Source organism: Tripterygium wilfordii, chromosome 13, assembly GCF_013401445.1.
Source record: "Tripterygium wilfordii isolate XIE 37 chromosome 13, ASM1340144v1, whole genome shotgun sequence".
Taxonomy (NCBI): Eukaryota; Viridiplantae; Streptophyta; class Magnoliopsida; order Celastrales; family Celastraceae; genus Tripterygium; species Tripterygium wilfordii.
This window is the reverse complement of record NC_052244.1, coordinates 8072255-8144343: the sequence shown is the minus strand read 5'-3', so window position 1 is coordinate 8144343 and position 72089 is coordinate 8072255. Positions and strand designations below refer to the sequence as shown.

The 72089-nt window shown below is 37.4% G+C and overlaps 3 protein-coding genes and 1 long non-coding RNA gene across 7 annotated transcripts; 3 read left to right on the top strand and 1 right to left on the bottom strand.

Moving 5' to 3' along the window:
* The first annotated feature begins 26454 nt into the window (after window positions 1–26454).
* LOC120013029 (protein ACCUMULATION AND REPLICATION OF CHLOROPLASTS 3) lies at window positions 26455–39654 on the top strand. Of its 4 annotated transcripts, XM_038864641.1 has the most exons (17): window positions 26456–26898; window positions 27341–27399; window positions 28426–28490; window positions 29577–29711; window positions 30261–30309; window positions 31405–31517; window positions 31609–31680; window positions 31918–32028; window positions 32336–32517; window positions 33605–33889; window positions 33990–34063; window positions 34229–34486; window positions 34571–34632; window positions 35920–36024; window positions 36134–36271; window positions 37858–38024; window positions 39409–39654. In XM_038864641.1, the coding sequence occupies exons 1-17, from the start codon at window positions 26546–26548 to the stop codon at window positions 39479–39481; spliced, it is 2301 nt and encodes a 766-aa protein (XP_038720569.1). In that variant the 5' UTR covers window positions 26456–26545; the 3' UTR covers window positions 39482–39654. The 4 variants fall into 4 exon arrangements, with proteins under 4 accessions (XP_038720570.1, XP_038720569.1, XP_038720568.1 ...); XM_038864640.1 differs by having other exon boundaries at window positions 34229–34632; XM_038864643.1 differs by having other exon boundaries at window positions 26760–26898; window positions 28426–28494; window positions 34229–34632.
* A 7262-nt stretch (window positions 39655–46916) lies between these two features.
* Window positions 46917–48919, top strand: LOC120012511. Its single transcript, XM_038863944.1, has 4 exons — window positions 46917–47479; window positions 47659–47782; window positions 47831–48120; window positions 48274–48919. The coding sequence occupies exons 1-4, from the start codon at window positions 46917–46919 to the stop codon at window positions 48917–48919; spliced, it is 1623 nt and encodes a 540-aa protein (XP_038719872.1).
* Window positions 48920–63610: 14691 nt separating this feature from the next.
* LOC120011738 lies at window positions 63611–64617 on the top strand. Its single transcript, XR_005471105.1, has 2 exons — window positions 63611–63747; window positions 63858–64617. It is a non-coding gene; the product is annotated as an uncharacterized LOC120011738 (long non-coding RNA).
* A 360-nt stretch (window positions 64618–64977) lies between these two features.
* Window positions 64978–69385, bottom strand: LOC120011797 (uncharacterized protein At4g15970-like). Its single transcript, XM_038862919.1, has 5 exons — window positions 69011–69385; window positions 68227–68592; window positions 65904–66385; window positions 65674–65791; window positions 64978–65265 (listed from the first exon to the last, which is right to left on the bottom strand). The coding sequence occupies exons 1-4, from the start codon at window positions 69248–69250 to the stop codon at window positions 65728–65730; spliced, it is 1152 nt and encodes a 383-aa protein (XP_038718847.1). The 5' UTR covers window positions 69251–69385; the 3' UTR covers window positions 64978–65265; window positions 65674–65727.
* Window positions 69386–72089: the final 2704 nt, after the last annotated feature.

The following is a 72089-nucleotide window of genomic DNA, read 5'->3' as shown; positions in this document are numbered from 1 at the left end:
TTAAGAGATATCGTACTCTCACAGCTATAGGATGAACAACTCATTGATAGTACTTTTCTGGTTGTTCTTTCCTATGTAAGTCCGTCAATGTATGTTTCCTTACATACACTAGTGCACCAATCCGAGACTCCTCTCGAGTGATCAAGACAAACCACTCCCCTATTTGGAGATGTCCATGCACTACAACCTATATCAACAAAGTGCCTAACTTTGTTAATCTGGTTGTGACTAATTTATTTCGGATGTAATAGTGAATCTTGTGTCTGTCTATACTCACACATAAAGTGTATCTGAGTATCCAAGATTACTATAAATAACATCCCTAGACGTTGATGGAACATTCATACATAAATGAAAAGACATCTAATACACATAATGCAATATTAAATATTCATCAATAAACCTCAGAACTGTCATACATGGTATGTTTTTAGGACATAATCCCAACAAACTCCCACTTGGACTAAAGAACATACTCCCTAAAGCATCCTAACACCCATTCCTTCTACATGAGCCGTGAAACTCTTTCCAGTAAGGGCCTTGGTGAATGGATCCACCAAGTTGTGTAATGACGCAATCTTTAGTATCTCCACTTCCTTTCGCTGCACGAACTCCCTTATCAAATGGAACTTACGTTCTATGTGTTTTCCTTTACTGTGGTAACGAGGTTCCTTACTTTGAGCTATTGCACCCATATTGTCACAATATAAAGTGATAGGTCTCTCAACGCTAGGGACTACCTCTAATTCCATAAGGAACTTTCTCAACCAAACTGCCTCTTAGCGGGGTCTGAAGCTGCCACATATTCGGCTTCCATGGTGGAGTCTGCGATGCAAGTTTGCTTCACACTCCTCCAACTTATGGCTGCACCACCAAGTGTAAACACGTAACCGGACGTGGACCTTCTAGAGTCCTTGTCTGCTTGGAAATCCGAATCAGTATGACCCATTAGAACTATCTCATCACTACGGTAAACAAGCATATAATCTTTCGTTCTCCGAAGATACTTGAATATATGTTTGACCGCCGTCCAGTGATGCAAGCCAGGGTTAGATTGATATCTACTAACCAATCCCACTGCATAGCAGATGTCTGGCCTAGTACAAAGCATAGCGTACATGAGACTGCCAACTGCGGAAGCATATGGCACCTTACTCATTTCACGCTTCTCTTCTTCCGTCTTAGGACAGTTGTCCTTTGAAAGAGGTACTCTATGTCTAAAAGGTAAAAGACCTTTCTTGGAGTCATGCAATGCGTACTTGACTAGAATCTTCTCTATGTATGTGGCTTGAGAGAGAGCTAATGTTCTAGTTCCGCGATCTCGCATAAGCTTGATGCCTAGAACATAGCTTGCTTCTCCTAGGTCTTTCATGTTAAACTGATTGGATAACCATATCTTGACCGCTGATAAAGTTGCAGTATCATTTCCGATGAGCAATATGTCATCAACGTAGAGAATTAAGAACACAATTTTCCCGTCGTCCAATCTCTTGTATACACACGGTTCATCAGGGTTTTGATCAAATCCGTAGGATTTAATCGTCTGATCGAATCGAATATTTCAAGATCTAGATGCTTGCTTAAGTCCATAAATGGACTTCTTAAGCTTGCAAACCATATTTTGTTGACTTTCAGCAACGAATCCGGTGGGTTGCATCATATAAATGCTTTCGTCTAGATGGCCATTGAGGAAAGCCGTCTTGACATCCATCTGCCATATCTCATAATCAAAATGAGCTGATATGGCGAGAAGTATTCTGATGGACTTAAGCATGGCTACAGGTGAGAAAGTCTCCTCATAGTCTATACCCTCTTTCTGAGTATAGCCCTTCGCCACCAACCTTGCTTTAAAGGTTTCAACCTTTCCATCTACTCCTCTTTTCCTTTTGTAGACCCATTTGCACCCTATGGGTTTTATTCCGTCAGGTATGTCTACAAGATCCCACACTTCATTAGAATACATAGACTCTAATTCAGATTCCATCGCTTTGAGCCAATGATCTGCATCAACATCAAAAACTGCTTCTTCATAACTAGTGGGATTTGGTTCAAGTTCGTCAGACACTACCAAAACTGACTCTCCAAAGTACATGAACCTTTCAGGAGGTCGTGAGACCCTCCCACTACGACGAAGCTCTGGTGTTGCATCCAAAATTGTTTCGACTATTTGTTCATTTTCAACATTTTCTATTGGACCGGGAGTTGAACCATCAAGATTTTGTTCTTCAAGGATTATCTGCCTTGGTTCACTACTGTTGATACAATCCTCTTCTAAGAATCTAGCATTCGTGCTAATGAATACTTTTTGACTCTCAGGATTGTAAAAATAGTCACCACGAGTCCCTTTAGGAAATCCAACCCAATAGCACAACATAGATCTTGGTCCAAATTTAGTTGTCTTATCTGCCAGTACAAAAGCCGAACATCCCCAAACTTTTAGATTTCTAGGATCAGACTTGCGTCCAGTCCACATCTCATGTGGTGTCTTTGATACTGACTTAGACGGTACTAAATTCAAGATGTGCATGGCAGTTTCTAGGGCATATCCCCAAAAAGATTCTGGAAGAGTAGCATGACACATCATGCATCTTATCATATCCAGTAGAGTTCTGTTTCTCCTTTCTGCTACCCCGTTTTTTTTTTAGCCGTTCTAGGTACAGAAAGCTGCGTAACAATGCCATTATCCGTGAGATACTGTTTATACTCATCTAGCATGTATTCGCCACCACGGTCAGACCGTATAGCTTTGATGCATTTATCCAATTGGTTCTCCGTAAAAGCCTTAAACTCTTTGAACTTGTCAAAAGCCTCTGACTTGCGGCGCATTAGATAAATGCATCCATACCTAGAGTAATCATCAGTAAAAGTAATGAAGTACTCAAAACCTCCTCGAGCTTGTACCGTCATCGGTTCACATATGTCTGTATGCTTCAACTCAAGCAAATCATTAGCCCTAAGGCCTTTGGACTTGAACGACCTCTTAGTCATTTTACCTTCTAAAGAAGACCTACATTGTGGCATACTGTTCATATCTAATGGGCCAAGTGACCCATCATGAACTAGCCTGTTGATTCTTGTTTGGTTAATATGGCCAAGTCGTAAATGCCAAAGGGTTTCCTCATTGGATGTGACCTTTCTCTTTCTAGATTCAACATGCATAATATCACAATTATTACCAGAGTAGGAATTTGGATGTAAATAAAACAAATTTCCATTCATAGTTCTAGAGCATATTTCCTTTCCATATCTACTAATTGTAACATTAGAAAGGAAAGATAAATGATACCCTTCTGACATTAAACTTGAAACTGAAATTAAATTTCGTTTAATATCCGGAACATAAAGGCAATCATTCAATGTTAAAATCTTATTACATCCAAAATATAAATTAACTATTCCTACTTTAGTAGCTTCTACTATGACTCCTGAAGCAGTCCTCAAAGTGATTTCCCCTTTATTAAGTTTCCTGGTTTCCTGAAACCCCTGCAATGAATTGCAAACATGATTAGTGGCTCCAGAGTCTACAATCCAGGATACAGTAGAATCAACCACTAAACAAGTCTCAATAAATAGAATATTACCCTCAATCTGCTTCTTTGCTAGAAGCTTTGGGCAATCACTTTTCCAGTGCCCTTTCTGGTTGCAATGAAAGCATTTGCCTTTCCCCTTCACAACCTTGCCCTTTTTCTTTATCTTTGGGCCTTTGGCAGCAGTGGCTTGCTTCTTCTTATTCTTAGGCTTTTTGGGCCCAGAATTAGAAACCTTAACAAAATGGACTTGCTTCTCCTTTCCCATTATCTGCTCAGCGGATTGAGGTTCCTTCATAAGCATTGGAAGAGACATCTCCATCTTGTTCATGTTGAAGTTCAACTTGAAGTGGGAGAATGAGCTTGACAGGGTCTCCAAGACCATATCCACCTGTGTTTATCCATCGATTTCAGCACTAAGATCCAAGGCTTCATAGAGGTACTCCATGACCTTGAGCATATGCTCTCTCACGGGAGTACCCTCGGCCTGCTTGGCGTTCATCAACTTCTTTATCGCTTGCTGCCTTGCAGGTCGAGTGGTTTGTTGGAACATTTCCTGCAGACTGAAGATCATGTCTCCAGCTGTCTGCATGCTCTCATGTTGTTTCTGCAAGACTGGCAATAAAGACGCTAAGATATAGCACTTGGCCATGTCATTGGCATTGATCCATTTTTGCCGAGCCAATCTGTCCTCATCTGTTGGGTCAGGGCCCAACTCAGGACAATCCTCGATCAGAACATACTTGTACCCACCTGAGGTGAGCACTATGTCCAAGTTTCGTTTCCAGTCAACATAATTCGGTCTAGATAGTTTGTTTTCATTCAATATGGAAATAAGTGGAGAAAACGACATCTGAAATTTAGAACATTTAAAATGCATCAGATGAATGCTCCAATTATTTAATCTTTTTACATATCTACTAAGTAATAAAAACCCAAACATTTACTAAGTAAATCAAATGTAATAGCGTATCAACCAACAACAATTGCTTGCCTAGTTGACCCAAGTCTAACTCAGTCAAATAAATTCAAGCGTCTAGCCTTTTGGGCCTCTTGAATTTCTTGATCACTATTTATTTGGCTCCTTTGTAGGTTGAGTGTAAACCAAGGTTTAACCTACTTGAACTTGCTCATGTGAAAACTCCATCCCAGAGGGGGGGTTGCGCGTGCAACACGAGTAAGCTTTCATACAAGCGTGTCATAAGTTATCAGCTTTCAATTCTACTATTGCAACTAATGGATACTCCATCCCAGAGGAGGGTTGCGCATGCAACACGAGTAAGTACCCATCTACAAATAAGAATTGAAATTTCCACTTGAAATCCTCCCACTAGACCTGGCATATAAACTCCATCCCAGAGGGGGCATGCAACACGAGTAAGTTTATATACCCTAGTGAGGATTAACCTTTGGGAAGCCGTGGGTCATATCATTAGATATAACCCTCTCCCACTCAATAATTTATTATTAGGGTTTTTCTGGTTGAAGATTACCTTAGATCCTAGTGGCTCAAATAAACCTTTAATCGTTAACCAATTATGTAATTCCACGTGATTAAACTCATAATTATTCCCAACAGTTAATTAGGTGATTAACCTAAATCTTTAATCTATTAAATTATGCCACGAAAGTTCATCTAATCACGTAATTACATGTAGCTTATTAGATGTCGAAAGGTGATTCCTAATAAGCCCAGTGCCAAGGCTTGTCTATATGCCAATTTAATCATACATCCATTCACATAAGTAAAAGCATAATTAAATAAAGCAAAATAAACAAACATAATAAACACATATGATACTGTATCTAAGCTGGTCTTCATGAGGTCCAACATGCAGATATCCATCTCCAATCGTGACTCGAAGACTAGGGAGAAACCCTAGCCATGGGCCGTGAGTCTGCTTCACTTTCGGGAATTTTCTTTGTGTCGAACTCCATCACGAACCTGCGTTCGCGACTTCCAGAGGCTGTCCAGGGGTGTCCCTAGTCCAGAAATATTTTAGTTACCCAAAAAATTGAGGTACAACCCGAAATACCCCTTAGGAACACTCCAAGCACAAATCCGGAAAATCTGTCGCGCACACAGCTTGTCTTGGCTGCTGCAATTTTTCAGCTGTGTTTCTTCGCGATTTCTTCATGCTTTTCTATTCATAACATCACTAAGTACTAGTACAAAAATCTTATGCCTTGGGGAAGGCTTACAAGTGATTCTAATGAATTTACAAAGCAAGGAAACTACAAATCTGAAAAAACAGCTTTACAAAAAATATCCCATAGACTCTAAACGCGAGCCTATGGGCTACAACCCAAAACAATAAAATTAAATAAATTAATACCAGCGTAGTACAGTATCTCAAGGCTGCAAAACAAGTGTTAGTGGCATCCAAAAATTCACAAAATCAATCGCACACCCTAGGCACCAATCTAGCGGGCAATTATTCTTCTAATGAATTTTTGAGTTAATCTTGACTTAATACATACTAAGTTTGCTCCGATACCATTTGTTGGTTGCTAAAACTAATTTTAGACACACAGCAAAAGCTAACTAGGATCGTCTTAGCATAGGTATAAATCATAATTTAACGAACGATGCCCTACGACCATAGCGTGTTTTTGCCTAACATGCTTCTAAAAATTTATTTGATCTCAAATCTTATTTTAACATGTTAATCGAACACACAAGATCAAGTTTTAATATTTGTAAATAATCCTAGCATACTTCTAGGTTTATATCCTAATAATTATTAAAACAAGATCAAGCACACACAACATGGCATCAAGAAAGTTAGGGATTAACCAACCTCTTCAAAATCGAGGTCCTAAGCTTTCTTCTTTTCTTGAATGCACGAACCACCGTCTTGATCTCTACCAACTTGGAATGCCTACGTCGTTTCCTTGGTATTCCCCTTAATCTCCTTGCGAACGTGCAAAGCAAAGAATCACCGATTGGTGGTGAACCAAAAAATCAACTATACGGCCGTCACTTTTTTTAAACTCAATACTTTGTTTTTCTTTGTATTTAATAGGACACGGTTGTGCCGCAATTGTGCTGCCTAAGAATTGAGTAAATCGTGGAGCACATGTTGTATTTATATAAAAATAATAGAGTCCCTATTAGGTTTAGTTTTACTAATCCAATGGGAATTAGGAAAACCAATAAAGGAGACCTTGTCAACTACTTATAATTGACGCCTCTTTTATTTCTCATTGGGCTGTCCATGTTTTTGCAATGCAATGCAAAGCATGCTTGGCCCAATACTTCAAGAATTCAAGGCTCAAATATTATTTTGATCCTTAGTCCATTCTTGACTTTAATTTTGATTATGTAAAATATTTATTTTACAGTCCAAATCAAAATTCCGAGACTCATTATTTTATCATAAATACACTTACAAGAATTTTGTATATCTTAACAAAAATAATTTCATCTTAGGGTTATCTTTGGAAATCCAAAACCCAATAAAATTATATCTATTTGTTATACAAATTCTATTCTTGCAAATATCCCAATGACCGTTGTGATATGGTGAAATTTGCAGATCTTCTTTTAATTGGACGAGAGACTAAAATGAGGCTACAAAGGGGACTCCGCAGGACATACAAATCTAGGCTCCCGAAATATTATTCTTTACCGCCAAGCCCTATGACTAGGAATAATATTTCAATCCAATGTTCGTCTGACACCACCTGAACTATGGATGAACTCCCAGAGATGTACGATTCTTACATCGAGGCTTTTCCTTATTAGAAACCTATCCTTGACCTGTGAGATGTGTATAAATATATCCTCCATGCAACACCCGGTAAGTTGGAGTGAGAGTTTGTGTACTATCAAACACTCCAAAGTCCATATTTCCCCTGAGCTCTCAGTTCCCTTATATCTATCCACTAAGCGTATTAGATTGACCCGTCGATCAATCTAAATGCTAACGCTTGATCCATAAGGATCACTCTACAGAGTTTCTGGGTAGATTAATTTGAACCTCTCAGATGGGTGCTTACACTTCCGTACATGAATGACTATTTTGTAGGTGTGCTCCCACACCCTAGTGACATACATCCAATCCATCGAGTATATTGACAATAGTGTGTGTCTCACTCATTGGTGAATCAAAACGCACACGCTATAAGTATGAAAGTATTGACCTACTCAAGCTTAAGAGATATCGTACTCTCACAGCTATAGGATGAACAACTCATTGATAGTACTTTTCTGGTTGTTCTTTCCTATGTAAGTCCGTCAATGTATGTTTCCTTACATACACTAGTGCACCAATCCGAGACTCCTCTTGAGTGATCAAGACAAACCACTCCCCTATTTGGAGATGTCCATGCACTACAACCTATATCAACAAAGTGCCTAACTTTGTTAATCTGGTTGTGACTAATTTATTTCGGATGTAATAGTGAATCTTGTGTCTGTCTATACTCACACATAAAGTGTATCTGAGTATTCAAGATTACTATAAATAACATCCCTAGAGGTTGATGGAACATTCATACATAAATGAAAAGTCATCTAATACACATAATGCAATATTAAATATTCATCAATAAACCTCAGAACTGTCATACATGGTATGTTTTTAGGACATAATCCCAACAATTGAAAGTAATCTCGTGGGCTCCTCAACGATTTTTTAAAATTGCTGAATTAAAGCTTTAATACATGGATCCAAACCTTCCTATAATTCTCAAAACATGAATTCAACTTTCTCAGAATTTTTCTCACAAACAGGGCCACAATGAACCCTTAGGAATCTAGTCCCTTTAATATCTTTTCCATCTACTGAGCTCTATTTATTACCTTTATCAATTTTGAATTCAGGTATGATATAGATACTTCCCTTCCTTCACTCATGAACTGTATTCGAAGATGAACTAAATCCTATAGAATTGTATCCAGAGTCTTCAACCACGTCATTCCCAAAATAGAGTTGCAACCGCCCATTTTGAGTATAAAGAAATCTGTCGAACCCACGTATTGTTGAATATTCATAGATAAATTTGGACAGAACCCCGAACTAAGCATACCTCCCCTTACTACAATTTTAACCTCCATATCATCCCCATTCTCTAGCCTATACCAAAGTCGTGTTATAAGAAGTTGTGTGTACTTCCCGAGTCAATTAGAGCCATGAAAGGTTGATTCCTTATGTAAATGGTGATTCTCAGAGTCTGTAGGGAAATGGATCCACCCAAGGTAGCAATGGAAATGTGAAGTACAAGGTCTTTCATTTACATATGTACCCTACAACCCCCTTGTCATCATAGTTATAGCATAGTTGTTTCTTCTTCTCTTCCTCCATCTCCGCAAGGATAAATGCTTAACATGTCGTAACGAACTAGAGTTCTTGACTTCCTGAGACTTGGCAACTACATTCCCAGTGAATTTAGTTATAACGATTCTCCCATGTTTCGCATTCAACTTATCCACTATCAATCTAGCTAAGCCAATAGCGGAAATCAATGTAGAAGGGGGAAGCACTTTGACATCAATATGTATTTCATCGATTAAGCCCCCAATAAAATAGCTTATTAGAAACGACTCTTGTAGATCATTTACCATATTAGAATACTTCTCAAATTCTTTCTGATAATCCCTAACTGAGCATGTCTGCCTCAATTTAGCCAAAATCTCTATGTAATCATCAAATTGACTAGGTCTAAATCGAGTATGTATGGCTTGCAAAAACGTCTCCTAGCCATCCCACAGAACTACCTTATCCATCCACTTAAACCATTGTAATGCTTCGTCATGGAGGTAAAAGGATGAGAATCGAATCTACAGTTCTGGAGGTTTGAGATTGAACTCAGATAACTGTTTTGCACAATATACCCACTTTGGAGGGTCACCCGACTCAAACTTCAGAAAATCTGTTCGAGTTCCCTTAGGAAGAAAGCCCATATTTGTGCGTCAATTAATTTCAGAAACGGTTGGTTTAGGAATTTTGTCCTAGCTACTTATCGTCTTCTTCCTCTTTAGTACCTAGCGAACTATTCGATATTTGTTCCAGCTTGGCACCCAAACCTGACACTAGGTCAACCACCCACTAAATCTGTTGCTCAGTCTTTTGAAAACTACATCAAACTGTTGCTCCATACTATGGAATCACTGCTCCACCTTGACTAATTCTTTTTCCGTGGCTTATTTTTGCTTTCTTGTTAACACCATATGCAGCAGAACTTGCATCTGATACCAAATGATACAATAACACATATTGTATTAAATCACAAAGTTCCAATACAAGGTTCTGAATAAGGAAAGGGCGGAAGCCTAACAACACAGCATAAGATATTTTAAAGATGGAAAACAACTACAGAAAAGATGCCATAAAACCCTAATAAGTTGGGCCTAAGAACATAATAGAATAGAAATAAACCAAAATAGGGCCTTCAGCCCAACCGATACAAACTACAAGATGGGCCTCTTAACATTCCACTAATCCATCCTGGTATACACACAGTTTTCATGTTCAAGGCAATAAACAAGCAATCACAAAAATTTAATTGAAAAGGTGGTTTTTGACGACTCCAATTGAAACACATGACAAGACATGGGTTCATTGATTTAAGATGAAAGCTTAAGAGTAGTGCACTTAATTTTCAATCAAAAGACCTAGCTTAGCCTGTATTCTAGTTCCACACTCAAAAATCAATGCACCATAACATTACCATATCCATTCCATAAGACCAAACTACTTCCAATCAAGACTCATATAATCACAAAACATGCAATCAACAAGTTAAAAATTGGTTTTTGAGGACTTCCATGCATACATGCTAAGACATTGGATCGCAAGATTATCGATGAAAGCTTAGATTAAAACACACCAAATTTTATGAATTAATATTCCCAACAGCTTGGCTTGGTTGTTATTCTAGTTTCACACTCCAAATCTCTTAATTATAACATTAACATGCTCGTTTATAATTACCCCAATCAAAACCAACAGTCAATCACATGAAAACATCAAAATATTTATGTGGATGCAAAAAATCAGGCGATCCACAGATCAACTTCTAGCACAATTGATTGAGTAGTAATCCTCCAACAAATCCTGTAGAAACATGAGAGAAGGCGACCCTTTGTGGCCCAGGGACACTCTGAAGTCCACGTCAATGTTCTTAAGAGAATCAAAGTCAAAATGAAATTGAATCAAGAAGTTGTGTAGCGTACCTTGGTATATTCTTAGCCTCCTTTATATATGAGTTGATAGGATGATCTGATAAAAATTTTTGATATGGAGAATCATGGTAGTTGGGTCAAATCTTTCTTGATCTCCCTTGATCCTTGATCTCCTTTGCATTTGAATTTGAACGTTTATTCAAACTTGAACGTTTGTTTGAACTTGAATGTTTGTTAGCAATATAAGTCTTCTCGTTCCAATGAGATGTGTCAGGCTAACCTGGCATGACCCCATATGCCATGCTGACTTGGTTTGAGGTATTTTATTTATCCACAATTGCCCCAAGTATGTTCCTTGCTTTTTTCCTTTCTTAAAAAAAGAGGGTTTAATACTTAGGTCTTCTAGTTGGACAAGGATTCAGATTTTTGGGATGCTCCTTGTAACTGAAATTGGTTTCAAGACCTGTCTTTTTAAGGAGTTTTGTTCTTCATAAAATTAGGATTGGGGGTTTCTCCTCCCTTATAAATTGAAGGCTCTGAAACATATTTTCTTCACACGCTTTTTATCTCTCAAAAACCTGCTACAGAGAAAAATGTATTCCTTTTCCTATTCTTTTTCATAATAAATTTTTTTATTGGTTGACTAACCAAATTGTGTCCAACCAATATGGTCAGACACTTTCTCGACCATGATGGTCGGACAGGCTGTGATAGTCTGACAAATTAATGTCCAACCGTCATGGTCCAACACAATGTCCATGATCGGATATTGTCCAATCATGGTTTTGTCCAACCAAGGTATTCCCTTGGTCAGATCCATTCATCTTTGGGTGACTTCCTCGTATGCTTTGATTCTTACTTACATGTTTTCTATCATTCCAGGTTATTCCTTCTGCCATAGGAAAGTTCAACAAGCTCCTTGTGACCCCCGAAAAAGAAAGTTATTATGTGCCACTAATGGAATTCCCCGTTCCATTGAAATTTGCATGCCATTGAATAACGATAGGGATTACCAACTGCGACACGCGAAGGTCCCAATTCTTATGGTTATGGAATGCGGGATTCACCTCCATTTGATTCCTTTCTTCGTGAATTCTTTTTCGGGACTCAATTGCCCCCTTCCCAACTTGCATATAATTCTTATCGGAATCTTGGGTGCGGTGGTTCGACTGAACTCTTTGCTTGATATAAAACTCTCTAGAGGTGACGTTCTTTTTTGTTACTCCCTCTACACTATGAGCGGAGGGAAATATTTCCTTACATGTAGGACTAATCTCACACTCATCCATTGTACTCCAACATGGTCCAAGGACTTCGACTACAAGCTTGTTTTAGGGAGTTGGGAATTTTCTTCCCTAGAACTTGTCACGTGGAGCCTAGACATTGAATCCCCGTGTAGCGGAGCACCCAGGTATGCTTTATTTTCCTCTTCTCTATGTATGATGATTTGCAGTATTCCTTGGCTCTTATATTTGTTTTCTCTTTTCTTTAGATAAGTTTCACTCTCTTCCATATGAAGATATGAGTGCGACTATTGGCTTTGGTCTCGGTGATTCCTTAGTAGGGAACTCGCCTACGTCGGTCTTATTCGAGAGCAACCCTTCTTATCGAGTATTCAATGTTCTTCCTCCAAAAACCACTTTTAGCAGATAAGGGAGTTCTTTAATAATTTTGTTTTTTCCCGACTAGAAAAGCCCCATGTTGGTCCTATTCTGTCTCAGATCTTGGATTAGCCTTTAGATGAATCCGATGAATCTAAAAGGGATCTCAGCGATGAGGATTCCAACGTCAATCCTGATTCATCTGGTGATGACACCCCTTTGGTTAGAGGTATATGTAATACCCCGTCCAGAAAAATAAACATGAATCAAAATAAAAGTAATTAAGAATGTCAAATTTTACAAATGGAATTTTTGAGTTTTATTGTGGAAATTTTGATTCGAGAATGGTGTGAACGGGACTTAAAACGAATCCGGAATTGGATAAAAGCCTAATAGAAACTTGAATGACATAATAGTAAATAAGATGCTGACATTTTTGTGAATAAAACATTCGACGGGGGAGTATCGGTAAATTGTTGATTGGTAACTTTGTAAATATGACTGTGTAGGGGTATTTTCAAAACTTCATAATAGGATGACATTTTTTAAATCAAAGCTTGGATATTTAGAGATTTGCTAAAAAGGTGGGGGCAAGGTGGTATTTTTGTTGTAGCTACCAAATACTAGTACATGGACAAACGAAATCATATTTTTGAAAAAAAAAATAAATTTTTTTTTCTCAAACCATTCTCTCCTCTCTCGTGCAAACCAAGGGCCAACCATCAAACTTTGCCATCCGGTCACTGTTTCAGACGGTCGACCTACCAAAGAGCTTCTCCCGACCTCCATGAGCATAACCCAACTAACCTCGCCTTAAATCGTTGCCCGTAGCTACCGGAATCATGCTTGGAAGCTCGCGGCCACCGTGAAGAAAAAGCTCCGATCCGACCAACTCCGGCCATGGTTCAACATGCCGTTACCACCATTCACCTCACCAGGCTGAGGAGCACCTAGCCCAACCAATTTTCGGCCAAAACAACCCTGGATGCCGGAGATTCGACTTTGACCCGAATTGGGTCCTTTTGACCCGACTTTGACCTGGCCGAAACTGAACTTTCCAGCGACCCCAAAGCTCTATTCCGAGTTGTTTCGCTACTCTGAATGCATTGGTGATGATTTCGGATCCATACGGACATCTTTGGAGCATCCCAAGAGATACATCACAAATATGCGTATACGTACGATATACGTGGAGGTATAATACGAAATCAAAATATAGTTTTCATTAATTGGAGAATATTATATTAATTGAATGAATGGATATTTTATATAGATTATGGTAATGCACAGATATCATAGTTGCTTTATAAAATGTATTGTTATTTAAATAAGTTTAGTAAGTTTAGAATGGTTGACCGAGAGTGCATGGAAACTTCGATGTCAGACCACTAAATCACCACCATAATAATCACAGCTACGATATGATCATAATTGTACCACGTTGATACCATTCCTTGTTGAGGTGTGAATAGTATGAATAGTGACTGAGTTGGTGACCGGGTTGCATGCATACAACTCAATGAAATAAGTTAGTGGTATTGTGATAATTTTAATCAAGGGTAATTTGGTAATATTAATAAAGAGGTAAAATTGTAACTTCATTTTCAATGGTAAAATGTTAAATTGGACTAGTTAGGAATTGTGGTTGATTATTAACTAGTATGAAACTGGTGTATTCGTATAGGTGATCAAGGAGTTGGACTTAACGCTGTAGACGGTGAATTATTTTATGCACTGCTATTGAGGTAGGGATTTTTCACCCTTTTATTTCGAAATATTTTCAGGTCACCGAATTGCTTAAATGGTAAGCTCTGGTTTCCGTCTCAATTTTCTCTGAGAGGAAACAAGCATTGAGGGCTTACCATTGTTTCTTTACCTACTTGTCCAAGACATATTATATGTGATTTATTTTGGTGATTATATAAACTTGGAATGCTTGGTCATAAATCAGGCATTATGTAAATCTTCATGCATCACGGCGAATGAATTTTTTTATATATGTGTTGCACGAATGACATGAATTGTAAGAATTTACATTAGATGCATGGTGGGTTCCGAGGGTGGTCCCAGGCTCACTTTAGGTGTTGAATGTTATTTGGGCACGTGCGTGGATGATGGATAGGAGCCTTGTGATGGTCCTAGTCCATAGGATCCCGTAGCGGTATTTATTACTGCACGTTGTCTAGTTATTTGACGCTAGGCCAGGCGTGGCAGGCTGAGATATCACTGTGGGGCCAGCAGTGAGTGGTTGCGACCACATGTGTGTCAACTTTCTCTCTAGTGGTTTGTGATTTACGATGTTGGATGACTGGTATTTGATATTGGTATTGGTTGGATGCTAGAGAGAGGGGTAGTGCCGGTGGATTCTCGTCGGCTTATCACCACAGGGCGAGAATCTGATCCGCCGGCTGGCTTGGGTGTCATTGGAGGCGGATATGGAGGTTCGGTTGGGTTGATCGGGTGCATTAGTTTGCATTGCATTTTGTTGCATTGATTAAACGTTGTTTCTTCTCTAACCTTATTATTCTTTACTTGTGCTCTTGTGTTTCGTCCCTACTGAGCCTTCTGCTCACCCTGTCTATTTTTCTCCCCACAGGTGAGATAAGATCTAGTGCACAGGTTGCGGATCAGCAAGAGGACGCATGACGGAGGTGGCCTGGACTTTTGTGTTTATTTGACACGTGTGTGTGGATATATATATATATATATAGCGTGATGTTGGCATGTTTTATTGTTTAAGTAAATTGATTGTTAGACTTGGACTAGGATTGGGCCGCCCATGAGGGCAAGGCCCAGCCCAACCTATAGGTAGTTTTGTGCACATAGTTATCTAGGAGACAACTGCACAAAACCAACATCAGTTACCAAAGGTAACTGATGTCTGCATGTTATAAAAGAGAGAAACAAGAACTCTCTGAAGGATGAGAAATTTTTTTGGGTACTTCCTTCTTGCAAAGGAAATATTTTGGGTTCGGTACTGTGGGTATTGTGTACTTGTTCTTGTAACAATTACAACCAGAAGCAGTGGCGGAGTTGGGATGGATTGTCACTGGGGTCGCACTTTCTATAATGATAAACAATTATATACCAAAATAACCTATTAAGAGGACAAAATGATATTAGTTAAAATAACCCAAATAATCATAGTCATAAAAACAAACATATTACAATTTGACAAATAATAAATAAAATATTACATATATTAAATTTTTTTTTTAAAAAAAATCTCCGCCACTGACCAGAAGCATTGTTGCTGTAAGACATTCCGATCAGGACAATTAGTGAGTATACCTCTTTACTTTTGTACTTTACAATTCGAGTTACAACATTGGTATCGGAGCATGCCTAAATCTGAATGTTTTTCGCAAGTTCTGATGATCTATGTATTATTAGGAAGATGAATAACCAATGTGTGCATATTTTTTATTTTTTTTAAGTATAACATGAAAATTGCAAGTGCACACTAAGAAAGTTGAAACCTGAAAGTTGTCTGAAAAATCTGGGAAAATGATTGCAAGTTTTTGATCTAAAATTATATTTATTGGATAGCACGTGAAATTAGCTTTCCAATGGGTATTTAACCATAATTTTCTGATCACTGTATGATTTATTATGCATTTTTGAAGTTTTTTTTGGAAAGTTATTACAAAAAAAAAATTGAAGAACGCAGGGATGGGCAACGGTCTGGAGGCCAAGTGTTGGTTAAACAAATGGCCACTTTGCTTCTTAAAGCACTTCACATCAATACCGTTCTGTAAATTGATGTGTTAAAAAAAAAATTTCTTCTTTAATACATAGATCAATTTATCGTTTTGTAAATTGATGTGTTAAAAAAAATACAATTCCAGACACGAAATGAGCACGTGAATGACACGGCTGTTCATCAGGCCATCCGTGAAATGGTGGCGCGTGAGAGCGCGTTTCAGCTGTATTTTTGTTTACTTTAAACTAAATTTCCTTTTTTTTTAATGAAAATTTTCCTATGATTGGAAACTTAATTTGTGAGTTAATTAACTAATAAAATGATTAATTAACTGTATATATTGAAAATTTGTGATTGTAGTGGCTACAAAAGAACAAATTATTCGATTATTGGCTTATAAAAAGGATCCTCATCATACTATTGCCCAGCATATTGATTATATGTACTATTGGATGTAAAATTTATGGCATCGGAATGTTCATGAGTTCTTCATTGAGCAACAAATGGAAATTGTGCTTGATGCTCTACCGGATGATTGGGATTCAGTCCGTCGTGCTTTGAAGCAAAGGATTAGCACTTTAGACTTTAATTCTCTCGCTGAAAGTATTCTGCTAGAGAGGGAAAGTCAATTGAGGGCTAAGGGTATTCGTCGGACTGGACGAAGCGCTAGGTATTTGGAACCTGCAGCTCGATTCATTCCGTGGTATGAGGAGTTTGAGCTTGGTGGACCTAGTGATGAGGATGTTGACAACATTAGTGATGATCCTGATTATGTACCTGGCATGTGATTCATGTTGCTTCTTATTTTTCCATGTAAATATTACTAGGATTTTGTTTATGATGTACATATTGGACATTTGTTATATAAGGCATATTATTTATGAATTTTTTTTATTACATCTAAGTTGCATGAATGAAAAATATTGTTGAATAGTGGGAGTTATTAGATCAAACTAATAACTAGAAATGTTTTGCACTTGTTTAAATCAAAAATAGTAATTGGACTTTGTTAATGGAAATTGATTAAATGTTTACATTCTTTTCATTTCTGTGACATAAGTTAGATTATTATTTTTGATTCAAAACGAAGTGGCAAAATTTATTGAAAATTTAAATTGTACTAGTTCCTAATGTTGGTAATTTGTGTCTGTATAGTTTAAATGGCTGCAACAAAAAGCATCGTCGTTGACTTAAACCAGGGAGACAAGCTGAATGAAAAGAATTATGATGTTTGGCATCGTAAGATTCAGTATCTCCAGGAAGAGCAAGACATGCTAGAAACTATCACACAACCAATGGCTGAAGCAACAGCTAATTTTCATCAAAAATAACCCATTGAAGGATCTCAATCTGGCCATAACAAAAGTTTCCAATAATTCTGGCAAGGAAACAAACAAAACAATCAATGACATGGTTATACTAGACAACCTTCCAATTTTCGTGGCAGAGATCATGGCCATAGTCACTCTTAAGCCATATGCCAACTATGTGATAAGATTGGCATACAGCTAATGTCTGTCGCAAATTCAAAATTTCAGCAAATCTCAATTCTTATATTGCCACAGCTCGCTATGCTATAGCTTCCCATTCTCAAGTCTCAACCATCTCAACAATGGCTTATCGACTCTGATGCTAGTCACAACGTGACTCACTCACCCAACAATCTCTCCCACTACTCTGAGTTCGATGGAGCCGAGGAAGTTAAATTGGGTGACAACTTAGGTTTGCGAATAACACACACTGGCACCACACAATTGCACACTAACACTCGTCCAATTGTTGTCACAAATGCTTTATGTGTTCCTACATTGAACAAAAACTTACTATCTGTCCATGAATTAACTAAGCATAATAATATATCTGTAGAATTTTTTGCTTTTCATTGTCTTATCAAGGATCAAGCTACTGGCCAAATCATGGCAAAGGGCCACTGTAGTGATGGTGTCTACCTGTTTGAACCTCCACAAATTTTGTGTTTTGCTACTTCAGCTTCCTTTCCTAGAAATCGGACCACCATAGAAGGTTGGCATTGTTGGCTAGGTCACCTATCTTCTAGGATGTTCACTAAAATTGTTCAACATAGTCAACTTCCATGTACTGAGTTTTTCTTCTAAGCCTTTTCAATGTAGTTCCTGTCAAATCAATAAAACTCACAAATTGCCTTTTGGTGAATCAATTGTTCAAAGCAACCTCTTTTGCACATAATCTATAGCGATGTTTGGGGTCCAACCCCTTATATTTCAATAGATGGTTTTCGTTACTATGTGATCTTTGTTGATCATTTCACTAGGTATACTTGGTTATTCCTACTTCATCTCAAGTCTGAAGTTTTCTCTACTTTTTTCCAGTTCAAGAAACTAATTGAAAAGCAATTTCAAACCTCCATTCACACCCTTTATATTGACAATGGTGGAGAGTATAAAAAACTCCAACCTTATCTACTCCAATAAGGCATTACTTAGCTACAATCTCTACCTCATACACCCCAACACGTTGCACTTAAACAGAAACATCGACACTTAACTGAAACTGCTAGAACTCTTCTCCACACTTCTGGTCTTCCTTCCTCCCTTTAAAGTTATGCATTTCTAACCGCTATTTATTTAGTAAATAGACTTCCAGTGCACTCCACTTCCCCTACACACCTTATCACTTGTTTAATCAATCTTCTAACTATCTTAAACTTAGAGTTTTTGGATGTCAGTATTTCCCTTGGCTACGTCCTTACACTAAACATAAGCTTCAACCAAGATCAAAATCCTGTATATTCATTGGGTATTCTACTTCTCAAAGTTCTTACAAATGTCTTGACCCTCTTACCAATTGTGTGTACCTTCTAGACACGTTACATTCAATGAATCCAATTTTCATTCACTTCATCCCTAGCAACCAGTACCAACTCCAACAGCTAATGACCCTCCACCAATTTCTATAGTAGTTCTCAACACTTCTCCTCTCACTTCTGATCCTTCTCCACCTTCCTCTATTCCACTTACTATCTCTTCATTACCTGATATGCCTTCAACTTCTCTTCTATCTAGCACAACTCCTTCCATATCTCAAAATGTCTCTTGATCTCATAACATGATCACACGACCTATGCAAGGTATTTTTAAATCCAAAAGTCTCCACCATACTGATAAGCTCATATATTCACTCCATTTAGTACTCTCTAAACTTGTTTTTTGTTGGAGGATTGGCTTTAAAAAGGACTTATTACTTTGTTTTCCTCATTTTCAGTTTTCTCGAGAACTTGGATGATTTTTGATGGAAAATGGTATATTTTGAGTATTTTAAAGAACCGTCAATTGGAAAATGAAGCTAAGACCTTCAAAAATATTGGAGAATATTTTGAGAATTTTTGGTGATGCCAATTGACACAGAATTTGAAGACAAATTGAGCTGAATTATGATCTCAATAGAATTGCGCTACCTGTGAAGAAGTGGGTCTAGAAGATTCCACAGAATTTTCCTAGAGACGTACGAGATAGCCCTGGAAAGCTAAGACATCAAACTTCAATTTACATATTAATAGAGATTTTTATGAAGGGAAGAACATGGGAAAAACGTTCGACACATCCAGCGGTGTAGTTTCCTAATCAAAGTAGAAGTCAACCTCTTCCCTTTTTGTTGGGTTTATTGTTTTGGAAGCCAAGGGTAAGTTTCCTTGGAGTCTTAGTATTTGTTGTTGAGGGATTTTAGGGTTTGAAAGAGCTATTTAAGGAGGACTTCAGAGGATTCTCATATACGTTCAGACGTTCAACACTCGGACATTCTGTCGATTTTTCTATGGTGTTCTCCAACCTTTCTTGTGGTTTTCATTCATGACTATGTGTAACTAAATGCTTTTGCTAGGGCGTGATGAAATCTTAATATGATTATCTAGTTTGTTTATTGTTCTTATCTTTGATTGCTCTTTTGATGTTGGATTTCTAATCACTGTGCTATATACTTGTTTGATTGCTTGGATGATTGGCCACCAACTAAGTTTTCAATTAAGTAATTTGATGCAAGCTCACGTAGATACCATACGGGGTTTGGGACCAGCTTCTTGTGATTAGGAATTGTGAATGCCTAGGGTAGATACCATACTCCTAGGGTTTACATGGCATGTTAATGAATTCTTGCACTTAAGGACATCTTGCATGTTCATATTTGAGTTAGATACCATAACCAAATTGCATGTTAAGATAAACTGAGAGTACAATTTTCCTTTCCCAAGATTGTTAGTCAACATAATAGGAAATCAATGCAAAAAATAAACAAATAAGAACACCACAAATTTAACGAGGAAACCCTGATTGGGAGAAAACCTCGTGTCTATGAGCGACCATTCCGTCAAAGCAATCCGCTATGTGAAGAAAAACTTACAATCTATCGTTACCTACGACTCGATCATACAACTTGACTCAGCGTATGCTTTAACCCCAAATCAACACACCAATGATGATTTACAATTGTTCTTAGCGCCTCCAAGAGACTTTGTACTCAAGTACGATTCAGGTAAGTTCTGAGGTAGCCTGCGTAGGTTACTTCGAAACAGTGCAGTCTTACTCTTCTTCTTCCTCTTATGGATCAGTCAAAGAAATCAATAGAGCAGCACTCAAACACGAAACTCAAACTCTCTCATAATGAATATAGATAAGAATCACTCATCAAAACATCTAGGAGAGTGGAACAACAAAACAAGCAACACAGACTCGAAGCACAAAATATTTCTCTCTAGGTTTTTCTCTCTCAAAGCTTCAATACTGAACACTCCATGTTGATGTGATTTATATAGACACCACGAACCACTTCTGATAATCTCAGATGTTGATCAGATGATTATCTTGAAGATAATTACTGCACATGTTTAAGATAAAAACCAACACATATATATCCAATTAATAGACATTAGTTCTTATCCAACAACTAAACCACAAAGAGTCCATATCAAACTTCAATACTTTGTTCCTGTCACATCTCATGTATTAGATAATATCCAGATCAATTTTATCTTAATAAAAATGTGTTCCAAATCAATACAGAGATAGAGTTCAAGCAAAATAAAAACTGTAGAGTTCAAGCAAACACAAACTGTAGATTCAGATCTGGTAACCTTTGAAGCTTACCAGAAGTTTACCTCAAGACTATTTTAATTGAACAGTTTAACTTATCATACAAGTGTCATATCAGTGTAGGATTTTTAATCCCAACATAAACGAATTAGCCTAGATACCATAGGTAATTCACGTCTTAGTGGATTCGTCGACAACATCGATTGAGTGGATTAAAGGTGAGGTAATTAACAACTAGAGATGATTATTAAGATGGATTCATTGTCCTAGTGCTTTCATAAATTTGCTTTCACAACCAAAGTCAACATTTTTGTGTTTTCTTTACTCCCTTAATATGTGAATTCCCTCTTAATGGAACAATACAACCTGCAGTAACTAAACACCTAACCAAACCTCAAACCTGCGGACACACATATGCAAGAAACCACATGCCAAACCAAAAAAAAACAATATTCCAAACAAAAACAATCAACCACCATCCCATCAATGTATCAACCCTACTAGCAATGTATCAACCAATATCAGTGTATCAATCAAAGTAACCTAACAAATTCTCCCCCTTTTTGGTTACACAAGGGTCAATGTCTCCCCCTATTTTGAAACGCATGAAGAATATCAGCACATTCAGCATTTTTCCTTTGTAAAGTTTCCAACTTGTGGCGCATGTCAACATGGTGAATCCCTTCACGCTCGATTCCAAAATCCACTCGCTCCATGACATAGTCCAGATTCGAAGCAAGAAAATGTTTGGATTCTGAAAGTTCAGTTAGCCTGGAAGAAATGGTGGCATTCACAACTTCCATAGTAGATTCGGCCTTGGAGGTGACCTGAGGATGGAGATTCTCAAATAAAGAGTTCAGCTTGGTAACCTGTGTTGTTAGGGAAGTAACATGCATTGTTAGAGTCAAAATCTCTGCCGAAACTTTTATAGATTCTTGAGCAACTGATGTAGGCATTGAAGCAACAAGTGAGTCAAACACTCTAGACATTTGAGATTGACTTCTCACAGTGGTCTTTGTAGTGATTGGAGGCCGAAGTGGCAGAAAATTTGGTGGTAAAGACACACCTTCAGACTTAAAAATTTTGGTCAAAATGACCCCATAAGGCTGTTTATAGGATCGGTTCCTATTAGACTTCACAAACATGATTTGATTGAAAATCAGAGTAGGCAAACAAATGGTTTTTCTAGTGAGAATGGCATGAAGCAAACGACAATATCTCTCGGTCAACTCACCATGATGTTCAGCAGGCAACAATGTTGAACAGACAAACATATTCAGAAGCCTCTTATTGGGTCTAAGAAACCTATGAGGTAGCTTATCATGAACTATCTCAAAACCTCATTTGCATAAATATTGATGAATGTCATTCAAGGGTGGGTCAGTAGGAGGGTTAAAAACATCAAACTCAGCATCAGGGACAATAGGAATGTTCAAAATTCCAAAAATTGTGACTTTTGAAAAATTGAATGTAACACCCCGAACAAAACCATAAATTACCCCTAGTTCCTCATCATCAAGTTCCCTATCTGACAGATTAGCATAAAACTCCCTAACTAACAGAGGATTGGCCATACCTGTTAAGTCGGCAATGGGGGACCATGAACGAGATTCGAAGACATGAAACAAATCAGGGTCATCTAACTAAAAGAAAAAAAATTTCTTTCAGTGCTGAGAGCACAGGACTCGAAGTGGGCATCGAAGAAGGCTTCGGCATCAGTGGTGGAAAACCTTTCCATGGGTGGTTCTCGTGGTTTCTTTGACTTCTTTGGCTTCTTCAGAGGTCTCTTCGATGTTGCTGCTGAAGAAGACTCTGGAATCTCCCATTTTCTTTTGACCATGGAACTCGATAGAAAATAAGGTTTTTAGCAACTGAACGGAAGAGAGATAAAGGTGAAATGGGAGAGAGAAACCAAACCGGTAACTTGCTATTTGAGAGAGAGTAGGAAACTGAAAGGTGTATCTCTTCAATGAAACTCATTCCCACGCAACTCCTCGTTGTAGGAAACCGTGAGAGATGTATCTATTCAATAAAACTCACCCATTGCCATGCAACTTGCCTTTTTTAACAAAAAAGTACCTCTTTAACTAACTTGTCAGTTTGGACATGGGTCAGGGTTGTGTAGACATTTGAGGTTACACTGCAGCTTACTTCTCAGTTGGTCAACCTACTTGAAAAAAAAATTTCCCACCTAGAACACAACTAGGCTATCCTAGAGAATTAAAAACACATAAAAACGTATCCAAATAAAATAGATAATCAAGAGAAATTGGTTTCAAGAATGGAACTTCTAGATTTTGATACTTAATCAAATGAAAGAAACAATGATTAGAAAGACTTACCATAAGATATGCTCATGAAATGGACTTACTATTCCCTCATCATTTCCTTGAAATCTAATGCGTGTTATTCGTTCTTGTGCATCTGTGTGTGAATATCAAAAATACTGGTTAGATCAAGAAATACATAATATTAGAGATAGAATTTTCATAGGTTGTCAAATCTAGATCCGTTGATACTTTTATGTACATATAGGCAACTTACAAGATTACCCCCTTTATTTCAAGAGAAGAAACCTTAGATTATATGGCGGCTTTCACAGTCACACTTATAGCTCTTTTTATTTCAAAAGATACATACTTTTTTTTAATACCTTTGACGTAGCCCTTCCATTTGTGTTGCTTGCATCAAGTTTCCCAAGGAACTGTTCAATATACATATCAAGTCAATTCTCACACATTATGTTAATCAGACTTCACCAGAAGAGATTTGTGAAATACAATATATGACTTATAACATGATCTTTTCAATTCCATGGATGGATTAGCCATTTAACAATAAACATATGCGAAGGTAACATCAAACAATCAATGCTATAATCATCGATTAATAATTAAATCAGATATCCCACATACTTGTTACCTCAAGCTTACTTGAAAAATCTATTCTTTTTTAATCACCCCTCGTGCTTTTCTTAGGAACAAAAACCTTTGCGTGTCTAGAGGTTTTGTAAAAATGTCGGCCAATTATTTTCAGTAGCAATGTACTCAAGTTTCACGAAATTGCTTTCAACAAGGTCTCGAATGAAATGATGACGAATGTCAATATGCTTAGTCCTAGAATGTTGAACAAGATTTTTAGAAAAGTTAATAGCACTCATATTATCACAATATATGATCATACTTTCCTGTTTCAATCCGTAGTCAAAGAGCATTTGTTCATCCAAAGCAATTGAGTACAACAACTTCCTACAAATATGTATTCTACTTTAGCTATGGAGAGGGAGATAGCATTCTTTTTTTTCTATGCCAAGCTACCAAGTTTTTACCTAAGTAGAAGCATCCACCTGAAGTGCTCTTTCTATCATCGCTGTAACCTGCCCAGTCAGCATCCGAGTAACCTGCCAATGATGCATTAGTATCCTTTGAATAGAAAATTCCAAAGTCTAGTGTACCATTGATGTACTTCAAGATCCTTTTCACTGTCGTAAGGTGAGATTCCTTGGGATCGGCTTGGTACCTAGCACACACACAAACACTAAATGCAATGTCAGGCCTACTTGCAGTCAAGTAAAGTAAGTTTCCTATGATACTTCTATACAAAGTCTGATACACAAACTTTCCAATTGTATCCTTGCTTAGCTTAATGCTCGGGCTCATAGGAGTTGGAGCTGGTTTGCTCAAGGCTACATTGAATTTCTTCACCAAGTTACTTGCATACTTGGTTTGAGAAATGAATATCCCTTCTTGGGATTGCTTCACCTGAAAACCTAGAAAATAGGTTAATTCGCCCATCATACTCATCTCAAATTCAGATTTCATTAATTCACCAAACTCTTGTGACAAAGAAACAGAAGTGGATCCAAACACAATATCATCAACGTATATTTGAGCAACCAAAATATTTTTGTGATCTTTCTTAACAAAGAGTGTCTTGTTAGCTGTACCTCTTGAAAATCCTATACTTAAGAGAAAATTTATGAGTCTTTCATACCAACCCCTAGGGGCTTGTTTCAAACCATACAAGGCACAGTTAAGTTTATACACATGTGATGGATGGATTGGATCCTCAAAACCTTGAGGTTGCTTAACATATACTTCTTCATTAAATAATCCATTCAAGAATGCACTTTTCTCGTCCATCTGAAACAACTTAAAATGAAGTAAGCTTGCTATAGACAAAAGAATATGAATGGATTATAAACGAGCAACAAGTGCAAATGTTTCATCAAAGTCAACCCCTTCAACTTGTGTATACCCCTGTGCAACTAATCTGGCTTTATTTCTAGTAATCAAAGCATGTTCATCAGTTTTATTTTTGAAAATCCATTTTGTGCCAATGATATTGGCATTTTCAGATTTAGGAACTAAAGTCCAAACATCATTACGTGTAAATTGATTTAACTCTTTATGCATTGCATCCACCCATGACTCATCATTTAAGGCATCCTTAGCATAGCCCGATCCATGACCCCGATCGAAACTGGGCCCGATCTCGGATCCCAACATGACTCGAAACCAATCCCAAATCCCGGCTTGGCCGGCCCTAATCCCTGCCTGACTTGGGCTCAATCCCAGGCGTGATCCTGTATCCCACGCATGATCCAAGATTTTTTACCCCGATCCCGTATCTCATCTCCGATCTTTGATCCCGGGTTTGATCTCGAATCCTAGCCTCGATCTCAAACCCTGGGTTCGATCTTAGATTCTGGGTTAGATCCCAGATCCCGAGTCTGATATTGGGTCCCGACCCCGATCCCGAATCCCAGGTCTGATCTTGGATCCAGGCCCCAACCCGAATCTCGGGTTTGTTCTAAGATCCCGTGTCCGATCCCAGATCCCAGGTCCAATCCTGGATCCTGACCCCATTCTTGAATCCCAGGTCCGATCTTAGATCTAGGCCTCGATCTTAGATCCTGGGTCTGATCTAGAAACTCAACCCCAATCTCAAGTCTGATCTTAGATTTCGGCCTCGATCCCGGACCCCCATCCCAAGTCTCGGGTTTGATCCCGCCCCGATCTCTAATCCTAACCCAAATCCCGGATCCCGACCTCGATCTCATATTCCAAGCTCGATCCTGGATCTTGACATCAATCCTAGATCCCTAGTGGGATCTCGGATCCCAACCTAATCCCGTACACGACTATACCCGGTCTTGATGCCCGACCCAGGCTTGAGGACTTTAATATGTAAGGATCCCGACCTCGATCAAGAATCCAAACTTTAATATGTAAGGATACAATTATAAATAACTTATAATTATTGGAGGATGTATTAGTCTAAGAAACAAATATTTGATTTTGTAATCATAATACCAATTTTAGATGATATTTTAGATTACTTGTTTAGATACCAAGTAATTAGATTACATTGTATTTTTAAATTAATGAATACCAAACACACATAGATAGTAATATCATGTGAATCCAATTATCATTACATTACATGGTACCCAAACGGGCTCTTACTTTAGTCCTGGAATCCTCCAAATCAAATCCGAAGTTGAGGTGTTGAGTCGTGTCTCCATGTCTCTGCTTTTCTGCTTCACATTCAAAATGCACAGTTTAATGGAGCTTCCCGTTTTCACCAGTCTCCATTTTGTTTCTCGTGCATCTTTGTGCCACTACCCCTCCAAGTGCGGGTTCTATAGTCACCGTTTTGGTCGCGCGAGATTCAGTTATGGCAATTCCAAGAGGTGTTTCCGAATTTCGATGAGTACGGACGGAGATTGTTCCGAGGACGACTACGGAAATAGTAGAGGAGATCGTAGGGCGGAACCTCTTTTCGTAGACGTGATTGCCATTGGCAGCAGGAAGGACGCGGTGCTCGACTTCTGTGTGGACTCCCCTTTTCGGTCGTCGCAGTCGTTACGATTTTGGTAAATGTTCTTTACATTTTTCTTCGTAATTGTAAACATGTCTACAGTAGGGATAAATTGGGGAATGAAATTTCCAGTCACAGAGTTAGATTTGGTGGTCATTTTGTGTTTGCTGTGTTCGCAATTATGATTATATTGCAAATTGGACTTGTATGGATGATATTCCTCAGGAAGTGTCTGCATATTAGGGTTTGTTGGATTGATTTTCAATATAATACGTAATATTGAGAGACATTTGCTGCTACATTTTATATTTTTCCCAAATAGGATTTAGTTGCAAATTGCAATACAATCGTGCATGAAAAGGATGTGTTTGAGTACATATTAAATTATTAATTCAAATGAGTTTCAATTCGTCAAATATTTGATCCAAAAAAATTCTGAATTTAAACATATGGGATTTTGATTTTCTTTTAATCATTTGCATATCAACTTTTTGCAGGAGTATCGTTTCTAAAGATTCAAAAAATGTTCAATTACAGCAACAGTTTCTTGGAGAAGGTTGATTTTCTCTATACTTTATGCCAAGAATTGATTTTATTTTAATTCAGGAATTGAGTTTATGTCTAGTAAATGAGTTTACATCTTTTCTATAATCAGAAGGAAATGAAAGGATGTTAGGCCATGGTATTAGTTCTCTTTATTTTTCATGAAAATAACATGGTGCAAATATGAACGCATGGGTAGTCAAGCAGATTTTAATCTACTTCACATCTAATTGAGTTGATGGTACATGGTTTCGATTAATAAAGTGCAATGATTTAGTGCCATGTGTTGCAGTCTCTAAATTTCAAACTATGTTCACAATAAGGAACTTGTGGAACAGATATTGTTGCTTCTCTTTTGTTACATATACCATAGTAGATGGATTACTTTATACCAAAAGAGACATAAAGAGATAGTTATCAAGTTTTGCAGTTCTCTAGTTTTTCAAATTTAGATTCCAATTCCAAAAAGTATCGACTTGGGAGAAGTTTAATGCTATTGTGATTGAAGAATTGTTGGGATCGCATCCAAGTTTTTGTCTCTGGCCTAAAAGCCTATGTTGTTGCATAATTGATGCTCCACAATGAGGTGTGTGGAGGACTGGAGGTGTCCAATTGCATGAGCTATGCGTGGATGTTTATGCCTGCAATTATACTACTGCATGAATTGTGCATGATGTATGAACTGAACAAAGCATGATTTATGGATATGGATGTTGCATGGCATTGGGATGCCATACGATTTGGCATTGTGCTGTTCTACATAATCTCTAATGTTTCGTAGTTCTCAGATAGCTATAAACTTCGACTTTGATTAAACTGTATATCAAAAAGTAAACCCTTACAAAGTGAGGCATGACAGTGATTATAAGTTTCACTTACATGTGCGGGTAAAGAAATTCTTGGTTGCCTTATTTCAAGCATGAAACTTCATGAGTTGTGAATTGTGATCTTGTCTATTCATTTTTTATTGCAATTTATCTTCTTGTATTGTTATAAAAGCTTCATAATTTGGATCTCTCTCTTTTGTCCACTTGTGCAGATCTTGCTCCAAGGAGTGTGGATGCCTCATTGTTTCTACTGTCACCTTCAAAGACTGTTATCCTTGTTTGTACATTTCTTACCCATCACTCTTGTGTTAATGGGCTATATTTGATAGAGTATTAAGCTACATTAAAGCTCATGGGGACAACAAGCAGTGTGTGTGATTGAAATAAGCACTTTATTAGAACCAAATTAAATTCTACATCTTCATTTGTGTGAAAATTGGATTTATCAGAGACCTGGAGGGGGTGGGGGAAATGAATACATTTTAAGTGACAACTTAATTAGTAATCATCCATAACAATGAAGCTATTGTAATTGTTCTCGTTACCCATGGTAGATATCAAGAATTCTTGGGTACTTCTAATATATCCCATATGATTTGAATATATCTTGTATATATGTTGAATTTGGCAGTTAAAGCATCATATTTCTGGTGTATGTATATGTGCACCTTGCCTTCTAGAATACACGCTCTAGTATAAATTAGAAGTCAATTAAGGAAATATATAATAAGTATTTTTACACACACTTTGACCTTTATGGTGTAATTGAAGCCTTCTTTCTCAATGGTTACTTTATGGACGCTTGCATGGCTAGTGATCATTGATAAATTGATTGTTATTAAGTAAGATTTAGATGAGGGGCATATGGTCAGATTTGCATCCCCACCAGGTTGTGTTGATTATCATCTTAATCCAGTGCTTCTTAGATTAGTTATGTGGTCTTCATCTTGATAATTCCTTGGAACTAAATAGGGAAAAAGATGTAATGGTATCCAAATGGGCAACCATGAATGATAGAGTTGCAAGAGTGCAACCTAGAGGTCACAAGTTTAATTATGGAAACAGCCTCTCCACATATTATGTGGGCCAAGGTTTGCGTACATCCTATTTGTCCCCAACCTCGACCACTGTAGGAGCCTTGTGCACCGGAGTTCTTTATCTTTATGTAATGGTATCCAAATCTAAATATCATACTTGCTAAAATTGAGAATATATATTGTGTAAATGATAAAGCTTACTCTTTGCTTACTCATTTAATTTGTGACATAATTGCTGATGATAAATTTAGGAGGAGTGTCTTAGTCTAGTGGAATTTGTTCAAGCGCTCATACTATTCTGCTTTTGTTCCTTTTCTGTTATATAGGTGGCTAGTGCAGGATATGGTTCAGACGATATAACGGCAATTGATATTCTTAAAGCAATAGGATCTGCAAATGGATTTGTTGTTGCTATTGTTCTGAAACCCTTCAGCTTTGAAGGACAAAGGCGCAAAGATGAGGTCAGTTTGCTAGGGATGACATAGAATGCTTCATATCATCAAGAAAGTTGGAATGAAACAGGTTACGAGCTCTCATAAGGGAAATAGTATCGACACAGCTTCACTGATTCAACTTCGGTCAATAAGTTTGGACTATAGAGTTCTTTTTTCACCAAAAATGTTTAAAGTTTGAAAGGACCACCGTATTCTGGTTGGTCACGAGTCACAACTATCTTATAGATTGGTGACTCAAACAATGCGGGTGAGAACACTAGATTTGTACTTTCAAAGGCCTTACGTGAGAGAGAGACACAGAGAAAAAGAAGCCATTTCTGATGGCCCAGAGAATTTTATTCAATCAGAAGTCAGAACTATGCATTCTCTCACGCTGAAGATTGACAATCATTTGCTTCGTGTTTGCCATTGTATTTTTTATTTACATTTTTCCAAAGTATTGAATTTTATACCCTGTGTTTTTTTTTCTCCCCCTCAAATATATTTCCGAATTTGCCTTTAAATTTGCATATTTACCTCAATTCATTGTGTTGAGTCTGTTGACCAATTTCTTAGGTCAAAGTTTTGCTAGGAAAGCTTAAGGAGCATGCTAATTTCTGTATTGGTAAGTATTGTATCATAGGTTTCTTCTTGTTTCTTAAACTTTTCTGCTTAAAATTGGTAAGGGAGACAATAATAGATTGTAATTAAGATTCCCTATCTATATGCATTTTCCATTGATAAAGGTGCCTAAGTAGCCCACAGTGCATCGTATTCTTGACAAACTGTGCAACATACCATTGATTTTAATAATCATACCTTTTCCAGTGGTTATTTACATAGCATGTGACTTCCAATGAGGACTAAGTGTGGAGCATGGTAAATAATTACAAACTGGAGTTATTTGTCACTTGGTACAAAATTCTACTATGGTTTTTTTGTCACCTTGTTTTGAGTGGAACCAACTATGGAGTCTTCCTTGTTCATGATCTACAAAGTCAGGCTTTAAGTTATACTTCAATTGTGTTCCTCTATTTACATGAAAGTCGTATTTCTCATGGTCATTTTGGAGAATATTTAAGATATTTTAGCTTTGTATGTGTAGATTTTTTCATACTTTTTACTTTCCATTGTGATTGAATACAAAAGACAAAAAATAACTTTTAGCCACGACTGTTGGAGAAGAATAAAAGTTTAAAGGTTTTAACTGCAACTACTGGGAGAAAATAACAAATGATACAGAAACAGTAACTGTTGAAGGTACTTGATATTTCTCTTTGGTCAATAAATTTTTACAAGCCACTTGGAATCTTAATCCAGTGAATTTCCCTAAATTGATCATATGCCCCCCTTGTTTTTTGGATTTACTTAAAGACATTTTGATTTCATCCAATATACAGAAATATATTTGTCTTGAAACATTTGCCAGGCTATGGCTGATGGGCAGATGGCCATGGTCAATTTTGTGCATGGCGCGGCTGTGCACAGTTGAGCTTTAATCCATACATGGTGGTACTTGTTCGTTTACCTTGTACTCATGAAAATATTCATATTGTTTAAGGTTGGTAACTAGATAGGTAGTTATTGTGAGAATGGCTATCAGTAATGAGTGGAGCAATACCAATCTTTTTTGACTTTTTTGTGTACTTTTCTCGCGTTAAACTAGACTTCTGTATGTTGGCTTGGTGAGCTTAAGTGGCAAACTTCTTGTCATTTACAGATATTGTCACTGATATGCTACTGCAAAAGGACTTTGTCACTCTGGATGAGGCTCTGAAGACTGCAAATAATGCTGTGTTGCTGGCCATAAATGCCATTTCTGTTCTAATATCTGTAAACATACCTACACCTTCTCGCTGATCTTTCGGCAATCAAAGTCCATTATATACTGCTGTTTCACTTGGTCATTTTTGTAAAATTTCAGGAGATGCACAAAAAAGTTGTTGACGGAGTGCATGATAACAAGAAAGAACTCAGCTCTATGGAAGTTGTAAAAGTAAGTTTCCATAAACTCCCATTTTCAGCATTACCCTTCCAAGGTTCTTTTTGTACTTAATTTAATTTCTCTTCGCATCATGCTAATAAACTATTCTGATTTAACTTGGAAATTGAAGGAAGGAAGGTAAATACTTGTTCCCTCAATTATGGGTTTTAAATTTTTAATAGTTATTTGTTTCTCCTTTCTGCGATACACTTTTGTTTTTCCATTTCAAGCTGATGCATACAATTGCAGATTCTGGAGAGGTATAAAGAAGCGAAAATTGGGTTTGGAGCTGGTAACAACATGAAAGCTTCAATTTTACAGGCTTTGTATGACTGCCCCTTCATTGGTGTGGGTGTAAAGGTATCATCAAAGTTCTTGAAAGTTGCAACATGTATTTTCCGCAGAATCCAACATACAATATACTCACACGCGTATCCCAAATTATTTGTAGCAACTTTTTTTCCCCATTAATTTTTATGGTTTACACGATGGCCATGGCTTAGCAATAAGGTTGCTTTGTTGTGACCTCCATGCCATAGATTCAAACCACATAAATATCATCTTTAGAGCCCCAGGAAAGCTGAGTGCATATGGCCTCTCAGAACTCCTTCAAGGCGGGAACCTGGGTTGCCCTTTCCATTAACTTTTTTTTGCTTACTATGTGCAGGACATAAATGGCATTGTTATTTGCATTGTTGCAAGTTCAAGTCTAAGCAATAATAGTGATGTACAAGCCTTAGCGAATTCTTTTCGTCAAACTGCTGAATTTGAAAGGGAAATAATTATCTCAGGAGTCCATGAGCCTAACCTGGAGCCTGGTTTGCTTGTTACAACTATCATTGCACTCGGGTATGAATTTTTTTTTTTTCTGTTCACATTGTAACTAATAAGCTCTTGATTTTGATGCATTGTCATGTGCATCAGTTGATTTAGTATCTCTAAGGGGACACACCAATGGCATGAACTTCAACTTGCTGAACATTCATGAGCTAGAGTAACACTGACGAAACGTTATTTCAGTTGTAGTGCATATGTGCTTAGCTATAGTTTGGTATATCATTTATTTGAATGAAAAAGTAAAAAAGATATCTTTGTTTGCTTCAATTGTTTAACATGTGATTGCTCTTATTAAGTCTACCTCTGTAAAGTCTCTGGCAGACTTATTTCTCTCTCTTGTTTTTGTATACATATGTTTTCAAATAGCTGACCCCAATGGGATAATGGATTTAATGATGGTGATATATTTTTTTTAAATGTCAGTCAAAGTGGATAATTATATAAGAAATGTGAGATTATTTTTCTTATCTGGACAAGATCAAGTGATAAATCAGAATTATTTGATGGCCTAGGGAGAATGGCAATTTTGTGTTTAGATTACTTTCAGGTAAGACAAGTCTCTTTTGCTGAGGGATCTTGTAGATTCTTTGAGCAACATTTTAAGACACTTCACTTAGTGGCTCAGTGCTATTGGTGAGATAGCCTCAAGTGAATAAGTGGATTTGACATGGCAAGGGAACTTCTCTCAAGGGGACAAAAGAAACATATCTTGCTGGTTAATCCTTGTATATATACCTGCTAGTAAATAGACATTTTCAGTGATTTCTTCTTCATGGTTGAGGCAAAGGGCATTAATAAAAAGTTTTTGCAGGAAATTTACTAAATTCATTGGCTTTTCTTGAGGCATAACCACATGGTAATTAATAGTCCAGAGCTTATCTGAAATCAGAAAGAGAGTTGCAACTACTTTCAATTTTCAAAACTACTTACTCTGTGTGTTTTTTTGTCAATCCTGTTTGTGTGTTAACTCGCAACAAGTTTCTGCAGTGTGTTCAGTCATCACTTTGGGCTAATTGTTCCTTTTGAGGTTATGAAAAATTACATTTGGATGAAATTTTCCTTTCTTATTTCAATTCTGATGTAAGTTTGTGATTATCAGATGTGTTGAACAACAGGCTTCGCAGGAAAGTAACATATTGTTCAGATTGGCCCAATATTTCCCTTTCGTTTTTAATCTTTTGAGGAGACACCGTTCAGGGTCGGATGACACTGAAGAGAGCAATTTATTTGAAAAGTCACGCGTTCCTAATGTTATAAATTTACCTGAATCTGGTTCTATGAGAGGTAAAATTGCTTTGGAGAATGTGCCTGCAGATTTTGATAAGTACTCTGAAGGACCCAAGACAGTAATGAACAGCAACTATGATGATAGTTGTTGTTCAAGGTTTGTTAATCTCTTCTTCTTTGGCTCCGTTTTGACCTTTGAGAATTATTTTTATTTTTTACCAACATTTTCACATGTATGATAACATTTGTTCTTTTAGGGATGATGATAGTTGGTATGATCAAGGAGAGGCTGGGATTAAGTCCTCTAGTTTGAACATACATGTTTCTGAAGGTAGCTCGGAAAACTCTTTATCAACTACGCATTATTTCAGATTCTTTTATATACAAATTTGAACAATTAAAGCTTTATTGTTGATGATATTGATTGTAGTTACTGGAAACTGTGGAAATCAATTATTTCTTTCATTTGACTAGTCGTGGAAAAATGCAATTCCAGGAACTCCTTCCTTCCAAAGGGAGACGCTTAATTGTTGGGACTTGGGGCCAGGAGATCAGATGGCACAAGAGTGGGCGAAAGAAAGGGCTGCTAGCTCAAGCGCTGTTACAGTGCACGATAATCTTTGCCCTTTTCATCTTCCTGTTGGTGTAAGACCAGAAAATGAGTTGAAAAGTGGCCTTAGTATCTCAACTTCTATGGAGGTTTTGGAGCCAAGAAGTGAGGATGTAGCCGAAGAGGACTCACTCGTAAGTTCAAGTATGTCTCCGTTGGGTTCGTTTACTGACGCAGGTTTTGAAGCTGTGAGGGATTTTTGCAATAATGCATCTATACTGGTAAAAGGTAGACAGAACAGTGTTCCGGAGAAGCAGGGTATACTCTCTATTCGTGCTGCATCTATGCTGGTAATCAAAGGCCTCATGGAATGGGCTTATAATGTAGAACTTTTCAATTATAGACATCTAATTTTTTGGAATATCCCACTATAATGCCACACTTGCACATTGTGTTAAGTTGGTTACTTTTCAGAATCTTACTTCTGAAAGCAGAGTTGAATATTTTCATGCTTATTACATATAATTATCATTCTTCTGAGTTCTGACAACTGCTTTCAGTGTTCATGTGAAAATACCTACACTTTATAATGCTAGTCTTGCATTCTACAGTGGAATAGTTATAAATGGAACCACACTTTTAGAAGCATAGTAATGAACTGTATTTTATTCATTTTGATGCAAGAAAAAATTGGTCAATTGTTGTAACTCCAGATAATATCCAAATATTTTCAGTCAAAGTTCTTACTGAAACTTGTTTCCAGACCTTAATCGCTTTTCATTTCTATTGGAATTACTGGATCTTGGCATTACTGCATTACTACAGAAGATATCCATTTATTTTCTCATATAAGAGGAAGTAGACAACCTACTTGTCACACCTGCTACCCTTCTTGGACTCCATAATTCTCATATTTAATTAATTTCATGTGTAGAAATGTCTCTCCTTGCAAGGATATATCAAAACTTAATGTATTCACCTTCTTTAAAATTGGAGGTATATACTCTTTGGATTTGGTATCACCGTGCAATTAGGAGTGAACGTATCATGTAAATATTCAGGCTACAGTGAAGTATGAGATCCATATTCAAGTTATGAAACTTCTTTTTCAAAACAGAAAATAACTTCATGTTGAGTTTGCTTTTTATCCTTTATTTTCTACAAATTCATTCCCCGAACCCTTCCCTATCTTTTTTCCCTCCCTTTTTTGATAGGATGATATCTCTTCTTCAACGTGGTTATACTTGAGCATCTTTACAGCGTGGATAATTTTGTAGAATTTGGTTCAGAATTTTTTTTCCTTGTGTACGACTTATGATAAATGAGAAGGCATGACCAAGTTTGTGATCTTGGTTATCTTTGTTAATGGTTATTTCCTAAGCTCGGATACCTTCATTTTGATCATTCAGATTGTTGAATTTGTATTAGACTTCATTTAAAAATCTTCAGAATCAAGCATGATTCTAATTCTGATTCCCCAACTGTTTTACTTACTGAAATTTGTTAATCTGTTCTTGATTCTTTTGCCAGCAACATAAGAAATGGCAATCTATAATCTGCTCTTTTTTCTCCTGCGCTTGAATTACTGCTGTACTCAGCACACTGGGACTACTTCCAACTGTTTAGTTTCCATGCAGGAAGCTGAAAGGGAATCACCAAAAAAGTGGAATCCTGTTATGGAGATACAATACAGAGGAGGAGTGTACAAGGGCCGATGCCAAGGAGGTCTTCCTGAAGGAAAGGTACTACGTTATAGAAGTAGAATTCATGGCTTGGCTAAGCTTCCTTTGTGGTGGATATCATATGAATTCAATAGGAATCAAATGCCATCTTATGAGTGAAATTACTCAGGGTCGTCTAGTCCTTGGGGATGGAAGCATATATGACGGTATGTGGCGCTATGGTAAGAGATCTGGTCCTGGTACATTCTACTTCAGTAATGGGGATGTGTTCCAGGGATCATGGAGGGATGACGTGATGCATGGCAAGGTTTGGTCTTTTTAATTTGATGCAAAGATGCTTTTGAGTTGAAAAACAAGTATCAGATTGTTGTTCTTACCACATGTTAAAGCTCGTCTATCTTGCCTATGTTGATTTTGCTTCTATATACTGTTTTGGTTTAGCCTAAAACATTTGAAACTTTATAAATATCTCAATGGGAAATGCTTTAGCAATTGGTGGAATGCGTGAAATGAAATGATTAAATTTGAAGATTGCCTAATGTATTCTATATCCACAATGGGATAGGGGAGGCAGTTTCTATAAAGGACTTGAGGAAATTCAGAAGCTAGAGGAAATTTGTCTAATACCATTATTGATCCTGTAACCTGGGTATTAATAATGCTACGAAAAAATCATTGAATTATGTAGTTATCATGACAAACAATCTGCAGTACCCATGATTTTTCTTTTCTTTTGGGATTGAATACAAAATAATTTTATTAAAGGAGCACCAATGGTGTGCAAAGCAAGAAACAAACAACTGAGAAACAAAATTACATAGAGGCTAGGCTAAAGAAGTTTTTAAAGAATTTTGACATCCAAAGCTTCACTAAACCTGACCAACTATCAATAAAAAGGTTAAATGAAGACTTTTTTTAGTTGAAAATCCTGTTATTCCCTCCTTTCTTTTGAGAAGAGCCAACAGGTAGCCAGAGGGATCAACTGAAAAGCTCTTCTTCTCTGTTTTCTGAGACCCATAGATCACCAAACCAATAATTCTGAGTCAATGTCATCTGCATATCACCCAATGAAGTCCAAACAAATTCAAAATTGTGTACCTCTTGAAAATATTTAACATAGTACCAAAGATTGCACAAGAACACAATTAAGCTTTAGCTAGGTATCTTGGTCATCATCTAAACAAATATTGTTAAGGTCAAACTTATGAAATAAAATGTAAGCTTCTTACTCTTTTTTTTTTTTTTGATAAGACTGAACTTCTTACTTATCTGTTTTAGGATTTCAAATTACCAAAATGTTACCTTGAAACAAAATTATTGGTACTGCTTAAAAGCTTTATGACGTCGAGATTTTGCTACTTCTGGTAGGTTTTTATCAACTTCTTCTAAAAATACTCAATTTACTACTGCTTCAAATGAAATCAGAAAATTTATTCTGTTACATCTGGTAAATTTTTTGGCTTAGTTTCCAACACATTATATATATTAGTACTGTTTTTCCTGCACAGCTGTGGTATCCTTATTTAACACCATACGTTTCCTGCAGAAAAAAGAAAGTTTTAAAAAATAGTTTATTGACATCAAAAGACATAAAAGCCGTCACGACTTGTGGGCTCAAGGGGTAACCTCTGTATTTCTGTCTCCATGCTGCAGAGGTTTCCCCTAACAAGAGATATATGCATACACATACTCTTTGATCATGTCCAAATACCAACTTAAATTTACTCTTTTTTTCCGCTGCTACATATATAATCTGCATAGTCATTCTGAGTGGTGACCATTACACAGTCCGGTTCCTTCATTTTGAGAGTGGGTTCCAACGTATGTGCATGGACTCTCGCAATTATTTTTTTAACATCCTCTGATCCTCAGATAAATACCACTGTTGTGTAGGGTTGGTTTTATTTTCATACTGGTGATCGATGGTTTGCAAACTTCTGGAAGGGAAATGCCAATGGCGAAAGCCGCTTCTATTCAAAATCTGGCAATGTTCTTTTCGGCCATTTCCAGAAGGGATGGCGACATGGCCAATTTCTTTGTATCAATGTTGATGGCACAAGGTCTGTATTCATTTCTCCATGCATCTTTGCTTTATTTGAGATCCCATGGCATATAATTAGGGATCTTGAGGAAGTTGAGTCATGAAGCTCTCTTGTTGTCCGTTGATGTTTTCATCAGCAGATAACAATCAGTATCAGTAAACCACCCTGGATCATCCCATGCTGGTCAGACTGATCTTGTGTCCCTGGCTATGGGAAGTTTGGCTCGAACAACAATAGTAGTCACTATTAGTCCTGTAGAACTTGTTAAAAGTGTTGCCCCCAATATGGGCATCCTGTGGGGGCTTTAGCATAAAGCAAAAGCAGGTTTTGTGGACCTTCAAAGGTTGAAACTTGCTGGTAACCTTTGCTAGGCTTAAGGCTGCTCTTAGGTGCATGTCTAACCTTGTTTGTAGACTGGATTAATGACTATATACTATGGGGAAGCTGATTGATATTACGTTTCAAATAAATAATATTTTACTTATAGTTAAACTGTTTGGAGTTGGGGGAGCGGGGGAATGGGATTTGAACCCACCACCTCTGGTGATGTGAAGTGGGATTTGAACCCCTCGCCTGAGTCGTTGATTGAACTGTACTTCCACCTATAGAGTGACCTAAGCTACTTATGGGGTTTATATTTGGTCAAGCTTATGCAATATGACTTAAATACTGAATAAGTAAACATCACATATGAAGATACGAATTTATGGCTTTAATGGGGACTTCCTGCTCCAAGACTGCTACTGTGAAAATGGAATTTCAACTGTTGTATGCATGCTCATGTTTTAGTTTGCCACAATTGGTAGACCATTTTGTATGAAATTCTCTGAAGAGAAATCATGTCCATTTCTGTCTCGGTTCTGTCCTCTTTTTCATCGTTGTGCCCTGTTATTGATTTTCTTTTTTTAAGATATTATTTTTGTTTCTCCTTTTTACCTTGACCAAATTCTTAAGAAAGTTACCATTTATATTCATATTTTCCCGAAAATTTTCACCATCATCACTAGTTTTGGTTTTGGGTATATAGGGATCCAACAGGCTTAAAACACATTTCTACATGCTTATATGTTTTTCTGTTAATTCACTACTGTCCACCGAACTGAGCAGAAAAGAATAAGAACTTAAATTTCTGAGAGGTCTCAGCTGTAGACTGTCAACTACTGGCATTTCCTGTTTCGTCACTTGTTATTCAAATATTATCTAAAGCTTCTCCCATTGGAATAAAGTATGTTCTACCACTGAAACATAATCTGGCTTCCATGTCTTGGAAAAAAACTATCCTTAAAGATGTCCCAGTTACCTTCTTTTGTTTTTTCATCTGAATTGCCATTATTGAATTGGTTCTAGTTTATACCTAGTTACCAATACTAAATTCTTGTATGCTCAATTGGCATATCGGCAGGACTCTTGAGATCTGGGATGAAGGTGTTCTTGTAGGTCGTGAGCAATTGGATAGCAATGCCAGTGCTGGGTGAAAATTGTATTGAATTTTTTTGTGTATTAATCTGTTTTCCTCTTTTGTTCTATATATTGTTATAGGGGCAGTAGGTTGGTTTAGAGAAGTTTAGGAACAATGTTTTTGAATTGCTTATGGCGTTGGATATACACTTATGTATTTGTAATTCTACATGAATGTATAGTTTGAAAATCAATTGTACATTTCCTTTCTGTATCTTCAATATACAATTGCAATGAAAATTCGTTGATTTTATTGATTAGAATTTTGTTTACCCATTTTGTACTCTAATTGATGGAGGAGCGTGAACAGTGACTAAATTTCTGAATTATTTATTTTAATGTTTATTTAATTTTTGTAAGCTATATTTTGTATTAGGCTTAATATCTATGTTTTAAGTGGGGCATGTGACTTTTAATATATTATTAAATGGTTAGGATTTGTTATATTTACATTAGGATGGATGGTTAGGATTATGGAGTACTAAAAGGGTTGAAAAAGGTTATTTTTAGGGCTGTAGCAATCAGTTTTTGCTATCTACATTATAATAAATTTCAGAACTTAGTTCTTGGTCTTTTAGTGTCTAAAATTAGTATTGTAAAAGTGTCAGCTTCAATTACACCTTGGAATCTTGTTGATTTTTGTTGTTTATAGTGGTTTTCTTCTTCCACGCTACATCAAATTGATATCAGAGCTTAAAAGCCAAGAACTTTGAATCATGGTTGGTCGAGGTATGGGCCAGGGTAGAGGAAATCAAAATCAGCAAACAAAAATAGTTGAGAAACGCATACAATTGAAGATCTGTTGTTGGTGGTACACGACTACACACTATTAAGCAACAGGGATTGATGGGAGGCCATATGGAGATACTGGAAGGCGACCATGAACCTTTGGACATACTGGAAGGTAGTCTTGACGATGAAATTGATGGTACAAATGATGAGAATCCTTTTCAGGGAGCTGGGGCAGTAAATCATGCACTGCGAGGTGGATTGGAGGATAGGTTGATTTGAGCACTTGACTTGAATGGTGGAGGAATCAAAATAAAAATTGTTGATTTTTTTGTGAACTTACATGCTGGGGATTACTTGGATTGGGAAGCTAATTTAGAGACACATTTTGAGTGGAAGACTATGATTTGAGATACAAAAGTGTTGTTCGTTAAGCTTAAATTGAAAGGTGTTGCACTTCAATGGTGGAAGCAAGTTGCAGAGCAACGTGCTCGACAAGGCAAGCTGAAAATTAATACGTGGGAGCACATGAAAGCAAAATTGCGGAAGCAATTTTTACCTCCTGATTATGCAATGGATTTATATGAGAGGTATAACTTTCTAAAGCAAAGGGGTATGACAATAGAGGAGTACACGGCAGAGTTCAATAATCTCACAATAAGAGTTGGTTTAAATGAGTAGTGAACAATTAACTCCTCGCTATCTCACTGGTTTGAACCAATCTATTAGAGACGAGATAGGAGTGGTTCATCTATTCAATCTTGAAGATGCTAGGCAATATGCCTTGATGGCACAAAAAATTGTATGGTGTTATGGAGTAAGGAAGTCACTCTTGGGACAGGTTGAGAGTTCTTTATAGAGAGGCGCGACTGCTGCCCATGGAAATCAAGGTGAAAAAAGCCTATAAATTTGATCGAGGGGGTGGTGCAATTGGTCAAAAGGGTGGTCGAAATATTGGGGAGTTATTTGACGATGAAAAGGGGTAAGAAGTTAGAATTGAAGGAAGAAACAACGCTGGTTCAAGGAGTTCAAAATCTGGTAGCAACTCTCGAATTTGATGCTTCACATGGAGAGAAATGCCACACTTCTTATGCATGTCTGCAAAAGAGAGTAAACTTTATAGAGAATGAGGTTGAAGAGGAGGAGTTGTCCCCACCTATTTTTGATGATTATGTGGATGAAGAGGAGGAAGAGGACCATGTTACCTATGGAAGAAGAGTCTTTAGTTACGAAGAGGGTGATGACAACACCAAAACTTGAAGAAAAGGAGGATTGGCGGAGACACAATATATTTAAAATACGAGTGTTTTGCAATGTTATTCTTGATGGCGGTAGTTGTCATAACATAATATCAAAAAGAAGCGGTAACCAAGTTGAAGTTACCAATTGAGAAACAACTTAATCCTCACAAGGTTGTTTGGTTTCGAAAGGGAAATAAGGTACCGATCACTTCTTGTTGCTTTGTCAAATTTACATTTGGAAATATTATTGAAAGTGAAGCATGGTGTGATGTTGTACCAATGGATGCATGTCATATCTTATTGGGGAGGCATTGGTTGTATGATAATGACATGATCCATCATACAAGAGCCAACACTTACTCCTTCAAGAAGGGTAAGAGAAACCTAACCTTACAACCCCTTGAGGAAGAGTTGGGGAATACTTCTGGTAGTAGTAAGGTTAGTGGGTTTTTGACTACCAACCAATTTGAGAAAGAGAGTAGAGAATCGGGATTTTTCTATGTGTTAGTGGGAAGATAGATTTCAGGTGAATCTCCGTTGGAATTTGATTACTATCCACTTGAAATTCTATAGCTATTAAGGGATTTTGAAGATATAGTCAACGATGAGTTGCCTCAAGGTTTACTGCCAGTGAGAAGCATTTAATATGCTATTGATATGTGCGCCTTTGCCAAATTTATCAGCTTATAAAATGCCTCATGCTCATCGAAAAGAGATGCAGAGGCAAGTAGAAGACCTGATTTCAAAGGGCCTAGTGCGTGAGAGCTAAAGCCCATATGTGTTGTCCCAACTTTAATAAAACCCAATAAGGATGGTTCATGGCAAATATATGTCGATAATCGCGTCATCAACAAAATTACAGTGAAGTATCGGTTCCCAATTCCTCACTTGGAGGAGATGCGTGATATGCTTGTGGGGTCTAAAGTTTTTAGCAAAATTGACCACCAAATTCGGATGCGAAGTGGTGATGAATGGAAGACTGCTTTTAAGACACATGATGGATTGTACGAATGGTTGGCAATGTCGTTTGGGCTCTCAAATGCCCCAAGAACTTTCATGTGAGTTATGATTGAGGTATTTAAACCATTTTTAGGTTTATTTATGGTTGTTTATTTTGATGACATTTTAATATATAGTCAAACTAGAGAGGAGCATCTGATTCATTTGTGAAAGTCATGGATGTTCTTTGGAAGGAGAAACTCTACCTCAACTTGAAAAGGTGCTCTTTCTTGTGCGACAAAGTTGTGTTTCTTAGTTATGTTGTTTCAACTGATGGGTTACATGCCGATCCAGAGAAAGTTTGAGCAATTAAAGAATGGCCCATACCATAATCTGTTTGTGTTGTTCGTAGTTTTCATGGATTGGCCTCTTTCTATAGGAGGCTTATTCAAAATTTTGGCTCTATTATGAGTCCCATCACTAAGTACTTGAAAGGAACCAACATTGAGTGGACAGAGGCGGCACAAAGGGCCTTTGAAGTGATCAAACAACATTTAATCGAAGCTCCAGTGCTTGTTTTACCATATTTTGAGAAGCTTTTTATTGTTGGGTGTAATGCTTCGCATGCAGAGATTGTGGTAGTTCTTAGCCAAGATGGTAGACTAGTGAAATTTTTCAATGAGAAGTTGACAGATGAAAAATGGAGATATTGCACCTATGACTTGGAGTTTTATGCCTTGATACGAGCAATCCATCATTGGGAGCCTAACCTTGCATATAGGGAGTTTGTGATTTATTTTGACCATCAATCTTTAAGGTACTTAAATTCCCAAAGCAAGTCAAATCCACGTCATGTAAAATGGAGTTCATATTTGCAGGGATTTACATTTGCTCTCTGTTACAAGGCTGGTGAGTCTAACAAAGTTGTTGATGCATTGAGTATACATTCCCTATTATTGTCGGTGTTGAGTACCCAAGTTATAGGCTTTGAAGAGTAGAAAACCCAATATGCTAATGATCCTTTTTTTTAGCTCTATCGTGACTGATTTGCAATGAACAAAAGCATGGGAAAGGTTGCCATATAGACTGCATAATAGATATTTGTTCAAGGATAATCAACTGTGCATCCCTGAAAGTTCCCTACACGACAAGATCATTAGAGAGCTTCATGAAAATGGTTTAGGAGGCATTTTGGTCGGGATAAACCATGAAAATGGTGGAAAATCATTACTGTTAGCCTCAAATGTAGAAAGATGTGGAAAGGCTTGTTAAGAGAAGTCGAAAATGTCAATTTGGTAAGGGCAGTTCACAGAACATTGGTTTGTACACTCCTTTACCAATCTTAGTAGATCCATAGCCTTATATTAGTATGGATTTTGTGTTGGGACTTCCTAAGACAACATAGGGTTATGATTCGATATTTGTTGTGGTGGATAGATTCTCGAAAATGGCACATTTTATTCCATATTCCAAGGTTGTAAATGCCTCTCGTGTTGCTAATTTATTTTTCAAAAAAATTGTTAGACTTCATGAGCTACCACTCTCTATTGTCTCTGATAGAGATGTTAAGTTTATGGGGCATTTTTGAAAGACATTGTAACAGAAATTGGGGACTAAATTGACATATTCCAGCACTTGTCATCCACAATTTGACGGCCAAACTAAAGTTGTCAATTGGAGTTTGGATAACATGGTGTCTAGTTGGAAGGTATGTATAGGCATGGGATTCAATTATTCCTCAAGCTAAATTTGCATAGAATAATTCTTGTGAACATATCATAAAGAAGACACCATTTGAAGCGGCTTATGGACGTAAACCTAAACATGTTTTTGACTTGGTGCCATTATCGTAAGAAGCTCGAGTGAGTGATGAGTGGTGGGTGAAGTGGCGGATCAAATCCAGAACTTATCGAGGGTACAAAAAGATGTTATTCAGGATATATTGGATGTCAAGGAAGTGATGTCAAGGCGAGGTAACACATATAGACGATTCTTGGTGAAATGGTTGGGCAAACCCACTGGTGAAAGTGCTTGGATTGCTGAGGACGAGCTAAAAAGGGTTGTCCTGATATTTTTACTGAATTCATCAAAGCTTTCTCGTAAAAGTCGAACTTTTCCCTACTTGGAGGGATTGATGTAGGAGCATAGTGCACTGTTCAAGTCACATGTAGTGTGAATAGTGACTAATTTTTTGAATTATTTATTTTAGTGTTTATTTAATTTTTCTAAGCTATATTTTATATTAGGCTTAATATTTATGTTTTAAGTGGGCCATGTGACTTTTAATATTATTGAATGGTTAGGATTTGTTATATTTACACTAGGATGAATGGTTAGGATTATAGGGTATTAAAAGGGCTTATAAAAGGTTCTTTTTATGGCTGTAGCAGTCAATTTTTGCTATCTACATTTTAATAAATTTCAGAACTTAATTCTTGGTCTTTTGGTGCCAAAAATTTGTACTATTAAAGTTCTAACTTCAGTTACACCTTGAAATCTTACTAATTTATGTTGTTTATTATGGTTTTCTACTTCTACGCTGCATCACTTATTCACGTACCTTTTGTGGTGAGTAGTTTCCTATGAAAATCAAGGTCTATCCTATTTAGTATGTATTTATATGAAGATTGAAAGAAATAAAATTGGGATTCTTCTAATGTATTTATATGTATTTATCTTCTTTTATTTTCTTTTTCTGGTGATGCTTTGAAAATTTATGTTGTTAATTCCTATTCTTTGATGTGTGGATTGTCTTGCAGTATATTTGATGGTTCTTTAGTTGTTAGACCTTCATCACTTGTATGTTTAAGGGATTCACCAAGCACTATCCAAAGTCTTTTCATCAAGAAATAACGATTGATGACAATGATTTTGCTCTGTATAGACGTCGAGATGATGGAAGCATGATGTTTAAGAATGGACATGCATTGGACAACATATTTGTTTCATATAACAAGGATATCAAGCCCATGTTAATGTTGAATGGTGTATAACAAATCTAGATCTATTAAGTATCTTTTCAAATATATAAGCAAGGGACCGCATAGAAGTTGGGCAATATTGGAGGGGAATGTTTTGCATAATATATCGAACGAAATAGGAAGAACATGCACAATTGTTAATGAATTATGCCAGTATGTATATGTTGGGATTGAGAATCCTACATTGATATGACACTTGTTAACTGTTTAGTTAAAATACACTTGAGGTAAGCTTCTGGTAAGCTTCAGAGGTTACCAAATCTGAATATGAAGTTTGTGTTTGTTTGAACTCTATCTCTGTATTGATTTGCAACACGTTTCTATTCAGATAAAATTGATCTGGATATTATCTAATACAGGAGATGTGATAGGAGCAAAGTACTGAAGTTTGATAACGACTCTTTGTGGATTAGTTGAAGTTGATATGGACTCCTTGTTTGTTAGTTGTTAGATAAGAACTAATGCTTTTAATTGAATAAATATGTGTTAGTTTTTATCTTAATCATGTGCAGCAATTATCTTCAAGATAAACACCTTATCAACATCTAAGATTATCAGAAGTGGTTCGTGGTGTCTATATAAAGCACTTCAACATGGAATGAAGCAGATCGAAGCTTGGAGTGAGAAAAACCTAGAGAGGATAATTTGTGCTTCGAGTATGTTTTGTTCGTTTCGTTTTTCCACTCTCCTAGATGTTTTGATGGGTGATTCATGTCTGTATTTATTATGAGAGAGTGTGAGTTTCGTGTTTAAGTGCTGCTCTATTGATTTTTCTGACAGATCCATAAGAGAAAGAAGAAGAGCAAGACTGCACTGTTTTGAAGTAACCTACACAGGCTACATCAGGAGTTACCTAGATCGTTCTTGAGTACAAAGTCTATTGGAGGCGCCAAGAGCAATTGCAAATCATCATTGGTGTGTTGATTTGAGGTTAAAGCATATGCTGAGTCAAGTTGTATGATCGAGTCGTAGGTAACGATAGATTGTAAATTTTTCTTCACATAGTGGATTGCTTTGACAGGATGGTAGCTCATAGACTCGAGGTTTTCACCCAGTCAAGGTTTCCTCGTTAAATTGGTGGTGTTCTTATTTGTTTATTTTCCGCATTGATTTCATATTTTGTTGACTAACAATCTTGGAAAGGAATATTATATTTTCAATTGGTATCGGAGCAGGAGTCAACGATGGAATCTAGATCAACAAATCAGGTACCACAGTTTGATGGATCAAACTACTCTTATTGGAAAGCCCACCTAAGGGCATATTTGAAGTCCATTGATGAACGAGTTTGGATGTCAGTTGTGACAGGGTATAGTGTACCTGAATCCATTGATGACGATGGTAAAAAAATTCTTAAACCTTCTGAGAATTGGGCTAAGGCTGACCTTGAAAATGTAGATTGGAACAGTAAGGCCATAAATGCTTTATTTTCTGGTTTGAATATTTCTGAGTTTCACAGGATCTCACATTGTGAGAAGGCAAAAGAAGCTTGGGATCTATTGGAAGTGACACACGAAGGAACTAATACAGTTAAAAGGTCAAAGCTTCAATAACTTACCGCTATGTTCGAAAATTTAAGAATGGAGGAGAATGAGGTATTTGATGACTTCTATGCAAAGTTGAGCGATATTGTCAATACATCATTTACTCTAGGAGAACCTATTGAATCAAGCAAAGTGGTAAGGAAGATTCTCATATCTCTACCTAAAAGATTCACAATGAAGGTGGCAGCAATTGAAGAAAGCAAAGACATTGATAAAATAAAGGTAGAAGAACTAGTTGGCTCACTACAAACTTTTGAGGCAAGTTTTCTAAAACCTAAAAAATCAAAAGGTGTTGCTTATCTCTCTACTAACGATTCTAATGATACTGCTAATGAATTATTACTATTAACAAAGAGTTTTAAGAAATTCATGAAGAACAGGAACTCAAAGGATTTCAAGAAGGAGGAATCTTCATCGTCCAAAGCTGAAAAGGAAAGTAAAGAACCAAAGTCCTCTCAATGCTTTGAATGTAAAGGATTTGGACATTTTGCTAAAAAGTGTGCAAATCAGAAAAAGAAGCCGAAGGCTTATCAGACCATTTGGAACGATGATACAGAAGAAGAATCAGATGCTGAATCAGAGTAAACTTAAGCGACCAAAGATTCGAAACGAGCTCAGAAGAAGATGATTCTATTGTTGATATATGTGAGCTTCAGACTGCCTATGAAGACATGGTTGAGGAAGGTATCAAGGCTAAAAAGGAAAGACACACGGCTATTAAAGAGAAGGAACTTCTAGTGTAAGAACTAGCTGAAACCAGAAAGGAAATCAAAGAATTGAAAGAAGAAATAGCTGAGCTGGAGGCGTTGAAGAAACCTGATGTAACCTCTGATATAGCCTACTTTACCGAGGCTGAAGCAAAAAGAAAAAGCATGCTGAAAAAGGTTTGTTCTAATGTTAATAAATTTGAATCTGGTTCCAATCATTTGCAGAACATACTTGATATGCAAAGGACGAGTAAGGAGACGTTTGTACTTGGATACGAAGTAGGTGAAAGTTCACAAATGAGTGCACAAAACAAGACCCCAAAATTTGTGAAGTTTGTTTCTTCCACCTCTCGAACTTTGGAGCAGGGAAATCAAAAGTGCAATATGTCAAAAGTGGCGAATGCTAAAAATGGGAGAGCACCTACTCAGTTAAGGTATGAAAATGTTTATCGGTTTGGCTGCACAGCTCAACCATTCCATCCTCAATCATTTTATAGGAGGCAAATTTCACAAAGGTATGACCAAGGTAGATTCATTCCCATTTGTCATTATTGTGGAGTTAAGGGACATATTCGTCCACACTGTCATAAATTGTATGGGATACCTATGTCATACATGTCTAGAAGGACTAATGTTGGGTAAATGCAGAAGGAAAAATTCTTTAACAGGTTTCAACCGCTAGCTGAAGATGTATCTCAGGACAGGTTACCAGATAGGTTACCCAGAAAGCTACCTGAGACAAAACAGCCTACACAAGCACCTCAAGCGAATAGACAATGGGTCAAGAGTTCAAGGTGCATGTTTGTCCAGACAACGTTAGCTGCATTCAAGACTAATTCCTGGTACCTGGACAGTGGTTGTTCTCGACACATGAGCGGTAACAAATCATTTTTCACATCTTTTGAGTCCTTCGATGGTGGAAAGGTAACTTTTGGTGATGGTAGTCAAGTTGAAATAAAAGGTAAGGGCATGATAAGAGCTTCTGATGAATGCATCTTAAAAAATGTTCTGTATGTTGAAGGTCTCAAAGCCAACTTAATCAGTATTAGTCATTTGTGTGATTCAAAATACTCTGCCTTGTTCACAAAGCGATTTTACAGGATCTACAATGACAAATATACGTGCATCTTAAAGGCTAAGAGATCTTCGGACAACTGCTATACTATCCCAACTGAAGCTGATTTTTCATGCAATTCTTTTATTGTTTCTACCACAGACAGGTTGTGGCATGAAAGACTTGGGCACCTCAACTATCAAGACTTGAAGAACTGTCAAATAAGGAGGTGGTACAAGAAATACCAAGGATTGGCTTAATAAAAGGTGTGTGTGGTCCATGCCAACAAGGTAAGCAAACCAAGGTACCACACAAGAAGGTAAGTATTGTGAACTCTTCAAGACCTTTTGAGATACTTCATATGGACCTTATGGGACCTACCAAAGTTGAAAGTCTCGGAGGTAAGAAGTATATTCTTGTTGTGGTAGATGACTTTTCAAGATACTCATGGGTAAGGTTTTTGCGTGACAAAACTAAAACATTTGAATCCTTCTATGATTTGTATCTACTATTGGAAAATGAAAAGAAAGATAATGGTTTTAATTTGACTAAAATTAGGATAGATCATGGAACTGAGTTTGAAAACGCTAAATTTGATGCTTTTTACAGATGTTTTGGAATCAAACATGAGTTCTCTGCCCTAAAGACTCCTCAGCAGAATGGTGTTGTGGAGAGGAAGAATCGGGTGCTTCAAGAAATGGCAAGAACTATGATGCACGCAAAAAATGTTGCACAAAGGTTTTAGGCTGAAGCAGTAAACACTTCATGCTATATCTCAAATCGAGTTCATGTGAGATCTGGAACAAAACTTACGTGTTATGAACTCTTGGTAGGAAAGAAGCCCACGGTGAAACACTTCAAAGTATTTGGAAGTAAGTGTTTTATCCTTAGAGATAGGGAAAGCATTGGTAAGTTTGACACTAGAAGTGACAAAGGTATTTTCATGGGATATTCCTTAAATAGTCGAGCTTATCGTGTTTTCAATGTCAAAACCAAAACGATGATGGAATCTGCAAATGTTATTATACATGATGATGTGTTTGAAAGTGATGTTGGACAGGAAAATGTATTTCAGCCATCAAATGATGAGCTAAGTACAAGTGCTGCAAAGGATTCTGAAGGTACTGATGTAACTTCACAACAGGCTACCCCTCCACAAGCAGAACCTATTGTAACCACTGAAGTAACCTTGGAAGAGCCTACATCAACACAAGCACTGAAGCAGTCTACCCCAGACGTTCTTGAGCCTTCTAAAAGAGTAAAGAAGAACCATTCACAAGATCTCATTCTTGGAGACATAACCGCCCCCATGAAGACAAGAAGGCAACTTTAAAATGAGGTAAGTTATTGTTGCTATGTGTCTCAATATGAGCCCAAAAATGTTAAGGATGCCTTAAATGATGAGTCATGGTTGGATGCAATGCATGAAAAGCTAAATCAATTTGCACGCAATGATGTTTGGACTTTAGTTCCTAAACCTGGAAATTCCAATATCATTGGGACAAAATGGATTTTCAAGAATAAAACTGATGAACATGGTTTGATTACTAGGAATAAAGCCAAATTAGTTGCACAGGGGTATACACAAGTTGAAGGGGTTGACTTTGATGAAACATTTGCACCTATTGCTCGTCTAGAATCCATTCGCATTCTTTTGTCTATAGCAAGCTTACTTTGTTTTAAGTTGTTTCAGATGGACGTGAAAAGTGCATTCTTGAATGGATTATTAAACGAAGAAGTATATGTTAAGCAACCTCAAGGTTTTGAGGATCCAATCCATCCATCACATGTGTATAAACTTAACAGTGTTTTGTATGGTTTGAAACAAGCCCCTAGGGCTTGGTATGAAAGACTCACAAATTTTCTCTTGAGTATAGGATTTTCAAGAGGAACAGCTGACAAGACACTCTTTGTAAAGAAAGATCACAAACATATTTTGGTTGCTCAAATATACGTCGATGATATTGTGTTTGGATCTACTTCTGTTTCTTTGTCACAAGAGTTTGGTGAGTTAATGAAATCTGAATTTGAGATGAGTATGATGGGTGAATTAACCTATTTTCTAAGTTTTCAGGTGAATCAATCCCAAGAAGGGATATTCATTTCTCAAACCAAGTATGCAAGTAATTTGGTGAAGAAATTCAATGTAGCCTTGAGCAAACCAGCTCCAACTCCTATGAGCCTAAGCATTAAGCTAAGCAAGGATACAATTGGAAAGTCTATGGATCATACTTCGTATAGAAGTATCATAGGAAGCTTACTTTACTTGACTGCAAGTAGGCCGGACATTGCATTTAGTGTTTGTATGTGTGCTAGGTACCAAGCCGATCCCAAAGAATCTCACCTTACGACAGTGAAAAGGATCTTGAAATACATCAATGGTACACTAGACTTTGGAATTTTCTATTCAAAGGATACTAATGCGTCACTGGCAGGTTACTCGGATGCTGACTAAGCAGGTTGCAGCGATGATAGAAAGAGCACTTCAAGTGGGTGTTTCTACTTAGGTACAAACTTGGTAGCTTGGCATAGCAAAAAGCAGAATGCCATCTCCCTCTCCACAGCTGAAGCAGAATACATAGCTACCGAAAGTTGCTGTACTCAATTGCTTTGGATGAAACAAATGCTCGTTGACTAGGGATTGGAATAGGAAAGTATGACCATCTTTTGTGATAATATGAGTGCTATTAACATTTCCAAAAATCCTGTTCAACATTCTAGGACTAAGCATATTGACTTTCGTCATCATTTCATTTGAGACCTTGTTGAAAGCAATTGTGTGAACTTGAGTACATTGCTACTGAAAATCAATTGGCTGACATTTTTACAAAACCTCTAGACACGCAAAGGTTTTTGTTCCTAAGAAAAGCACTAGGGGTGATCAAAATAGAATAGATTTTCCAAGTAAGCTTGAGGTAACAAGTATGTGGGATATGTGATTTAATTCTTAATTGATGATTATAGCATTGATTGTTTGATGTTACCTCCCTATATGTTTAGTGTTAAATGGCTAATCCGTCCATGGGATTGAAAAGATCATGCTATTAGTCATATATTGTATTTCATAAATCTCTTCTGGTGAAGTCTGATTAACATAATGTGTGAGAATTGACTTGATAGGTCTATTGAACAGTTCATTGGGAAACTTGATGCAAGCAACACAAATGGAAAGGGCTACGTCAAAGGTTAAAAAAAAAAGGTATGTATCTTTTGAAATAAAAAGGGCTACCTAAGTGTGACTGTGAGAGCCGCCATATAACCTCAATTGAGAAGTAAGCTGCAGTGTAACCTCAAATGTCTACAAAATTCTGACCCAAGGACATTTCTGGAATTGTGTCCAAACTGACAAGTCAGTTAAAGAGGTACTTTTTCAAAAAGGCAAGTTGTGTGGGAATGAGTGAGTTTCATTGAATAGATACATCTTTCACGGTTTCCTACAACGAGGAGTTGCGTGGGAATGGGTTTCTTTGAAGAGATACATCTTTTAGTTTCCTAATCTCTCTCAAATAGCAAGTTACCGGTTTGGTTTCTCTCTCCCACTCCTATTTCATCTCTATCTCTCTTCCGTTCAATTGCTAAATCCCTATTTTCTGTCGAGTTCCATGGCCATAAGAAAACGGGAGATTTTGGAGCCTTCTTCATCAGTAAAATTGAAGAGACCTCTGAAGAAGCCGAAGAAGTCAAAGAAGCCACGAGAACCATCGATGGAAAGGTTTTCCACCACTGATGCTGAAGCTTTATTTGATGCTCACTTCGAGTCTCGAGCTCTCAGCACTGAAAGAAAATTTATCTTCTCTGAGTTGGATGACCCTGATCTGTTTCATGTCTTCGAATCTCATTCATGGTCCCCTATTATCGACTTAACAGGTATGGCAAGTCCTATGTTAATTAGGGAGTTTTATGCAAATCTGTCAGATAGAGAACTTGATGATGAGGAACTAGGGGTAATTTCTGGTTTTGTTCAGGGTGTTACATTCAATTTTTTGAAAACCCAAATTTCTAAAATTTTGAACATTCCTCCTGTCCTTGATGCTGAGTTTGATGTTTTTGATCCTCCTACTGACCCACCTATGAATGACATTCATCAATATCTATGCGAAGGAGGTTTTGAGATTGTTCATGATAAGTTACCTCATAGGTTTCTTAGACCCAATCATAGGCTTCTGAATATGTTTGTTTGTTCTACATTGTTGCCTACTGAACATCATGGTGAGTTAATCGAGAGATATTGTCGCTTGCTTCATGCCATTCTCACTGGAAAGACCATCTGTTTGCCTACCCTGATTTTCAATCAAATCATGTTTGTGAAGTCAAATAGGAACCGATCCTATAAACTGCCTTATGGGGTCATTTTGACCAAGATCTTTGAGTCTGAGGGTGTGTCTTTACCACCAAATTTTCTGCCACTTAGGCCTCCAATCACTACAAAGACCATTTTGAGAAGTCAATCTCAAATGTCTAGAGTGTGTGACTCTCCTGCTGCTTCAGTACCTCCATCAATTGCTCAAGAATCTACAAAAGTTTCTGTAGAGATTTTGACTCTGACAATGCAGGTTACTTCCCCCATAACACAGGTTACCAAGCTGAACTCTCTATTTGAGAATCTCCATGCTCAAGTTACCTCCAAGGCTGAATTTGCTATGGACGTTGTGAATGCTACTGTTTACTCCAAGCTTACTGAACTTTCAGAATCCAAACTTGTTCTTGCTTCTAATCTGGACTATGTCATGGAGCGAGTAGATTTTGGAATTGAGCATGAAGAGATTCATCATGTTGACACGCGTCACAAGTTGGACACTTTACAAAGGGAAGTTGTTGAATGTGCTGATATTCTTCATGCTTTTCAAAATAGGGGGGGACATTGACCCTTGTGTAACCAAAACAGGGGGAGATTTTGGGTTGGGTTATTTTGCTTGAAACATTGAATTTGGTTCTTTGATTGATACATTGATGGTAGCGTTATGATTGATTGATTGGTACTTTGTTGGTGGTTGATTGTTTTTGTTTGGCATGTGGTTTCTTGCATATATGTGTCTGTAGGTTGCTTGGTTGATGATTTACTGCAGGTTGCATAATGTATGTCTACAGGTTTGGCGTTTGGTTACTGCAGTTTGCTTGGTTGATTATAGACTGCAGGTTGTTCCATTAAGGGGGAGTTCACATGTTAAGGGGGAGTTTCATTCAAGTATTTTTGGTCTAGTACTTTGTATGTTAATGCAGGTGTTTTGATTATTGGTGTTTTGATCACACAAGTGTCAAGGGGGAGATTGTTGGGATCGAGAATCCTACATTGATATGACACTTGTATGATAAGTTAACTGTTTAGTTAAAATACACTTGAGGTAAGCTTCTGGTAAACTTCAGAGGTTACCAAATCTGAATCTGAAGTTTGTGTTTGTTTGAACTCTATCTCTATATTGATTTGCAACACATTTTTATTCAGATAAAATTGAACTGGATATTATCTAATACAGGGGATGTGATAGGAGCAAAGTACCGAAGTTTGATAAGGACTCTTTGTGGATTAGTTGAAGTTGATATGGAGTCCTTGTTTGTTAGTTGTTGGATAAGAACTAATGTCTTTTAATTGGATATATATGTGTTGGTTTTTATCTTAATCATGTGCAACAATTATCTTCAAGATAAATACCTGATCAACATCTGAGATTATTAGAAGTTGTTCGTGGTGTCTATATAAAGCACTTCAACATGGAATGAAGCGGATCGAAGCTTGGAGTGAGAAAAAACCTAGAGAGGATAATTTGTGCTTCGAGTCTCTTTAGTTCGTTCCGTTTTTCCACTATGCTAGATGTTTTGATGGGTGATTCATGTCTGTATTTATTATGAGAGAGTGTGAGTTTCGTGTTTGAGTGTTGCTCTGTTGATTTCTCTGACTGACCCATAAGAGAAAGAAGAAGAGCAAGACTGCACTGTTTCGAAGTAACCTACACAGGCTACATCAGGAGTTACCTAGATCGTTCTTGAGTACAAAGTCTCTTGGAGGCGCCAAGAGCAATTGCAAATCATCATTGGTGTGTTGATTTGGGGTTAAAGCATATGCTGAGTCAAGTTGTATGATCGAGTCGTAGGTAACGATAGATTGTAAACTCTTCTTCACATAGTGGATTGCTTTGACAGGATGGTCGCTCATAGACCCGAGGTTTTCACCCAGTCAGGGTTTCCTCGTTAAATTGGCGGTGTTCTCATTTGTTTATTTTCCGCATTGATTTCATATTTTGTTGACTAACAATCTTGGAAAGGAACATTATATTTTCAGTATATTATAGATATTTCCCTTACATGTGTTTTCCATTGGTTTTGTAGGAAATTGGAGCAAGATGGAGTTATTCAAGTTATCAATCAGACATCAGCAAGCCGTCGGGATAGAAAACTAAAGTGTCGGGATAGTAAGCTGTTGGGACAAAAAAATCAAGCGTCAAGACACAAGGTGTCCGAACACCTCTCCTAGGTGTCCAGACACTAGCCATCCAAATAGCCCTTATAGTTTTTCGAGACAGATGCTCAAGGTGTTCTGACACCTGCTCGCGACCTACACTTTGGAATAAACGTGCATGCATATAATTAATTAACAGTAGAAAAACAATAACAAATTGCATGCATAAATAGTATCATATATTGATCAAAACAGTATCACATACAAGAGCAAATACTGGAACTAAAATGACAAAACCAAACTTAGATGAGGGAGCGAGGTACGCTAACGCGAATCTTCTTAAAGTGAATTTGCTCCTGCCTATCTGTGTCTAGCAACTCCGAGCAATCACCTCCCAAGATACAACGCTCCTTTCACCACCTTGTTAGTGACACTCCAAAACAGGTAGTACAAATGAGCCAAGTAAGAACAACACTTCTCAGACTAGGATTTAGGATTTTTGGCAGAGTTTCAACAGGGGAGAAGCAAAGGAATTTTGTGGCAACAAGAAGGAGGAATTTCATGTGTTTGACTGCAAGTCACTCCTTATATAGGAGGATGTGCAACCAACAGCCACTAAAAATCAACTACCATTACTGATTTTTTGGCCTACAACTAGCCCATATCTTGGGCTGTTGCAACTGACCCTTGACCAGGTAATGGTGCAACCACCAACCCATGAACAGGTGCTGTTGAAACTGCATTGACCAGTTCAAACGGGTCATGACTGAGAAGAGTCTTATGTCCAGTTCAATGTAAATGGACTTTCTCTTCTATGGGCTTGGGCTTGTAACAAAGTGCAAAAAATTTAAGATGTGAATTGGACTGGGCCTAATTAAGATGTGAACCGACGGCGGCGCGCGTGCGTGTGTTTAATCAAAGCCCATAATGGGGAGCCTCTCCCTCCTACAAAAGCTTGGGTACCCTTGGGCCCAAAGTCTTACTTCAACACTTGAGCTTATAAACTACACATCCACATGGTATTTTTCCAATGTGGGATTTTCATACACACACTTATTGCACTATGTTCACCATGCTCATCATGGTCACTTTGGAGTCTTTTTACATTCAACCAAAAAATGATTTGGTCACACTAATTGGTCCAATTTATTGTCCTTATACCAAAGATCAATTGGCCATAAATTTCATTCAATAATTATTATTGAGATTTCAATTAATAATGGTCAAACTATAGTTGACCATCATTTTCCAACAATCTCCCACATTGAATGTGAACGAAGACTATACTAACACGGGAAATACGTCTGAGAGTGTAGTAGAATCAATACTACATCGAGATAGGTAGCTTTTGGCTTTGAACCTTCCCTAGTGAAAATCCATCGGACTTACTTAACTAGTCAGTGGACTGACGCCTTGAACTGCCAGTTGTTTATGTAAGCCTAGTCAACAGACCTTACACAGCACTGATCCAATTCATAATTGGTTCTCGGTTGTGTTCATTATTTCGGCCATGAACTTCTTGGGTTTAGTAAGTGCTTTAGAAAATATCGCCTTAAAATATTTTCATAGAGCCGGCCATACTCTTCACTCACATAGGTGATTTCCTATCAGAAGCATCCTCTAATACTCCACTTGTTTATCACAAGATATAGGAATCATTAAGATCATAGCTTAACCCTATACACACATTCTTGTAACTCTTTGTGCATCTTAGGAATGGGTTGGAGTAAAACTCCGTACTGCTCACACTTAAGTTACACCCAACTCGTGTTGTCCTATTGAACCTAGTCCTTGGGATCTCCAATCGCTAGGTTAGGTTTCCATCAAGGTAACTTATTGAATCAAGGCTTTCAAGCCCATCCCCCTCGAAGCGCAGTCTACTTGCTCTCTACTCAACCCCTTAGTAAACGGATCCGCTAAATTGTCTTTAGACTTCACAAAGTCTATGGAAATTATTCCATTTGAGAGCAACTGCTTAACGATATTATGTCTACGACGAATATGTCTAGACTTACCGTTATATATCATATTATGTGCCCTTGCAATTGCAGCTTGATTATCACAATAAATGCAAATTGCAGGCACGAGTTTCGATCATATTGGAATATCCTCTAAAAAGTGATGAAGCCACTTTGCTTCTTCACCAGCTTTATCCAAAGCGATGAACTACGATTCAATCGTTGATCATGCTATGCACGTCTGTTTTGAGGATTTCCAAGATACTGCCGCACCCCGTAGGGTGAATACATAGCCGCTAGTTGATTTCGACTCTGAATCTGAAATCCAATTAGCATCACTATACCCTTCTAGAACAGCTGGGTATTTACCATAAGGCAAAGCATTCTCCTTGGTTTTGTTCAGATACCCTAATACTCTTAATAGAGCTTTCCAATGATCATCTCCAGGATTGCTTGTGTACCTGCTCAGTTTATTGATAGAGTACACAATGTCTGGCCTCATGCAGTTCATAATATACATGAGACTGCCTATAACCCGAGAGTATTCCAACTGTTCAATACTATTACCAGTATTTTTATGTAAGACTAGATGAGGGAGAAAAGGATTATTATCATCCTTGATACCATGTCCTTTAAACCTTTCAATCACTTTCTCAATATAATGTGATTGAGATAAACCTAGGCTTTCTGAATTTCTGGAAATTTTAATGCCTAGTATCACATCAGCTTCACCCATGTCTTTCATATCAAAATTCTTTGGTAGCATTTTCTTGGTACTATTGATTATCTCAATATTACGTCCAAGAATTAGCATATCATCGACATATAGACAAACGATTACACATTCGTCGTTAACGACTTTGGTGTAAACACATTTGTCACACTCATTGATTTAGAATCCATTCTGAATCATTACTTGGTCAAATTTCTCATGCCATTGTTTAGGAGCTTGTTTAAGTCCATATAATGACTTGACAAGCCTACACACTTTGTGTTCTTGTCCTTTGACCTTAAACCCTTCAGGTTGTTCCATATAGATCTCCTCATCGAGTTCACTGTTCAAGAATGCAGTTTTTACATCCATTTGACTTATCTGCAATTCATATAGCGAGGCTATGACAATTAGCATCCGAATTGATGTAATTCTCGTGACCGGTGAATAAGTATCAAAGTAGTCTAGACCCTCTTTTTGTCTAAACCCCTTGGCTACAAGCCTTGCTTTGTACTTATCTATGGAATCATCAGCTTTAAGCTTCTTTTTGAAAATCCATTTACATCCAATTGGTTTATTCCCCGAAGGGAGATCAACCAATTTCCAAGTATGATTACTTAGAATGGATTCTATTTCGCTGTTTACAGCTTCTTTCCAGAATGGAGCTTTTGGAGTTGACATAGCCTCATTGAATGTCTCACTATCTATCATGTATGTTAAATAGTCTGAACCAAAGGATTTAGAGATTTTTGATCTCTTGCTCCTTCTTGGTTCTATTTCATCAACCTCTTGATTCTCATTCTTAGAATTCGATTCTCTAACCCTTTTCTGAGAGGTTTCTATATTTTCATAAGGAAATGTTTCCTCAAACAATTCAGCATCTCTTGTTTCCATGATTGTATTAACATGGATGTCATCAATTTCAGACTTGTGTACCAAAAATCTGAATGCACTACTATTTTGTGCATATCCTATAAACATGCAGTCAACTGTCTTAGGTCCAAGTTTGACTTGCTTTGGTGGAGGTACGGCCACTTTAGCAAGACACCCCTACACTTTCAAGTATTTGAAAGAAGGTGTTCTTCCTTTCCATATTTCATATGGAATACTACCTGTCTTTTTGTGGGGCATTCTGTTGAGAATATAATTAGCAGTTAAAACTGCTTCCCCCTACAAGTTTTGAGGTAAACCAGAACTTATTAACATGGCATTAACCATCTCCTTTAATGTCCTGTTTTTTCTTTCAGCAATCCCATTTTGCTGAGGAATGTATGGAGCGGTAGTTTGGTGAATTATTCCAAAACTTGCACATAACTCACCAAATGAGGCAGATTCATATTCTCCACCTCTATCAGACCTAAGAGAATTGATCTTTTTAACAAGTTGAGTTTCTACCTCATTTTTATACTTGATAAAAGCATCCAAAGCTTCATTTTTGCTAGCTAATAAATAGACATAGCAAAACCGAGTACAATCATCTATGAAAGTGATGAAGTATTTCTTTCCACCTCTACTTTGAATAAATTTCAAATCGCATAAATCACTGTGGATTAATGCTAGAGGCTCAGTGCTTCTCTCAATTGAGTGAAAGGGTTTTTTAGCAAACTTTTCTTCAACACATGTTTCACATTTATGGTTGTCATCCAAATTAAATTTGGGAATTAGTCCTAAGTTTGCTAGTTTTTTCAATGTACCATAGTTTACATGTCCTAATCTACCATGCCATAGACAATGAGAAACAACAAAGTAAACTGAAGACTCTGCTTTATTATTATTGGCAATAACAGCCTTCGAGTACACAAATTTGGATTTTTTCATCCATTACAACAACACAAGCCTTAAAAAGGCCATCACTAGCATAACCCCTTCCCACATACATTTCACCCTTCTTAATAGTGAACTTGTTCGGATTCAAACACCATCTTGAATCCCTTCTTGATCAGGACAGGGACTGAGAGCAGATTCTTGCGAACCTCTGGAACATGAAGCACGTTCATTAAGGCTAAGGATTTCCCGGATGTGAACTTCAGGATCACCTTACCCTTTCCCTCTACAGTGGCAGGAACACCATTAGCCATGTAGATCTTCTCTCCATCATCTTTCTTTTCATAGGAGGCGAAGAGATTCTTGTCAATGCAAATGTGAGCAGTTGCACCTGTGTCCACATACCAATCTTTGGTATTTGTCACCAGATTCACCTAGGAGACCACAGCACACAACATCTCATCATCTTCTTCACCTTCTTGCTCGGTCAGATGAACTTGATTGGTAGGTTTTCCCTTGCCCTTTCCCTTGTTGTTGTTTGGGCGCTTTCTAGAGTCTTTGGCTCTATGTCTGGGTTTGTTGCAGACATAGTAGTTACCCTGAAACTTTGGTGACTGTTTGCCCTTGGCTTGGTAGTCTCGTTTCCTTTTCCCATCAAATTTGGGCTTGGAAGTTTCTACCAAATTTGCCTTAGGCACCCTCGGAAGTTTACCACTCTTCCTCATATTTTCCACTTCAAGCCTCAGATGAAGGCTTAGATCCTCCATATTCATCTCCTTGGTTTTGTGCATCAAGCGATTTTTGTTGTCGCTCCACCCAGGAGGTAATTTCTCTATAATTGTTCCAACTTGGAAAGCTTCACTCAAGTTCATTCATTCTGCTTCAATTTCATGCAGGAGAAGCTGGAACTCTTCCACTTATGCAACGACAGACTTTGAGTCTACCATTTTGAAGTCATAAAACCGGCTCACCACAAATTTCTTTGTGCCGGCATCCTCGGTCTTATACATCTTGTGAAGAGCTTCCCACAATTTCTTAGCGGTGGATATTTTACAATACACACCGTAGAGTGAGTTCACCAATCCATTGAGGACATGGTTTTTGCATAGATAGTCTCCATACATCCATGCTTGCACAGTAGCAACAGTTGAAGGATCCGACTCATCTGCACTAATGGCAGGACACACTTCTATGAGATATTTTGAAAGCCCACAAGTGGGCAAGTAGAACTGCATCTTTTGTTCCCACCTCTTGAAATCAATACCACTGAATTTCTCTGATTTTTCTCCCAAAACCACAGAAGTCATGCGACTAGTCACGGGATCAGTTGTCCCCACAGTGGGTGCCATCGGAGTGGTCACACCAACGCCACTAGGGCCAACCATACCAATCACGTTGGTAGGAAGAGCAAGGCTACCTTGAATAGTCACGCCAGCTTGGGCAACAGAACCAACAGGGGTCAGACCACCAGTTGTATTTTCATCACCTCCAGGAAGGATGGTGGATTTCTCAGTGTTTTGATTTTGAGCCATTGTTTTTCTACATAAATCAATGTGTAGTGTAAGTAACACAATTATATTAAATAATTCAAAGATACAACACCACAGAATCAACACAGAAGGAGGAATTTCATGTGTTTGAGCTTGCTACAAGTCACTCCTTATATAGGAGGATGTGCAACCAATATCCACTAAAAATCAACAACCATTACTGATTTTTCTGGCCTGCAACCAGCCCATATCTTGGGCTGTTGCAACTGACCCTTGACCAGGTAATGGTGCAACCACCAACCCATGAACAGGTGTTGTTGCAACTGCATTGACCAGTTCAAACGGGCCATGACTGAGAAGAGTCTTATGTCCAATTCAATGTAAATGGGCTTTCTCTTCTATGGGCTTTGGCTTGTAACAAAGTGCAAAAAATTTAAGATGTGAGCGCGATCGAACCAAACCGATGGCGGCACGCGCGCGTGTGTTTAATCAAAGCCTATAATGGGGAGGCTCTCCCTCCTACAAAAGCTTGGGTGCCCTTGGGCCCAAAATCTTACTTCAACACTTGAGCTTATAAACTACACATCCACATGGTATTTTTCCAATGTGGGATTTTCATACACACACTTATTGCACTATGTTCACCATGCTCACCATGGTAACTTTGGAGTATTTTTACATTCAATCAAAAAATGATTTGGTCACACTAATTGCTCCAATTTATTGTCCTTATACCAAGGATCAATTGCCCATAAATTTCATTCAACAATTATTATTGAGATTTCAATTAATAATGGTCAAACTATAGTTGACCATCATTTTCCAACAACCAAACCAATTACCGAGTAATTAAGTCAAGAGAGCAAACACTAGGGCACCTAATGTTACCACCACCTATCCTATTAATCCATAATTCTCAATTCAATTGTTGACAACCGATTTCCTTTCCTATTCAATGCTCCATTCCTTGTTACACCGAAAGTGTTTTCAATACTAATCCCTCCTATTCCTGACAATCAGATTTAAATATCAAAAATCCATTAAACATATTGGATAATCGTGTAGTGATTGCGTAGGTCATTCACCTATATGTCTATGGTTCATACAACCTATGTCATCTATGGTGAGTGTAATAAAGCTAGTCCATTGATTAAATCAATAGAATAAACCTGTTTGACTCACTTGGGCTATTAAACTTTTGGGCTACATGTCATTTTCGAACTAAAAATAGAGTCAGTTAAAAAGGAATACAAACTGTCAAGACCCTGGGTTAAATGTACCTTAATGCCTATTTAGTATCTTACAGAAGTGATGTGTCAATGGTTCGAGATGGTTATTTTTGGTATTTCATTTTCTTTCTATCTTTTTGTGTCTATTTGTTTTCCTTTTTCTCCCGAGTCCTCACGTGAGATAACGTTCTTTCTCTTCAACTCTAGTGTTCAGAAGGCAGGAGCCACAAACCATCCGCATATTAACAGGAAATTCGAATTTAGTTTTGCTTATCCGATGAAAATTTTAGGTTGTGTTTGGTATTACTCCCAAAAATTTTAAAAACTAAAATAAAAAACTAAAACATAAAATTGAAACATAAAATTGAAACTTGTTTGGTTGAACACTTAAAACTGAAAACAAAAACTGAAAGTATAAAACTGAAAAAAACAAAGTGTGTTTATGCTTTTATTTTCATAATAATGGAATATATCCACACTACTATATTTTCTATAACTGCAGCCTTTGCCATGTTTCACCGTTGAAAACATCAGCAGAAAGAAAAAAAGATAAGAAATAAAATAATAACCCAAAGTATATTTGATCATTGTCTTCATATCTCTATGCAATTTGCAATCTGAAATCTTAAAAAAAGTACAATCTATAATAAGCTGTTTCCAAAACTTTTAAAATCCCCTTTTTCTTATTTTCAAAAATTTTGAAAACCTCTTTTTTGGTTTTCATAAAAACCATAACAGAAAATACAATCAAACAATATTTTTTGTTTTTATTTTCTATTTTTTGAAAACTAAAACAAAAAACAAAAAACAAAAGTGATACCAAACAGACCCTTAGTTTTAGAGAGATTGCATTCCTTCTTTCTTGATCTAGGGATTACACCATACATGGCATATGAGTTAGAATGGTATAGAAACAAGAAGACATATTTCTTACTAAAGAAAAAAAAGAAAAAAGGAGAGATCATTTAGTTTCTTTGTTGCAAAGTTTAGAGTATTGTCGTGATGAAAATTTTGCATTGAACCCGATTGGGTTTTGCATGGTTAGGTTATTTTATGTCAAGTGGTACTTAAATTCAAAATTGAAGATGATGGATGTGTGGATCCTCTCAAGTGTAAGAGATATCTTCCACATGAAATACAAATGGGAGCCTCTGATGCTGCCAGCGGAGTTTTTCTTGGCATTATTTAAGGGAACTAAAATATGGATTCCAAAATAGTACTGTTTGAGAGTGAGTAAAGAACCAACAATCTTATTTAGTGTTAAGAGTGAACTGGTTTGAGACTTGAATTTCTGACTTTTTTGGGGCTGAAAATGAAGTCAGAAAGAAAGTACGTTAGGTCATCTTTTCTTTTCAAACGTTTGTAAATCAACATTTGGTTCAGTTTTCCTTTTGTAGTAATTGTTTTTCATTCGCTTAAACTCAATTAATTTCACATCTCAATGATTGTCAAAAGCGCACAGCCAAAATAGTAGAGATCTACAGAATGGAAACAAACCGCACTTCTTCAGGCCACTCAATCCAGGTTTTCACAAAGAATTCGTAAGTCCCTCTCCCTCTCTCTCTCTCTCTCTCTCACTCTTGCTCAAACAAGATTAACATTCTGAAAAGTGTCATTTTTCTGCCAGTTAATTCCCGTTGCATTTATGCAGTACTTGGACGAGAAAGATCATGTAAAAGCAGCGCTGAGAAGCCCAAAAGGGTAGGTTTGGCCTGTGAAGATTAAAGGTAGAAATATTGAAAATGGATGGACAGAGTTTGCAAGGGAGCAGGAGCATGCATTACAGGTGGGTGATTTCTTAGTCCTTGAACATGCAGGAAAAATGGTGTTTCATGTAATGATATTTGATTCAAGTGGATGTGAGAAATAATATTCAAAGGAAGAGTATCAGAAGAAAGTTACAAGTAAGTATTCATCATACTCTCTCTCTGTCTGTCTCTGTATTGCTTATATTTCATTTAGCGACTGCTTTATAAACAAGACTACAAGAGAGTTCACAGAGACACAAAAACATGTTACTCGAGAGATTACAAAAATCAAAAGGGAACATATTGGCCTGCATATTTAAAGCACAAAAAAATCACTTTGGCATTGGTGGGAATGAATTTAGAATTCAAAATAAACTCAAACAAGGGGATTCCTTCACCATGGAGCTCATTAATAGTGGCAGAAACCCTCTGTTTCTCTTTCGCAGTAAGTTGTGCCCGTCAATTCTTTATTTCTTTTTGTATCTCACAATTTTAAAAAATAAAATATAATGAAAGAGAACTGTCACTTATTTTGTGTAGGAATATGATTTTGGATATGAGGCCATCCATCAATCTGTGATGTTTACTCATGAACCTTATAGTTGGCCTTTCTTTCTTTTGGATAATTCTGATTGGTATGGTATGATCTGTTGTTGGTTGTGATTTCTGCTCATATCACTTCTTGATGAACAAAATACCTTAGTGTCGCTTTTAATTTATGAAATATCTTATGTTTTCTATATAACAAACTATGGTTTCAATGAAAACAAATCCAGAGGACATTAAAGATTCAAAATAGAAATCTTAATCTAAGGGCTTCTAGGCGATGGACATCGATGTTTTGTTTCGCTTAAAATCTAACTCTAATGAGCAAAAACCTCCTAACCATCAGTAACTATTCTAATGCAAAACTATCTCAACAACCTGGGGAATGTGGTGCTCATAGTTACTTAGCCCAACATGACGTCTGGGATGGTGCTCATTTTATCTTATCCATATATTTGCCTCCAAAGGATTATAAAATATGTGAAAGCTATTTATGTTCTAAAATATTATAAGAAACCAATAAAATATTTTATACAGCAGAAGCTGTATAAGTTGAATTAGTTTAACTATCAACAGGATTACAACACTTCATGGTGATGATGGAACTACATGCTAATCTAAATGTAGAAGACTCTTTCTTCGGATACCTCTTCTGTAATATTCCAGAAATTGCTAACTCTTCTTAGGAGATAGACACAGATGCACCAAGATTTTCGCACCAAGAGTTGCTTCAAGAATTTCACTTCAGTCCCACAGCAGCAGAGGCTGTCCATGCGACACAAACAATTAGGTTTCACAAGGCTAAAAAGTCTTTTGCTACTTAAGGGAAATATAACTCATCAGTAAATTAATCTTTATAATGTTAATCTTCATGATATACAGATATACCCATTTTCTACAACCGTTAAAGCCAATCTCTGATGACCTATGATGGGTGTTTAAGTCAACTTTGCAAAAGAGTTGGGTGCAATGAGGATGGAAACATCAAGAATCAATTTAAATGGTAAATCCCCACACTCTAAATATTCTAGTGTAACCCATTTCTTCTAGGTACTTTATGAAGCATTACTTTAGCATCATCTTCCATAATATAAACGGCTTGAATTCAACGCAAGTTCATCGGCAATCAACATATGAATGAGAAATATCACCAACATGAAGAATAAAACTTACCTTCTCATTATGCTTGCAGGGGAGATAGTCGTCTAAACATATTCACAATAAAATTCAGTCTTCTAGTTCCTGTTTGATACTTTCCACCGGGGAACCATAATGACGGAGAGAATCAATACTGAAATGAACACAAATGAACTCGTTTCAGAAATGATAAATTGGGGCGAAGTAGAAAAAAATTAAAAACAAAGCACTCCAGATATTTCACGGTAAGAGTTGTCTTGTATTACCTACAATTCTGTGGGACACTCCAAGACCACACCGATGACATTTTCAAACTTGGCGACAGAGACGAAAAGCTTTTCCAGTCCTCAATCATAATTTTTAGATCATGAAGCTTGCTGTCCAAACCAAAACAGCAATTTGCATGCATCGTACAAACTAAATTCAAATCTTTGCTTGGTTCACAAAGGCCACCAAAGAAGGCAGTATCCAAGAATTTCATCTTCAGTCCAATATCCAAGACGAAAGGATCCAACTTAATGAAATTAAGGACATCTTGGTCGTGATATCCAGGATAGGTTTCCTGAGAAGAGTACCAGAACTTGTAGAACTCTATTGACCTATTGTTGGACTTCACATAATTAAAACCCCCATTTGGTCTGTTCTGTAAATCATCTGGCCTGCCTAGAAAATGATCACATGCAATCTGGAAATCGGCGTCGAAATAAAATTGGGGAAACGGATTTCTGAACCACATGATATCAGCATCCTGGGAAGACAAGCAACCAAAGAAAAAGCATTTAAAATTCCGAACAATAAATCCACAAGGCGAATCAAGCTTGGGTATCACACGTGACAAACCATAATACTTACAAATTTGTATACAAATGCATATGCCGCAATAGAGTATTAATAATGCTATTTCTCCATTAAACACTATTACAACCATGGAAAGTTGCGAAACAGTAATTAAAAAGGAAAAGGATGTCAGACAGCATAAACCCAAAACTGACTTAGCCTATCCACAGAAAATATAGAACCGATGGATCTAAACAGTAATTACAAAGATGACAAGTAATTTTACTGTAACTTCTATAAGTTCTAAACATAAATTGAAAATCCATCATTTCCTATCACAAACCTTTTAAGCACCAGTGAGAATTTTGATGGTCTCTGAAGCTTCATCAAAACTCAAAATGGGTCTGTTTATTATCTTTCAACAATTTCACTTAGAATTTAGAGAAGTCCATCCCCATCCCCATCCCCATCTTCAACCCTCATAAGAACAGACTATACCCCAAAGAATACAAAAATAGAAATTCAACACCTGATAGGCTGATACTAAGAGATCGGCACAAGTAGTCTTAGTGGATAATAGCTACGACTTCTAGATAGTTTTAGAGATGACAGCAATTCTATATATCGGAAGCAGCCATGGCATGTCGAATCAACTAGATCTACCATGTCAACAATCAAATTCCAGGAGCATCTTTTGTTGTGAATTTATTAGCTTCGCAGGACCATGCTGTTCGGCAAAATCCATAGTTGATTTTGGGGATACATTTTTAGCTGGAAGTCTTTGCTTGCGTAGATCTTCAATTAGAGTTTCCGAACTCACAATTGCTGGTATCTGAAACGAACTCCACAAAAGCAATTAATAAATCTGGCAAAAGTACATCCCTCATATAATTTTCAATCTACAAATCGTGACGAATTAAAATTTCTCTTCAGTCGGGGCTTTAGTGAGACTCTAGGATTTATATCTTCTATTCATTTCTTCTGTTCTTTTGTGTTTTTCTCTAGCAAGAAAGAGTTTAATATCTGCAAAAATCTTAAAATTTCCAAAACCCTTCTATCAGCCCTGGAACTCCTGAACCCAAAATCTCAAATAGCCTCGTATTACTGCAAAGCCCAAGAATGAACCTAACAGAACAAGGTGAAGACTGTAAGCCCGAGAAGTTTTTTAAACAAAAAATAAAAAATAAAAATGGAGCCTTGGGTCATCTCAGCTCTCAAGGATGATCAATGCAACTTTCATCATATTATGTAAGTACTTATAAATTTCTGTTTAGATCAACCATTAACCTTAGATAAAAATAGTAAAAAAATGGCATGTTCACAAAACTAATTGCATTTTGAAGTTCCAGTATTTTCTTTTCTAACCAACAAGATTCTCCTAATTACGAGACCAATGAAAACTCTGCATTTCATATTGCCTTCGATTGCTATTAAACCCCAAAAGTTGTTCACATCGAGACACCTAGTCAATGCTGATAAAGAGTATTTTCATTTCTAACCAACAAGATTCTCCTAATTAAGAACCCAATGAAAACTCTGCATTTCTAATTGCCCTTGATTGCTATTAAACCCCAAAAGTTCTTCACAGCGAGACACCTAGTCAATGCTGATAAAGAGTGTTTCTCTGTTATTCTCTTTCATCAAATTGCACATGCATTTATTAAAAAAAGAAGGCATCTAATTGGACTGCAGAAGATGTTTTAGAGTTTACAACCACTAAGAAGCAGGTTTTCAAAGTACTGAAATAATTTCAAGCTTACAGGCTTATGACTTTCTTCAGAATGAAAAAAGAGAAGTCTAGTAATTGATTACCGTGAACACAAAATTGTAGCCCATCTCAAGAACAGTGCGCAGAAAATCAATCCTTCTCCACATCATCTTCAAGTAGGCAGGGGTCATAAAGTATGCCTCCATATGAAAATCAACTCCCTCGGTGACAAGAGCAAAGCAATGCTTATGCAAAACCATGCATCGTGAAAAAGCCTTCTGATCCAATGCAATAATGACCAAGTGATTCAAAAGCCCATGGGTCTGATATCCTATTCTAAAGCTCTCCAGGAAGAGATCAAATATGGAATTTGGTGCCGCCCATGCTTCATTCAAAGTTGTCAATATAACAGTCCTATCATTCATGGAAGCATCTTTCAAAACTTTTTCTAGCCTGAATTCATTACTGACCTACATCATATTAACGCGAAATTAAGTAATGATACAATCAATTACTCCACATATAATTGAAAATGAAAAAGAATTAGAACATTCACATTGTGAAATATTTTAAGCCAGCAGCAATTTTCTTTCTTTCTTTATTTTCACTAAAGAACAAGAATGATTAATACCTACTTGTGATCCAAGCTGCCAAGACAAGAAATTAAAAAGAAAACATGAATATAAACTACATTAATGTCAATTTGTTCTAAACCCCAAATGACAATGACCAAGAAATACAAGCATGAACTAAAATAATTCCAATATCTGACTGGATGTTGTTAAATTAGTTAAGAGAAATGTAATTGCCATAAAAGAAACATAATTACCAAACTACAACAGCAATTAACTTAAAAAGCATAAAAAATAATTGAAATTTGAAACTCACGGGAGATTCAATGGCGTCTCTGATAGAAGGGAAAATGTAGGGAAAGGAGGAGAAGGAACCGGAGGGAGGGAGGAACCACAGTGTATCGGCGGCCCTGTAGAGGAACAGGCACGACACCGAAATAGCTACGAAAAGGATGGCGGCTCGCCTGGCGGCGGAATCCGGCAGCATTGCGGAGGCGCAGCTACTTGAATACGATCGCCTCCTGTTGCGGGAGCCGAATAACGATGCTCGACTCATGCGATAACATTTTTCAGAACTTGTTCTCTATTAGAGGGAAGAGAGAGAGCGAGTGCGTTTGGTGGTTTTGATTTTCTGAATCTGCGATAAGGATCTGTTCGTTAAGTGTGGAATTTTTTATAATAAGCCTGATTCTCGACTGCGAGGAAGAAAGGGAGTTGATTGAGCTGTAATCATTTTGAAACTTGTTCGAACCGACAAATCCGACGGTGGAAAATTCTTGATTTGCAGTTAACTTATGACGTGGCGAAAGGATACACATGAAATCGTGGATGATGTCATTAAAAGGACCTGTTTGAATGATTTGCGTTTCATTTAGGCAAAAAGATCCATCAAGTATGGGACGAGTTTTATTTTTGTCCCTAAGTTTCTTTTCTTCCATTTGAATCCCTCAACTATTGAAAAGTATCATTTTCATCCTTTCAAGTGAGATTGAGGTTGGGAAAAACCTGATCTAACGAATAATATGATGTCACGTAGGATTTTTCAATGGTCGGATTTATTTGGGGGATAAACATGATACTTTCCCATAGTTAGGGTACGAAAAAGAGAAAAAAAAAAGTTAAGGGACGAAAATGAAATCCTACCAATAATTGAAGAATGAAAAGTACTCTTTTGGTGTTTCGTTTACCTTAGCTTCTTTTTTTTATATAAATAAGTTTAACGAATAATCTCACTTGTTTATTATTTTTTACGAGAAAAAGACTTAAAATTTAATAAGTGTCAAGGAAAAAAACAAGAGAATGAAGACTAACACCATACACCATGACAATCTCCGCCGATGACCTCGACTTCCCCTCCCTCGCCTTGCGGTTTCCATCTACCTTTTGTCAATAGTCTTTTTTTTTTTTTCTTTTTTGTTGCATATGATACTAAATGCTTAGATTCCATTATCGACATAAATGTTTTAAATGATTTTACTTGACTTTCTTAAAGCAAACATTTGACTAGGGAAAAAAATTAGGGTTGTTACGGGAACGATAAATTATTCATTGGTATACCGTTACCAATACGTTGGTTATCGAAAAATGACACAATACTGATATACTAAAGTCATACCTTCCTCCCAACCCTTCGGTCAACCTATCTTTTAGTAAGATTGACTCTGCGTACACCTATTCTTCGGTCCTTCTTCAGAGAGGTGTGCTTCGGTTGGTCTTTTTAGACTAAGAGAAATTCATTTGTCTATATTACCTATTTATTAACATGTTCGGTCATCCATTGTGCAGATATGGCGAGCATGGAGGACTACGTCAACATGTTCAGCGCTGGGGCTTCGAAGGGCAAGAAGCACGGCATTGGTAAGGGAAACAGGAGGAAGCCGAACCCGAAGCGTTCAAGGAAGAATACAACGGGAGAGACTTCTGCTGCAGCCAACGTGCTCAACGCTCCCACAACTGTTCACAGTTCGGTCAGGGTGACTCAACCGAGCTCGAACCCCTCTCGGACTTCAGATTATGTCAACATCCCTCTTCCAGTGACCCAACCTCCCCGAAGGATGGATATTGAAGACCTCACTGTTCATACCCCGAACTGGGATGTTCTGGTGAGTGATTCTGCCAATAACCCAACCATTGCGGGTAGGATGGTTGCGAAGGCTCCAACTCCGGCTGACTTCAGTCGATACGAAGCGCTTGCTTTGTCAGACAAGGTGTCAGAGCTGAACGTTGCAGCTATGAAGGTATAATAATTTTATTTAACTTCGGTTCTCCTTTCTTGACTTGGTATTTTTACAGATGAAATTGGTCCCGAAGTACTGAAGTTCATTATGCCTATGTAGGTTGTCTCTGTTCTTGCTACACTTCCTGGAGGCATAGCGAACATGGCTCATAATGAAACGGCAGCAATTGAAAGGGCCGAAGCAGCTGCCATGGCGAAGGCGAAAGCTGAAGCCGAGCTAGAGACATTTCGGGCCGAACTGACGGAGAGGACCGAAGCTCTAAATGCTGCTAACGCCAAGGAGCTCAAATACCGTAAGGAAAAATCCCGGCTGGAGGCTGAGGTCACTAGGCTTTCCCAAGCTGTTGAAGCTGAACGAGTGAAGGCTATTGCCGAAGGCAAGGCCCTGGGGGTTCAAGAGTTCAAAGCCTCTGAGGAGTTCAAGTTAACTCTTCGTCAAGAAGGCTACTTCGGTGGTCGTGGTGCCTTCAAAATGGCCAGGAAGGCTCTAATTGAGGCTGGGCAAGATCCAAGTGTTCTTGATAAGCTTTGCCCGGTTTTGGTTGGAAAGGACGGACTGGAGGAGTCCAAGGAGGAGATATATGCTGAACTTGCTAGGGCTGAGGAAGAAGTTCGTCGACAGGCTGAAGATGAAGAGAATTCTGAAGAAGATTTCGAGGATGGGGATGAACATCCTTCCACTGTTGATCTTACCGTAGTTACTTCGGATGAAGATCCCCCTCATGTCATCCCTACCGAAGGTGATTCTCCCATTCACTCGGCCGAGCTTGGCGAAGTTCGTCCCTTTACGCCAGAGGGTATTCCTCCACCAAATCCTCCTGAACCGATCTTGCCAGAAGCTACCCTGCATGAACCTTCAGAGACGGAGCTGCCCCCTTCAACCGAAGACATTTAACTTCAATTTTTTTTTTGTATGAACGGTTAAGTATCATTTGGTAATGATATCTCTCTCTTTTCATGTTCAGTTCGCTCTACTTTGATTTGCAAAATTTGTTGTGAATGCTTGAAGTGTACTTTATTGTCTGACTTTACTTCGGTTGAGGATGCTTGAAGTGTACTTCGAGCGTGAAGTACTTGTCGTGGCAGAAGGGTTGGCTTCGGATGAAGTATACACTTCAAGATCAAAGTACCTGATTCGACCGAAGGGTCTAAGGGCCGA

Excerpts from the sequence above, each read along its gene's own strand:
- LOC120013029 (XM_038864640.1), top strand. The coding sequence starts at position 26,546 with ATGTCTCTGCTTTTCTGCTTCACATTCAAAATGCACAGTTTAATGGAG. Across the intron at positions 26,899-27,340 it reads TCGCAGTCGTTACGATTTTG|GAGTATCGTTTCTAAAGATT; the intron begins GTAAATGTTCTT and ends AACTTTTTGCAG. Across the intron at positions 28,491-29,576 it reads CTTCAAAGACTGTTATCCTT|GTGGCTAGTGCAGGATATGG; the intron begins GTTTGTACATTT and ends TCTGTTATATAG.
- LOC120012511 (XM_038863944.1), top strand. The coding sequence starts at position 46,917 with ATGTTCGAAAATTTAAGAATGGAGGAGAATGAGGTATTTGATGACTTC. Across the intron at positions 47,480-47,658 it reads GAATCAGATGCTGAATCAGA|AAAGGAAATCAAAGAATTGA; the intron begins GTAAACTTAAGC and ends AGCTGAAACCAG. Across the intron at positions 48,121-48,273 it reads AGGAGGCAAATTTCACAAAG|GTTTCAACCGCTAGCTGAAG; the intron begins GTATGACCAAGG and ends ATTCTTTAACAG.
- LOC120011797 (XM_038862919.1), bottom strand. The coding sequence starts at position 69,250 with ATGAGTCGAGCATCGTTATTCGGCTCCCGCAACAGGAGGCGATCGTAT. Across the intron at positions 68,593-69,010 it reads GAGACGCCATTGAATCTCCC|GTCAGTAATGAATTCAGGCT; the intron begins GTGAGTTTCAAA and ends AATATGATGTAG. Across the intron at positions 65,792-65,903 it reads AGTGTCCCACAGAATTGTAG|TATTGATTCTCTCCGTCATT; the intron begins GTAATACAAGAC and ends TGTTCATTTCAG.